This window comes from Zootoca vivipara, chromosome 2 (genome assembly GCF_965207765.1).
Source record: "Zootoca vivipara chromosome 2, rZooViv2.hap1.1, whole genome shotgun sequence".
In the NCBI taxonomy this organism is placed as follows: domain Eukaryota; kingdom Metazoa; phylum Chordata; class Lepidosauria; order Squamata; family Lacertidae; genus Zootoca; species Zootoca vivipara.
Window position 1 is genome coordinate 11,741,790 of NC_142584.1, and position 60,948 is coordinate 11,802,737.

The 60,948-nt window shown below is 47.4% G+C and overlaps 3 protein-coding genes across 4 annotated transcripts; 1 reads left to right on the forward strand and 2 right to left on the reverse strand.

Moving 5' to 3' along the window:
• The first annotated feature begins 14,268 nt into the window (after positions 1-14,268).
• Positions 14,269-41,373, forward strand: AAAS (aladin WD repeat nucleoporin). 2 transcript variants are annotated; one of them, XM_060272052.2, is made up of 18 exons: positions 14,329-14,416; positions 16,153-16,202; positions 16,728-16,854; positions 17,856-17,983; positions 18,435-18,547; positions 18,931-19,022; positions 19,358-19,404; positions 20,628-20,726; positions 23,275-23,418; positions 24,735-24,855; positions 25,867-25,991; positions 26,473-26,533; positions 27,114-27,204; positions 30,175-30,268; positions 31,538-31,605; positions 33,732-33,813; positions 39,428-39,512; positions 40,918-41,373. In XM_060272052.2, the coding sequence occupies exons 3-18, from the start codon at positions 16,732-16,734 to the stop codon at positions 41,059-41,061; spliced, it is 1,617 nt and encodes a 538-aa protein (XP_060128035.2). In that variant the 5' UTR covers positions 14,329-14,416; positions 16,153-16,202; positions 16,728-16,731; the 3' UTR covers positions 41,062-41,373. The 2 variants fall into 2 exon arrangements, with proteins under 2 accessions (XP_034957107.3, XP_060128035.2); XM_035101216.3 differs by lacking the exon at positions 16,153-16,202 and having other exon boundaries at positions 14,269-14,417.
• Positions 41,374-44,391: 3,018 nt separating this feature from the next.
• LOC118077575 (leucine-rich repeat-containing protein 3-like) lies at positions 44,392-45,270 on the reverse strand. Its single transcript, XM_060270983.2, has one exon. It carries the CDS (start codon positions 45,216-45,218, stop codon positions 44,466-44,468), a length of 753 nt encoding a protein of 250 aa, XP_060126966.2. The 5' UTR covers positions 45,219-45,270; the 3' UTR covers positions 44,392-44,465.
• Positions 45,271-49,995: 4,725 nt separating this feature from the next.
• On the reverse strand, positions 49,996-60,000 carry MYG1 (MYG1 exonuclease). Its single transcript, XM_035101215.3, has 7 exons — positions 59,775-60,000; positions 57,932-58,044; positions 55,935-56,094; positions 53,819-53,968; positions 52,365-52,487; positions 51,451-51,632; positions 49,996-50,346 (listed from the first exon to the last, which is right to left on the reverse strand). The coding sequence occupies exons 1-7, from the start codon at positions 59,934-59,936 to the stop codon at positions 50,160-50,162; spliced, it is 1,077 nt and encodes a 358-aa protein (XP_034957106.3). The 5' UTR covers positions 59,937-60,000; the 3' UTR covers positions 49,996-50,159.
• Positions 60,001-60,948: the final 948 nt, after the last annotated feature.

Genomic DNA, 60,948 nt, shown 5'->3' on the forward strand with positions numbered 1-60,948 from the left:
AGGGAGAAAGTAGCAGTACTATCTTTCTTTGAGAAATGTGTGAGTGTTCAATCTCTGCCATTGCCTGTCGGAATAATTTCATTCTGGTGTGTCACTGGAATGACAGCGAAAAGAATATGCCCCCCCCCCCCAGATTTCACACATTTTACTCCATGAAACAAAAGGAGGAGGTTCCTTATCCAAAATTCCATTGGCGATAAGGAATGATATGTTCAGTTAATACGTCGGATTTAGGTTTGATGAGGCCCTAAGCTACTGAAGGTAATGGGGCCCTTTATAGGTCCAGCTGTCCTTTGTCAACAACAAATTGTTGCTGTTTTTTGTGTTGAATATATGCTAGATCAGGCATCCCCAAACTTCAGCCCTGCAGATGTTTTGGACTACAATTCCCATCATCCCTGACCACTGGTCCTGTTAGCTAGGGATCATGGGAGTTGTAGGCCAAAACATCTGGAGGGCCGCAGTTTGGGGGTGCCTGTGCTAGATGGTGATTTATGGACCTAATAGATATCTAAAGCCATTTGCACATGTTGCCATGCAAACAGTCCATGCAGAATGTAGGCACCCTATATATAGAAATGAGCAAACCAGTGATATTTTAGGGAGCAGGCTAGCAGGCGGGGCCCATTACTTACATCACTGGAGCCTACACAACATAAAACACTGTTGCTGCTGTATGTAGGTTTTTTTAAATTTGTTTTTAATCTTATATTTTGGAAATGTACATCCAGTTGTTTTTTCTTTAATTTTTTTTGGGGGGCCCAAGAGAGTGGGGCCCTAAGCTATAGCTTGTTCAGCTTATACGTAAATCTGGCACTGATCGGAACGGATATAAGAATAAATTCACCTGGCAAAAAGAATTCTCAAGAGGAAAGAGGAGTGAGAGTTGGTAAGAGAAAGGGGGTATAATCTTGCCACCAATGTTCCAATAGCTTTTGAAAGGGGATCACTTTTAACCATGAGTGCTAGCTAAGGATGCTTGTGAAATTAGATCTTTGTGAATTCCAATATGAACGGACCTGGTCCACACCTCGCAGACCAAGGTGCAAATGGGAATTTAGTTATACGCTGGTTTTATTTATACTTCTCCGAATGTGGCAAGAAAGTTATTGGCAGTTTAAACATATTAAAATGAGGCATACTTGAGGAAGCGGATCGGTCCGTATTTCAAAGTGCGCTGACCAGCTCTGCACCTCCCAGAGTAATGTGTGGATTGGAATGTAGCAATCCTTTAGATTTTACACTTTTCAGATTTTTGCGGTGCAGCCCTTTGAAAACTTAGTGTTGCAAGGTGGTCTGTCTTAAAAAGAAAGAAAAGATTTCTCCTTCTCCTTCTCCTTCCAGATTATAGCTTCTCCTTCTTCCAGATTACAGCTTCCCTAAATACTGTAGCTATAACTCCAATTTTGATATGCTTGCAGGCAACTTGAGGTGTGTACATACTTCTGTTTACTCTGCATCACGTTTGGGCCCACTGCTCTCTTGGGAAGCAGGGTACAAACGACATTAGCCACAATCCATATCAATCATATCTATCCATTCCACAATTTCTCATAAAACGCTGTGTTTTGATGCTTCCCTCTATCCCCAAAACCAGGTTCAATCAAAGATTGAGAAAAAGCATTGTCTAACTATGTTTTAAGCTGGTGGCGTGTTCACAGCCTTGGGATGATGTTTCTAGTAGGTGTTGTTCTGCCGTAGTCGAAACAAAATAAAAAAATTCCTTCCTGTAGCAGATGTTTCTGTTATTGAAAGCTATTGTGGAATATTGCAAACAGGCAAATAGTTCTGTTTTTTAAATGATACATATTTTAGAAACCATTTGGGTGTGCATGCTCCGAAACACTCTGTCAAATTAAGTTGTTGGTTGTTAATTTTTTAAAACAAAACACTGTTGGTTCCCCACCTGTCAGAGGCCCTGGTATGGCTACTCTAGAGTAACGACTCCAGCATGGTCTTTTAAGGCTTTTATTAAGTGCTGATTATTTACAGTGTTCAGAGCAGTAAAAATGCATCCTTAAGGTGAGGTGTCAGAACTCCCGAATGGCGATTGGCGCGTTTTCTTCCAGCACCACAACTTTGGCAGACCCAACCTCTTCCCCCTACGTTTGCGTCGCAATTCGGGAGTTGGGGGGATTGGCCTCCCCCCCGTGCGTCCAACTTCCTGTCCCACCTGAGGCATGGGCTCCACAACCCTGCCTGAGCCTCGGACACCACTTCCTGACTCTCCGCTGGAGGCAGAGCTCTCCTTACTCTCTCCAGCGCTTGGTGATGGGCTGGAACTTAAGATGGGAGGGACTTCCCTGTATCCCTCGTCCCTCACATCCACCCCCCTCCCAGGCTCCTCTCTCCCCCTCCCTAGTGGCTCTCTGCTTGCTGGGGACGAGTGAAATCCCAAGAAGTCAGTGGCATCCGAGCCTGTGGGTGTGAAAATTTCCCCCCAATCCTGCGATCTCTCTCCTTCCCCCTGAGAAGACGGAAATCCCAAGAAGTCAGTGGCATCAGAGCTGGTGGGAGTAAAAATGTTCTGCCAGTCCTCTCCTGCCTCTGACGTCGTCGACCTCGGTGAAACCCACACCTCTTCTTCCGTGTCCTCAAATTCCGCTTCCCATCTCCATGGGGAGCTGCTGCCTGCTATCCCTTCCTCCTGCTCCTCCCCCTCTCCCTCCCTTTCCATGTGCCAGGGCTTGGGCCTGTGGGGGAACAGGGCGTGGAACTCTTCCACTAAAAATTCCTCAGGTACTTCCGTGGCCGGTATCCACTCATTGTGGGATGGCGGAGTATCCTCCCATGCTATTAGGTACTCCAGCCCTCTCACCCCTCTCCTTGAGTCTAAAATCTCAGTTGCCTCATTGAGCTGTCGGGCGTTTCCCGTCTCCCCCCCTCCCTCTGGAGGTTGATCGCTGTCCCTGAACCTGGTACTTTCCCTGTACGGCGACAGCAGTGATCTATGAAACACTGGGTGCACTCTCATGTCCTCCGGCAGTGCTAGCCTGAAGGCTACCGGGTTGACCTGTTGCGTGACCGTGAAGGGGCCCAGCCTCCTGGGTGCTAACTTTTTGCATCGCCCCCTGGTGGGAAGACCTTCCGAGGATAACCAAACCTTGTCCCCCACCCTGATGACCTCTCCCGGCCGCCTGTGGCGATCTGCCCCCTTCTTGTACGCTTCCTTGGCCCTCTCCAAGTGTTCTCTGAGCTGCTGGTGCACCGTCTCCAGGTCCTCTGCCCAATCCTCTGCCTGTGGGCCCTCTTCCTCCTCCTCCCCCTCCCTCTCCGGGAAAGATCTGAGGTCGCGCCCGTAGTTGGCCTTAAAGGGCGACACCCCTGTGGAGACGTGCACCGCATTGTTGTAGGCAAATTCTGCTAGTGGCAGGCGATCCACCCAGTCCGTTTGCCTCTGGCTGACGTAACATCTCAGGTACTGCTGCAGAATGGCGTTGACCCGCTCCGCCTGTCCATTGGTCTGCGGGTGCCGAGCCGTCGACAAGCTGACCTCCACCTGCAGGAGGTTCATTAGCCGTCGCCAGAACCTGGAAACAAATTGGCGGCCACGATCCGAAATAACTCTTAAAGGCAATCCATGCAGTCGGAATACGTGGTCCACAAACAGTTTGGCCGTCTCTTCTGCCGAGACCGCCCTGGCACACGGTATAAAGTGGCACATTTTGGACATGAGGTCCACCACCACCAACACTGCGGTCTTGCCCCTGGACGACGGCAGGTCTGTGATGAAGTCCATGGACACTACTTCCCACGGCCTGTGCGGTGTGGCTAATGGCTCCAGCAAACCTGCTGGTGGCGCTCTGACCACCTTTGCTCGCTGGCAGGTGTCACATCCCCTTACATAATCCCGAACATCCTCCCGCACCCCTGGCCACCAGAAGTGTCTCATGACTAGGTGAGTGGTTTTGTCCCTTCCGAAATGACCCGCCGTTGGGTTGTCGTGCATCTGCTTGAGAACCTTACCTCTCAGCTGTTTGGTTGGGAGGTACAGGGCTCCCCTGTAAAAAAGCAAACCCCTCCTTTCCTCAAAGTCTTTGGCCTGCTCCCTCCCCCCTCTCAGGTCTCTGAAGATGCGGGTGGCAAATTCATCCGCTGCCGTCAGTGCTGTGAGTTCTGCCTCGCTCACCACTGCTGCACCGCATGACCATGCAGATGGGGGGAAAACGTGCCTGGGTGCTGGTGGCAACTCCTCCTCCATATACTCTGGCTTGCGGGAGAGGGCATCCGCCCTGACGTTCTGCTCCCCCGGGATGTAGTGGATGGAGAAGTTGAAGTTCGAGAAGAACTCTGCCCACCGTATCTGCCGCTGGTTGAGCACCCTGGCCGTTCTCCAGAACTCCAGGTTCTTGTGGTCTGTGCACACCTGGATGGGGTGCTTGGCGCCCACCAGGAAGTGTCGCCAGTGCTGGAATGCAGCGTGGATCGCGAGAAGTTCCCTATCAAACACTGTGTAGTTGCGTTCAGGCTGGGTCAGCTTCCTGGAGAAGAAGGCACAGGGTCTCCACTCTCTGTTGGCGTCCAGTTGCAACAGAATCGCTCCCACAGCTTTATCAGAAGCATCTGTCTCCAGGCGTAGGGGCGCATCCTGCACCACGTGGAACAGGTGCTGGTCTGAAGCGAATACCCTCTTGAGGCTTTCGAACGCTGCTTGTGCCTCTGGTGTCCACCTGAACTTCTGCTTGCCTCTCAGGCAGTCGGTGATGGGAGCCGTGACACGAGAGAAGTTCTTGATGAACTTCCTGTAGAAGTTAGCGAAGCCTAGTAGGCGTTGGGCATCTTTGCGCGTCCTGGGGCTGTGCCAGTCCAGGATGGTCTGCACCTTGTCCTTGTCCATCGCCAGCCCCTTGTCTGACAGCTTGTAGCCCAGGAAGTCCACCTCCTTGGTGTGAAACTTGCACTTCTCCAGCTTCACATACAGGTGGTTGTCCTTCAGGCGCTGCAACACCTCCCTGACATCCTTCACATGCTGCACTGGGTCATTGGAATAGATAAGGATGTCATCCAGAAAGACCAAGCAGTTCTTGAAGAGGAGGGACCCCAGGACGTGGTGCATGAAGGCCTGGAAGCAGGCTGAGCCCCCTTGCAACCCGAAGGGCATCACCAGATATTCAAAAGAGCCCAGAGGCGTGAACATCGTGGTTTTCCATTCATCGCCCTCCCGGATCCTGATCAAGTTGTACGCCCCTCTTAGGTCTAGCTTGGTGAAAATCTTGCCCCTGCGTGCCGCTGTCAGAAGATCATCCACTCTGGGCATGGGGAAAGCCACTGGCTCTGTCACTGAATTCAGCCGTCTAAAATCCACCACCAGACGGCGCTGTTGCGTGTCTTTCTTGTCCACCCAGAAGACCGGGCTGCCCCCTGCTGCCTTGCTTTCTCTGATGAACCCCCGCTTGAGGTTCTTGTCGATGAAAGCGCGCAGATCCTCCAGTTCCTGGTCTGACATGGCGTACAGCTTGGCTGGGGGTATCGTTGCCCCAGGCACCAGGTTGATCTGGCAGTCAAAAGGCCTGTGTGGAGGTAGGTGGTCGGACTCCGCTTCGCTGAAGACCTCCTGCAGGTCCCAGTACGGTTTGGGTATCGCCTCACCCCCTTTGACGTGCATGGTGGCCACCGTGGCTATCGGAGGCCCCTCCCCTGGTTGGTGCTGCATGCAATGTTCCAGACAAAAGTCCGACCCAAACGTGATGCATCTCTGGTGCCAACTTATGGAGGGGTCGTGGCGCGCCAGCCAGCTCATTCCCAAAACGATGGGGGGGTCTGAGATGGTCGTGACGTTGAAAGCCAGTGTCTCTGAGTGCCTTCCCACTGTCATTCTCATGGGGGGGGGTTTGATGAGTGATGGCCCCTCCCAGCAACTCTCTGCCATCAATGGTGGCCACATGCAGGGGAAAATCCAGCTGCAGAAGTTGGATCTGGTGCTCTTCTGCAAAGTTTCTCGAGAAGAAGTTGGCTGAGGCACCACTGTCAATTAAGGCGAGGACTGTCAGGGGATAGCCATTTGGGAGCGTCAGCGTGACTTCTAGAACCACTCCTGCTCTGGGAGGGGTGGGCTGGCTCTGCTCCTCTCTGTGCGGGTGGGCGGGCTGGGGCTGTTCACTGCTGACTGTGCCTGGCTGCTGCCCCTTGTCTCCTGCAGCCAGGCTGTCTCGTTTCCCTGCTGTGGTGCTACGTCAGTGGGGGGAGGTACAACCGTTCCCGCCTTTCCTTGCCACTCTCTGCGATGAGGGCAGTCTCTGACGCGATGCCGGGGTGAGTTGCAGAGAAAGCAATTCCCGCCTCTTCCCTCCTTGCGTCTTGGCGCCGCCGGGGTTTGAAAAGCCCGCGCGCGCGCTCCCCCGATCTCCATCGGTTCTGGCTCTGGGCTTGGTCTGGGCGGGTCTGGGGGCGGTCCCTGGGGTGGGGTTTGGTGATGTGGTCTGTCCTGAGAGCGTGGGAACCAAGGCTTTGCTGCGCGCGTCGCTTGTTTGTCATACCATCTGGATTCCTGTCTCACCCCCACCGCTAGCGCCGCTTTGCTGAGCTGATCCATAGTCTGCGGTCTAGGACCTCTTGCCAGCTCATCCTTAACGTCTGCATGCAAACCCAGGTAGAAGGCTGATTTCACTGGCTCACTGTTCAGATCCCACCCCAGTTTGTGCACCAGCATGGTGAATTTCGCCCAGTAGTCCCTAACTGTCGATTTTCCTTGTGTTAGGTCATGAAGCTCCTGTTTAGTGGCCTCCATTTCACTGTCGCTAGCGTACATTAATTTTAAAGCTTCTAGAAATAAAGTTGCGTTCTTCATGCAAGGATTTTTTTGCGCGATGAGCGGTCTTACCCATTCCCGGGCGGCCCCCGTCAAATGCTCTATGATAAAGTAGACTCTGTGCGCGTCATCTGGGAATTCTGCTGCATGCAATTCCAGCGCATAATTTATTTCTGTCTCGAATCCGAGGTACTCCCTCGGGTCTCCGCTGAACTTGGTGACTAGGCTCTGTCCCCTTCTCACTTGGACTAGCTGCGGCTGGGGTGCCCCCCCACCCCTAGCGGCTTTCTCCTCTTCCAACTTTTTCTGCAGGTCTAATACCATCACCCTTAGCTGTTTCTCAGTCTCCTCTTTTGTCCTCACCTGGTCCACCAGCTTGTTCAGCTCCTCCTGCGCCCCTCGCGCTTCCTCCTGAGCGGCATGCAATTGCTGCTGTGCGTGCGCTGTGAGGTTCTGTAGCTCCTGCTTCGCTGCTTCGGCCTCCAGCCTCCAATGCTCAGCCTCTTGAGCGCTCATCGCTGCACTCCAAAGTAGCCAAAAAAAGATTCGGGAGTTGCTGTCAGAGGCCCTGGTATGGCTACTCTAGAGTAACGACTCCAGCATGGTCTTTTAAGGCTTTTATTAAGTGCTGATTATTTGCAGTGTTCAGAGCAATAAAAATGCATCCTTAAGGTGAGGTGTCAGAACTCCCGAATGGCGATTGGCGCGTTTTCTTCCAGCACCACAACTTTGGCAGACCCAACCTCTTCCCCCTACGTTTGCGTCGCAATTCGGGAGTTGGGGGGATTGGCCTCCCCCCCGTGCGTCCAACTTCCTGTCCCACCTGAGGCATGGGCTCCACAACCCTGCCTGAGCCTCGGACACCACTTCCTGACTCTCCGCTGGAGGCAGAGCTCTCCTTACTCTCTCCAGCGCTTGGTGATGGGCTGGAACTTAAGATGGGAGGGACTTCCCTGTATCCCTCGTCCCTCACACCACCCATGGGGAAAACACTCAACATGAGATACCAGAATCCATTTTGTTATAAGAAAAAAACAGCTCCTTTTGCTTATGGGGTATCCAAGAGCCCGTATAGAGTCCTTAAGTGGGTTCCCTGTTGGTAGGAGAAAATAACAGAGGCCAACGAGAGTATATTGAAAAGCAAAGCAGCTAGTAAGCCTGATCTTTGTTAAAGGAACTATTGCAACTTGGTTCCCACTCATCACACGCAGGAGGGAGGAGAACCCTGAACAATGGTGCACAAACCCTTATATAGACTTTTGAAATTGACCATCCCCCAAAACATCATACATACATCACAGAAGGAGGCTGTCTACATCAGAAATACATCACAGGAGGCAAAAATCCTGTTTGCCAGGATATCTGTTCATGGCCACTGATTGCTTTACCTGGACAGCCTTGCCATTCTTTTGTGATGGTAAATACTTTAATTCCTGAATCCAGGTCACAGGCTTACCTTATTCATACACAAATACGGCCTTAAGACAGGTAAGCAAAAGACAATGGAGAGGCTTTCCCATTTCCTTCCTCCTTGCAGAGAAATATTTGAGGTCAATTTGGTAGAGTCAAAATGGCTTCAGGACTGCTCTCCTGCACTATTTCAGACACGTGGTCCATATACTTATATATGTGTTTGCCTTTGGAAAGCAAAAACTGGAAACACCAGTTGTCAAATATCTTCAGATGGTCTGAAACAGACGGAGGCAGATTGATAATAATAATAATAATAATAATAATAATAATAATAATAATAATATTTATACCCCGCCCATCTAGCTGGGTTTCCCCAGCCACTTTGGGCGGTTTCCAACAGAAAAATAAAATAACCGATTAAACATTAAAAGCCTCCCTAAACATGGCTGCCTTCAGATGTCTTCTAAAAATCTGGTAGCTGTTTTTCTCTTTGACATCTGATAGATAGGATGAAAAAGAGAGGAAGACAGACTTGGAAGCCCTTTCCAGACCACCGTAGGGGTCGGGGATGGCCTTGGGCAAGATGGACTCACAACTTTTAGAGACGTTCTTTCGTTACCTTGCACATCTGTCTCTATGGTAGTCCGCCTCCTGCTTCCCATCCCATAACAACAAGTTTGCCTTTGCCTGTGTCAACCCAGCATTCCTCCCCACATATCTGGCTGCTCCTGCTTTCGGGTGGAAAAATATGGAACCCAGGGGCACCAGGAGATAGGTAAGATTTACTAGATGTCGCAGTTTGGGTGGTGGTGGTGGAGCGAGGCAAGCAGCTGCTATTTTAGGCAGCAGCCGTGCATCTCATTTGACCCCAGCCTGGTGTTGCTTCTGACCAGCCACTAATCCTCCAAGCTTCTGAAAACTTTGCCTCCCTAGGGAAGGGAGTCTGCACCACTTCCTGCCCCACTCCTCCCCACTGACTACCCCTTGACCTTCTTCCAAGAGTTCTTCCAACATAGACTATATAACCCTCTGGAATGGGAGCGCATCGTTTCTGTATACTGCCTAGGTCCCTGGCACACTCTGGGTGCTAAATAATTAGCACTTTTCGGTACTATCTTCCTAAGGGTGTTATCTGACTAGGGGAAAGTGTCACGCCTCTGATTCATCAGCGGCTCTCAGCCAGGCACATACTGTGTGTTCCCTTTGACTCCCTGCTCTTCCCGCCTGCCTTTTGCCTATGTTTGTGTCCAGACACCAGAGAACTCGAGCCAGGCTTGTGGTGCTTCTGATCTCTTCAAGGCTAAGGCTCCATCTAAATCCTATCGGGCCCTTCCTGCTTTCTCTCTCACTCTCACTCTCTCTCTCTCTCTCTCTCTGATGGGGCAAGAATTTTAGGCTTTCTGGGCCCCCACCCCCCCAGCCACAGCGTTTATTTAATATCCTGAAAAAAATTAAAATAACTCCTGCGGCCGCTAGGAAAAACAAAGATAAATATAATAAAAGTGAGACGAAAATATAGCCCCAGAGAAGGGACTGGAAGCTTTCCTAACCAACGGCTGGGATCCAGGAGGGGCATAAATGGAGTAGTGATCACACACACACACATACTCACATGCACAAGTAGGTGCACGAATGTGGGCTTGCACGATGAAGCAAAGATCATGTGGACGGTGCCGCAATATTCACATATGACTGCACAAGAATGTTATTGCATTCGGCTCGCATTACCTAACCTGTACAAACATGGATGCACAGAGGCACACATGCTCACATGCCCGTACACACTTAAATAGGGTTCTGTGGGCACGACATATATGGACAGCCAAAGCTGCTGACATCTCTCTTTGGGTATGCAAATCCCTACCCATCAGAGCAAAGTACTGGAAAGTAGAATAAACAGATCTGCAACAAAATGTTGCAGTGTTTTTCCTGTCTGAGTGCATAATTCTTTCCCCATCCCACAGTTTTCTTTTTTCTTTCTTTTCTGTCACTCTACAGCAGCCTTCTCCAACCTGGTGTCCTCGGCATGTTTCGGCTGGATGTGATGGGAGTTGTCGTCGAAAAGATCTGGAGGGCACCATGTTGGAGAAGACCTTTGTGCAGTCTGTGACAGGCGCAACTGAGTGTGTTCAGTCCTGTGTGGGCTATTTGGGGTCAGGAAAGATGGCCCCTTCGGTGTTTAATTTTTAAAAACTCTTTTTTTTTTTTGCACTTCTGCAAACCTTTGGGTTCCATCATAGCTGCAAAGTTTTCCCTTTTCTCGCGAGGAAGCCTATTCAGCATAAGGGGAAATCCCTTTAAAAAAGGGATAACTTGGCAGCTATGGGTTCCATAAACATGCTGATAACTCTCCCTTGTTCACTCGGTGGCCCTGTTTTCCCTACAGTCCTGTTGGCACTCATCACATGAGTTTGCTATTAGAAGAAGTGACTAGATGTCAGAGACTGGGCAGAGAAGGAATGGTGGAGACTGCCTCCCCTTCCTGACCCTTCCAGGAAGGCCTAGTCTGGAAAGTGGCCTAGTCTGCAAAGCCGAGGCGAGATACTGTGGAGAGGGCAGGTTTCATCCCTGTGTCTCCCCTCACCCTGTTCTGACCCATTACCTATCCCTGCCCCTATTCGGCCCCCCACCCCCCACCCCCAGGCAGGCCCCTACCTCCACTTGGCCTAGTCTGGAAAGCGGCCTAGTCTGCTGTGGCCTAGTCAGTCTGCTGGGCAATGTTGGGCCTTGTTGCTTGCAAAAGGCCTGTTTTCAGTTGGTTGCTGTGGAATTTTGTGGTGTCATCTGGTGGCGCGGCTTTGGAGGCAGCAGCGTGCGATCTGTCTTTCTGTTGGATGCTGTTGGAGTCTTCAGACCTTCTGCTGGTGATGTATAATTTGGGTGCCACTTTTTGTGTTTAATCATTGTTAGGGCAAAATTCTGGGTACGAGAATGCTCAGCCACCCAGCTCATCAGGCAAGGGCCTGTGGTCGTTGTGGAGTATAAAAGGAAGGAGTCCAGCCACAATCCGGAGCAAACAGCAAGGTTTATTACTGCGCAGCAGGTTCAATGCCAGACTGAACACCGTGAACAGGGCTGCAAGAATTTTTAAAAGTTCCCACCACCATCCCATAATGCACATCAAAAGCATCATACATACATCACTTGTGACAGGGTAAAACGTGAGTACCTGGCGGGGAAAACAATGAGTCCAGGTGTGTGTATTGCCTCTGGCTTCGGAGGGTCGGGAATGGCAGGAGATGGTACCTGAATGGATTATGGATATGCAGAGGAGCACCACCCTGGCTACGTGACCTCTCGCTTAAAGGATTATGGCTGTTCCCTGCATCCCTGAGAGCCCTTGGCCAGAGTAGCAAAAGGGGGTTTCATTTAGAAATACAGATACATGGTATTCATTCATAAAGAAATATGGTTACATAGAGTCTCAGGCAACAGAGAAAGGGTAGGAAAGGGAGCCTTTATTACGCAGGGCTTGATTGAGGGGTTCGTGTAGGTGCGATACTAGAGTGGTGTTGTAGGATCAGACGGGGTCCCCTTGAGGGCATTTGTGCCAATCTTGATTCCCAAATGAAGCCTCGTTTGGCTGCCCCCCCTAAAATTCCCTAACAATCATTATTTTAGGTGTGAAAGGTGTGCTTTTTTGGAAAAAAAAATTACGCCAGATGGGCATGGAATGTTGTGGCCAAATTTGTTGGAATTCAGTTTAGCGGTTACAGGGGAAGGGTGTTACATCCACACACGCAGTGGGAACATTTATATATAGATAGATAGTAAGGATAATGATAATTCAAGTGGGCTCAAGATAATGTTTTTATACACAGAGCTTTAATGCTGCCTTTCAGCCCCTCTGAGGCGACTTCCATGACCTCAGCCAGCGGTGGGCATTGTTGATGTGGAAGAGAGAGAGAAGCAAACAAATGAGAGGGAGCTCTCCAAATGCAAGCGAGGGCCTTCTCCTTTTCCATCCTCCTTGCAGATTAAGTGCCCGTCAGCCTCACATTTCGATGTGTGTGTGCCTTATTGATTGCCAAAAATTGGAAATGTCAAGAAGGACCATTAGTAACAGATTGGCAATGTAAATTCTTTGAATTTATTAAATTACAGTAACAAAAATGATGGCAACAATCAGAATCTGAAACAAGAATGGAAGTGTGTAGAGGAATACATGGCTAATAGATGCTCCAACAAAAACCTATTGATATGCATTGATTGATCTCGCAAAGTCAATATAGAATACAAGAATAAATGTTTAATAAACAAATCAAAGTATAAACACAATAACAATTTTTAAAACAAAATTAGGAAGTCTTCAAGTCACGAGGGGGGAAAGTATGACACAATTAAGTAAAAACTAAATTTGGATCTACAATGTACAGTGGTACCTCTACTTACAAATAACTCTACTTACGAATTTTTCTACTTACAAATGGAGCTCCGTCTGCCATCTTGGATGCGGTTTAGATATGATTTTTTCTACTTACGAATTTTTAGATAGGGTTGCTTCGACTTATGAATTTTTTCTCCCAATGCATTCCTATGGGATTCGACTTACAATTTTTTTCGACTTACAAATGTGTGTTCGGAACGCATTAAATTCGTAAGTAGAGGTACCACTGTAATAGAAAATGTGAATGTATAAATATAAGAAATGTGAAATTATATGCAAATATTATGTATATGCATTGGAACATCAAAAAATGGTTCATGAAAAAAAAAGTGGGTGCCCAGGCCCCCCTGGACTTGGCACCTATGGATGCCAACCTGAACAAAATATTGTAAAAAAAAAAAAGTCATCTGTGGCTGCAGCCATCCCCAACAGATGACTCTAATGAGCAGGAATTGACAAATAGATTGGCAAATAAATTACTTCTAAATTTAATCACTTCTAAATTTCCATACACCAAGAGCAGGGCCTCTAAAAAAAGAGAGCACCCCTACTTCTCACATTATCTCGTTGCCACAAACGAATTGCAACCTCTTCTGGGACATTTATCCCATTTTACGAGTGGCTTTACAGCAGTGTTTCCCAATCATATGGCCCCCTGGCCACCCACAAGATATTCCAAGGGGGCCACAGGTGAGAATCGCATGAATCAGGACCCACAGCATGACACTTATGAAAATCACATAAATGGAAACACATGGCACATGACTTTGGGGGTCACAGTGAGAAGTGAAGAAAACAGAAGTGACCGAGGGAAAAAACAGAAAAGGAAATGATATATAATGAAATGAAAAGGATGTTTAAAATAACCTTTGTGCAAAAAAAAAAAAAAAAGCAAAACACCAGAGGCTTTTCTTTGGGGAATTATAGGGACAGAACTACCTAAAATGTATACTGTAGAAACTTATTCTTGTATGCAACTACAGCGGCAAGAACGTTACTTGCCTCAAAATGGAAAGAAGCAGAAGTCTTAGCAAAGGAAGAATGGATACAAAAACTTATGGAGTATGCAGAAATGGTGAAACTTACCAGAAGAATAAGAAATCAAGATAACAATTTTTAAATAAAAGAATGGAATTGGTTTATTGAATATTTACATATAAATTATAAACAGATAAAAACATTGGCAGGATTATTGCAACAACCTGCAGTTTTATAAGAGTATATATTTAAAGATGAATAAATGAGCAAATTAAGAATTTGAATATGCAGAAGATATGAAAAATAAATTTAAGGAACTGTAGAAGGCGGGGTAAGGAAGTCAAGTTTTGAAATGTCAAAATGATTGCAAAATTAGTGACATAAAATTAGTGAAATGTATAAACTTGAAAATACATAAAATACATAAAAAAGAAAACAGAAAAACAGCGGGGAGGGGGCGCGGGGGGGGATCCTGGCTATGTCCATGCATGCAAGTCTTACTGCGAAAGGACGTATGTTGCAGCGCACAGCACCACATCGCCTTGTGGGGCTGGCCCTTGAATTCAATAGTATCAGCCTGCAACCCGCCTACGTCTTGCTGTGTGTTGCAACCGGGCGTCGGTCTCTTAAAAAAAAGGACCGCGCGCCGGACTGGGGGAGAAAAGTGCTGCGCTACCCGCCAGAACCAGTAGGTGGCGAGCTCAGCCATATGTAATACAAGCTCTCCCTTCCTCCCTCCCTCGACTGCGGCTGCGCGAGGCGTTCGCTTGCTGGGCTCTTGTGGCACCTCGCGGCTCCCGTCGCCGCTGCCCGAACGGCGCCCGGGAAAAGCCAAAATCGCCTGAGAGGCGTTTGCGGCGCTCGCGCACGTCGAAAGCGGCGGGCCTGAGGGTGAGTGAGGGCCGCTTCCTAGGCGGGTGGTGTGGGCAGGCCTGTTAATCCCCTATTAATCGATGAATTGTCAGGCAAACCTCCACCTGTTGAATTTCCCCCTCTCCTCCTCACCTGTGGAAGCGCAGGCGTCGCCGCTGCCCTCTCCTTCACCAGGCCGCCCTGCCTCTGCAGCGCAGGGCCTCGGCCTCCTAGGGTCATAGAGTCGGAAGGGACCTTGAGGCTCGTCGAGTCCAGCCCCCCCTCCCCGCATAGCAGGAATATATAGCTGGCCCATACAGGGGTCGTTATCTGGCCAACAGGAGCAGCTTGCTATTCCTTCCTGCTGCTTTTATTGCATTTTGTCCATGGCATTGTGACGTTCATGGGAGGCAGCCAATAGGTAATAATGCTCCCCGGGCTACTGAGCAGCATTTTAAAAAATCCTGGACTAAATCCTGCGTTAACGTTGACAGCTTTCTGTGCCGCCGTTAAGGTTATTCGCAGTATCGTCGCCACAAGCGAACTGAACCCTGGAAATAAGTTTTAACTCGCTCTTTCTTTACATCGCCAAAAAAAGGAAGCCATATCTTTGGGTAGTGTAAAAAAATTAAAGAAGTTCTGGAATAAGTATATCATCGTTGTCATTCGTTGAATTTGTTAGTTTCCTTATCTTGCTCAGGGCGACCTGAAGCAGCTTAACAACCAAAGAAGGGCGACCAAGATGATTGAGGGTCTGGAAACCAAGCCTTATGAGGAATGGTTGAGGGAGCTGGGTATGTTTAGCGTGGAAAAGAGGCGACAGAGGAGATGTGATTGTTGTCATCCATCTGTCTGAAGAGACAGTGGAGGAGTGTGCTTTTGGGGGTTAAAGTCAAACCATTGGAGAGTCACAGCACCTGCTGATACAGGAGAGACATGTTTTGTTGCAGATGGAGGTGTCCAGTTTCACTGTTGCAGGTGCACCATGGCGTTTTCTTTCCCTCCACATTCCTCCCAGTGTTCATATGATAGCTTTCTTCAAGTATCTCAAGGGCTGCCCCATAGAAGAGGGAACATGCTTGTTTTCTCCTGCTCTGGAGGGTAGGACCCGAACCCAGTGGCTTTAAGTTACAAGAAAGGAGATTTCGACTAAACATTCGGAAAAACCTTCTGACAGTAAGAGCTGTTCGGCAGTGGAACAGATTCTCATGAGAGGTGGTGGACCCTCCTTCCTTGGAGATTTTAAAGCAGAGGTTGGATGGCCATCTGTCATGGATGCTTTAGCTGAGATTCCTGCATTGCAGGGATTGGACTAGATGGCCTTCAGATGGTCCGTTCCAACTCTACGATTCTATAATTTATGAATGGACCAACAAAGAAAACAACAACCCATCCCACGCAGACACATTAAAGCCAATAGGAAAAAGAAATGCATTAAAAACACGCTGCCCACTTCTAAACAGCCACAGATAGTTGAAGGCCACAGGCCTGATTATAGAGGAACATTTTAGCATGTTTAGTATGTTACTGGGGACAAAATCCTCTGGTTGAACTTTACATTGCAAAATATATATACACGGAATCAGACCTATGGCATAGTGTTCTGGGGCTACTCACCTGGTGACATTGCCCCTGCATTTCAGACGCTTGCTATTTACAGTTTCCCTTACTTAACAAAAGTGGATGGTGGCCTCTCCAGACTTTTTCTTTTTTTTCAACATGTCTTTGACAAAACAATAGTGCATTAATGGTTTTCGTTGAATCTCTCTTTAACGCCACCTGAGAACAGACTTAGAGCCTGATCCTGTACATATTTGCTTGGAAGTAAGTAACACTTTCTACAGGGAAACAACTCACAATTGTATATATTCCTAAGTATTTTATCTCTTTCTTTCTTACACTACACAAGCCCAATCCAGGAGCTGTAGCACTGGCTGGATCATTGGTGATAGCACCAATTCAGCAGGGGGAGTCTGGATTCATTCTGCCCTTTCCCACTAAACATTTACACTACCGGTAGTCAATGTGATTATGTTCTCCCTGTAAAGACATGCAGAGCACACTGGGGTGGTTGGACTTGTTAGGATACCTCCTAATGAGCACATATATCTTCTAAGGCATCTCAATTCCTAGGAGAATCTGAAAATGACTCCCCTTCCCCTCAAAAATGAAAGACTTGAAGTACTTTTGAAGTGGTGGTTCTTCTAAGCTGCATGGAAATTCGGTAAACATATAGTCCAAATCATACTGAATACTAGAAAAATATGAAAATGGTACATTTGATGGCATTGAACAAGCAAAATATTTTCTCTCTCACTGCAACGTGTGGCTTTTTGTCTGGATCCCCAGGAGGATGTGTTCCCTAGCACTCTTCCCACCCCCTCCGCCTCCGGGAGACATCACACTTTATGAATTTAACAATGCCCTGGTTTCTGGCCGCAGCTATGAGAAGCTTCCACTTTCTTTCCAAGGACAGGTAAGCAACAGTTTTCAGTCACAGGAAGAAACTAATGTTAGGTGGCGAGAAAATAGACCAGGCATCCCCAAACTTCGGCCCTCCAGATGTTTTGGCCTACAACTCCCATGATCCCTAGCTAACAGGACCAGTGGTCAGGGATGATGGGAATTGTAGTTCGAAACATCTGGAGGGCCGAAGTTTGGGGATGCCTGGAATAGACGTTCTAGCTAGTACTTGAGTCATTTTGGCTATTTTATGTCAAAAGGCTTCCATAACTACTAATTGAACATGCTGTTTGTCAGATAAATGTGAAGCCAGAAAAGGAGCAGTCATCCAGAGGAAATTATTGAAAAGAATACTGGTGGGGATATTTAGTAAACAAATATGGCCAACTCCTATTTACACAGGGGTTACGTTCCAGGTCATGGCGTGTGTCGGTGGAGTGCATGTAAGCCTCTTCTGCCCTTTTCTGGTGCTGAACATGGTGCGTGGATCCGTGGTTATGCATACTTCAAACATGAACAAGATGGGAGTTGCCTGTATCATGTGCTCAATACTTAAAATAGGAGTAAAAAGTTATGCTGCACATCTGAATTCTGTGACCTACACATCTTATGCAGATTTGCACACATTTTCACAATTCATTCTACATCTGCTAGTCATAAGGAAGGACAAAGTTCTATGCCGTGCATGAAGCTTCACACCTTTAATAAGAAAAGTCCTACGTCGACCCAGTTTCTGGCTATTTTTATTTCACTATGTGTCGCCTGCACATTTTCCAGTGCATCAATCAGCTTGAAGGACTAGAAACGTGCTCCTCTTCTCCCGCAAAGTGCAAGATTTTACCTATTCTGAATTCTGCACCCATGAATTCCAGTTCCTGCATCTGTGGACTGCAGTGCAAACAAAAGTTTTGCTTTGGTTGATTCTCTCTCCTACTTTTGTTTGTTTGTTCAAGCATTCCTCCCCCTCCCCCCCGCCTTTTCACTTTCTATTGATTGTCTCGGTTGGCTATACAGCTAGAAGACTTGCCTGTCCTGACCATCCCCAAAGAAACTCTGAAAGCTCACAGTCGACAGGAACACAGCACTAAGCCTGCCTTCATCCATCACCGTGAGTCACTATGGAAGAGGTGCATCAATGCCTGGTGAGTATGGGCCAAATTTGATCTGACCTGCCTGTTAAAACAGATCTGCCCCAGTCACATAGGAAAAGGGATGAGCTAGGAAGGCTGGGGAGGGGGGAAGAACTCATTATCAGCAGATGGGGCACAGAGGGGAAGAATGCAAAGTCCTCCTTCCTTCTGCTCACTGATTGCCTCCCCACAGCCCATCATGCAATGCTTTCTCACTTAGGCAAGTATTGTGCTGCTATCAGAGCATCACTGAGGAGAAAGCACCTTTGAAGAGCAAGGTCAGACTATTAGGGAAATAACTGGTCCCTGGGAGGAAAGTTTTGCACTCCTTACATGTACACCCCCCTTTGCTATTAAATAGCATATTTACCCATTAGTAGCTTGCACAATGAAAATAACTTTTGCACAGCACCGCCTCCCCCTGTTGATGTGCAGGAGATTTCACAATGCGCTCTGCCCCTAGGCGTGACATTGGAATCGCTGGAGTGCTTGAAGAGCTTGCATATGCAGAGGAGGAGGGTGACTTGGACCAGGAGATGGATGAGCTGCCTTGGACAGATTCTGCAAAGGAGCTAGGTAGCTTTCAATACAGTTGTACATATTGGACCCATTCCCCACTTCAAACCAGGTACAGGAGAATTGAGGCATCTAGATTTTATTGGACTCCTACTCCCATCTACCTCAAACATTGCAAACATTGGCCATGCTGACAGGGGCTGATGGATGCTGTTATGCAACAACAGAGGGAGGGCCACAGGCTCCCCATCCCTGTTTTAAACTCACTGCAAAGATGCTTCGATGTCACACTGTCTTTTTCTTTGGGGCTGCTTTTAATCTCCCCACCCCATCCGGGGTATAGGATTAAGATCCATTGCTTGCCAAATCCTGTCTTGAGGCTCCACACTGCTTTGACAAATGACTCAGATTTCTTCCACCATCTCCTTTCCTTGCCCTTGCAGCTCTCCGATGGATGAAAGCAGGATCCCGCTACACATTAGCACTCTGCTGTTGGGTCTCCTCTCTCCATGGCTCCTTCTTTCCCCATTTGTCGGTGAGGCTTGTGCAAAGTAGGCCTGAGCAGGACCAAAGAACAATGGCAGTCGGTGGATAATCTAATGATCCAAAGTGGGAGCAGGGCTGGGGTGTAGGGGAGTGGAGAACAGCCATGGCAACTGAACACTAATTGCATGGTTTCCCCTCCCCTTTTTTTCTAGAAGGAATCTTATTCCCCACTCCACTCACATGTTGGCCACCCACCAGTTCCCTTGACACTGTGTTCAACACGTAGCTTGCTTCAGATCCAGATTTAAAGCTGGGTCACATCATGAGTGACTGCTGTTAGAAGTACAGTACTAATTTTTTCTCTGTCAATCCTTTCCTCCAAAGCTGCAAAGTGAAGACATGATAGCACAGTTCTCCCAGGCTGTGGATTGGTAAGTTATCTCTCCCCTGCCCCGTGTGTGTGTGTCTGTGTATGTATGTGTACGCTTCTTGGCATGCATATAGGGTGTTGAGCAGTTTCCTATCTATATAGGTGCTAGGCAGGGGACAGCAATTTTTCACTGGCTTTAACGGACTGTCCAAAAAAAGAGTTGCCATCAGGGCAAGGATTGCCCCTGACCTTATGCTACATCTCGGAATTCAGTTCTAGGGGGAAATCGCCTTTCAGCTCTACGTTTAGAGCTGTGGGGGTGCAGACAAGCCCCCCTCCAACAGCTCAGAGGCTTGCTCTGCCCCTGTACAGAAGGGGCACTGGGAGTATCTCTCGACTGTAGAGGCAAGCTCCCTCCTCTAGCTTGGAGCTAAAGAGGAAGAAGAGTTTGGATTTGATATCCCGCTTTATCACTACCCGAAGGAGTCTCAAAGCGGCTAACAATCTCCTTTCCCTTCCTCCTCCACAACAGACACCCTGTGAGGTGGGTGGGGCTGGGTGACTAGCCCAAGGTCACCCAGCAGCTGCATGTGGAGGAGCGGAGACGCGAACCCGGTTCCCCAGATTACGAGTCTACCGCTCTTAACCACTACACCACACTGGCTCTCTCTGAGCTGGAGATGGCTCAGCTTGCTCTGCCTCTTCCCTCCAAGCTCCAAGTACCCAGTGGGTGTAGAGGAAATCTCTGCTTCATCTTCGATTTGAAGCAAGGAGGCAGTGGTACATTTGTTTACATCTTCCTGTACCTCCTGGTGAGATTGAACCTTGGATCTAGGCACTAAAACTGTGCAGTATAGGTATGAATGGCTTATTTCCGAGTGGTCCCTGCAGGATGATCTGCACCCATACAAACATGCTTTGGCCTTTCCCCACTCTTATATTCACTAGATTGATGAAACTGGAATAACTACCACTCATTGGTTCTTCATTTATAATTACCAGCACAAACAAGGATCCTCACTTCACCCGCAGTTTCGCAATGAAATATTGGTGATGGAGGAATTCCTCCTTTAAACCAATACTCAGCCATCCTGCTTATGTATACGAGATGAATATACTCTGCTCAGGGGTAACCAGTTTGCATGTAGCCTTCCTTGAGTGTGTACTCTGGGTCCCATCCTCCCAAATGTGTCTAGCTTCCACATCCCCTAGCTGCCATCCGACTCTTTGTGTAATGAGACTTGCCTAATGCTCCCTTACCCTCTTCCTGTCTTCACCCTCCAGGGCAGGCTGCTCAATCCGAGCCTTCGCCTGGCATCCTCACACCAGCAAGTTTGCCGTGGCCCTGCTGGATGACTCCATCCGTGTTTACAATGCAAGCAGGTGAGAGGGTTGGGGTTTTCCTGTCCGCACGTGAGCAAGCAAATTTCTGTTAGGATTGGCAGGGCCTCATCTACCTGCTCACAGGCAACTCTGAACAACTCTGAACCAGTGAAGGCGGTGAAGGTCCTGTGTGAGTGCTTGGAGGCGGTTGGAGGATGGATGGCGGCTAACAGATTGAGATTGAATCCTGACAAGACAGAAGTACTGTTTGTGGGGGACAGGAGGCGGGCGGGTGTGGAGGGCTCCCTGGTCCTGAATGGGGTAACTGTGCCCCTGAAAGACCAGGTGCGCAGCCTGGGAGTCATCTTAGACTCACAGCTGTCCATGGAGGCACAGGTCAACTCTGTGTCCAAGACAGCTGTTTATCAGCTCCATCTGGTACGCAGGCTGAGTCCCTACCTGCCCACTGACTGTCTCTCCAGAGTGGTGCATGCTCTAGTTATCTCTCGCTTGGACTACTGCAATGCGCTCTACGTGGGGCTACCTTTGAAGGTGACCCGGAAACTACAACTAATCCAGAATGCGGCCGCTAGACTGGTGACTGGGAGCGGCCGCCGAGACCACATAACACCGGTCCTGAAAGACCTACATTGGCTCCCAGTACGTTTCCGAGCACAATTCAAAGTGTTGGTGTTGACCTTTAAAGCCCTAAACGGCCTCGGTCCCGTCTCCACCCCCATCGTTCTGCCCGGACACTGAGGTCCAGCTCCGAGGGCCTTCTGGCGGTTCCCTCACTTCGAGAAGCCAAGTTACAGGGAACCAGGCAGAGGGCCTTCTCGGTAGTGGCACCCACCCTGTGGAATGCCCTCCCACTAGAGGTCAAAGAGAACAACAATTACCAGACCTTTAGAAGGCATCTCAAGGCAGCCCTGTTTAGGGAAGCTTTTAATGTTTGATGGATTTCTGTATTTTAATGTTTGATGGATTTCTGTATTTTAGAATTTCTGTTTTGTTGGAAGCCGCCCAGAGTGGCTGGGGGAACCCGGCCAGATGGGCGGGGTATAAATAATAAATTATTATTATTATTATTATTATAACAAAGCATGGAGCTTGCATGCCAGAATCTCTCTAGCAGTGTGCAGCAGCACGCAGCAGTGCAACCTAGCATAATGGTTTGCAAATTTGTCATCTCAGGGCAAGGGCAGGGGGGGGGAGGAGGGAGGGGGGAGGTCAAACCCAGCTTAAAATGGACCCCTTTGTTTCCCAATGCCCATGGGTATCACTGGGGGCAGAAGTGGTCTTGTGGGTGGAGGGAAAATGAAGGGACAGAGTTTATTGTATATGCTTTGTATGTTTTGTTTTTATTTAAAAAAATCAATAAAAATTATTATATATAAAAAAAGGAAAATAACTGAGTTAAATTCAAATAAAGCGTAATCTTTCTTTCTTTTTAAACCCAATGAGTGAGTTGAGCCTCAAAAAAGAATACAGGCGCCCCCTCCCTTATTTCCACGGGGGTTATGTTCTGGGCCCCTGCATGCATAAGTGAAAATCGCGCAAGTGGGGAGCACCCTTTAAACATCCTCTCTGCTGCTCTCTCTCCAATCCATACTAAAAATACTGTATTCTCAACTAGAATTGAAGCTCAGGGGCCGGCAAAAGGCTGAAGGACACATAGGAAAGCGGCTGCTGCTGCTGTGCTAACTCTCACATCAGCTGTCATGCGGGGAGGTTGAGCAGCATAAACAAAGCCTCCCTCCACCTCTGGTCTCTTCAGGGCTTCCTCCGCCCTCACTGACATCCTCTTCAGGCTCTGGGGAGGGTCTCCTCGCAAGCCATGAGGACACTCCAGCTCTCTCCTGTCATTTCTAGGTTTGAATTGAATTATGTAATTATTTCCCAGCCTGTAATAGGTGGGCAGACCTCAGTGCTGACATGGGACTAAGCTGGCCAAGGGTGTTGGGGATACAAGTTAAAGTTCCCAGAGGAGTGTAATCTGCCATACGGGTGCTCTGACCTTAGTCTTGAACAAAATAGATATATTTTAATTAATCCAGTGACCTCATGTTCCATAGATGCCTTCTGAACTTTACAATGCAAGAGTGCATACACCAGATCTCCTGTCAGTTAAGCATAACTTACCTTTAAGTGCTCCTGAGTGTGAACTCTTTAGAAAACAAGAAGTGTCTTGCTGACTGGGTCAAAGCCAGATTGAGCTAGTCCAGCATTCTTTCCAAGGATCCTAGCAACCTGCAGGTGCTAATTAACCCCCCCCCCAAGGAACAGACCGCAGGAGACTTCTGCACCATCTTTTGCCTGTGCCCTCTGTAGAACTCAACACCATTGGCCATAGCACCGTTGGCCATTGTAAACAAGGAGTTAATGAGCAGAGGTCAGGTCCACCCTGTGAACCAGCAGAACGCTGTGGCCAAAAGTTTTGGGCTTGAATGTGACTTCAGAATCCTTGGCTATGAAGATCACAGGGTGGCCTTGGGCCAATCAGAGCTGCCAGTTCTTGTTCTGATATAGCCCGTGGCTATCCCCTTAGCTGGAAAGTTTCTGGTTCAATTTCTTCTGTGGTTCCCTCTTCCCTGCTTCTCTTCTGCAGTGCCACCATCCCGATCCTGAAGCATCGCTTGCAGAGGAACGTGGCATCAGTGGCATGGAAGCCGCTGTGTGCATCTATCCTTGCCGTGGCATGCCACAGCTGTGTGCTGGTTTGGCATCTGGACCCCACTTCGCTTTCCACCAGGTAACCAGCCACTTGCTGCAGGGCCTGTCTGATGTTTGACTGGCCCAGGGGCTGCTTGTTGCCACGGCCTGAGCTGTAAGGAAACACTTAGCAAAGGGGTAGGAGAACCCCCCCCCCCGAGGCCTTCATATGTTGCTTGACTGCAACTCTCAACATCCCTAATCATCAGCAATGTTGGCTGGGGCTGATGGGAGCTGGGAGTCAGCAATGGGAGAGCCCCCACAGTTTCCCCCATTCCCCGACTTAGCAGGTTTCAGGTGCTTGAGATCGTCAGGGATTCCTTTCTCAACCTGGGCTATTTCTTTAAAGGGTATCCTGTTGTTGTTAATTTATATAGTGCCCTATACCCACAGGTCTCAGGGTGGTTCACAGCATAAAACCACAATATTAAAACACAAAATAAATGATAAAAACAAAGACAGAAAGAACCCAATAATTCCCCTCCTCCCGAACACATTTTAAAAGGGCATCAGATGTCAATCAGCCAAATGCCTGATTAAAGAGGAACGTTTTTGCCTGGTGCCTAAAGGTGTATAATGAAGGCGCCAGGTAAACCTCACTGGGGAGAGCATTCCACAAATGGAGACCCACTGCAGAAAAAGGCGTGTTCTCGTGTTGCCACTCTCCAAGTAGCATCCGCAACCTTTATCCACCTGTTTTTCCACATTTTTCAGAAAATGGTCTCTACCTCTCTAAAGGCCCCCCCCCAGCAATCCAATCTGATAAGATGGTGCAAGCAAATCAGTACACAACGGTTGGATCAGGGGTGGGGAACCTCAGGTCCGTGGCCTGAATGTGGCCCTCCATGCCTCTCTGTCTGGCCCTCAAGATTATGACCTTGACCCTCGCCCCAGGCCTCAGCTCTCAGTGACCTTGCTGTGTGCCCTCCACTAGTGGTTCTTCCTGGCTGGAATGTCTCCCTAAATGTCTTCCTAAATGTCTTCCTAAATAATAGCTCTTGCTTGCCTGGATAAGGATGGAGAGCATTTTTGCTCTGACTACACCCACCACTGTTATGTGGCCCCCAGAAGGTTGCCCACAAGAGACCATGGCCATCAGGTTGCAAAAGGTTTCCCAACCCCTGCTTTTGATGTTCATCTCTGGCTCCTGGTATTTCACTAGGCAATGTGCATGTTGCCGATTTCTATAGCTGCCTATGCAGTGAAAGCAAGCATTCTCAGGATGGTGGACTGCAGGACAGCTGTGTAATCTCAGATGTACAGAATGTCAATAGCCCTGCTTATTACTGCTTCTTTGTTTGCATTCCTCCTGCCTGTGGAGGAATGATATTGTCTCCCTCTTCTGTCCCCCAACAGGCCTTCATCTGGCTGCGCCCAGGTACTCAGCCACCCAGGTCACAGCCCCGTGACCAGCCTGGCCTGGGCACCCAGTGGAGGGTTGCTCCTCTCAGCCTCACCTGTTGACACTGCCATGCTTGTGAGTAGGGCAGTTCATTTATTTACCAGATGTATTACTTGCCTGCTCCCACAGCCTTTAGATGATGTGCAAATGAAATGTTAATAATGATCCAATGTAACAGTATACCCATTGGTCAGTAGAAGCAACACACTGAGCCAAGCAACTAATTCCTCCATACCAGAGAAGGAATCACCATCAGTTCACAGGGGAAAAGAAATAAAAGAAATAATAAAGCAGTTTAAACGACTTGGGAGAAAAGACAAGTCCTTTCATGGCATCGAAACAGCACTAAAGCAGATGCCAGGAGGGCCTTTTGGGGGAAAGAGTATTCATCATTTGGGGCCACTACTAAGAAGAATCACTCTTTCATTGCCACCCTTTGCACCCCGGAAAGCCCTTGGAGGCACAGGTGGGAAGAGACTTTCTATCAGAATACTGGGGTCCTTCACCACATTAGGGCCATATAAGCTAACAACAGCATCTCCAGAAATTAATGTGGAGCCAATGCACTTAGTCCCTGTTGACAATCTAGCCACCATATTCTGTGCCACGGGCAATTTCTGCCTTTATGATGTGGGAGGGAGACCACAAAAGTGGTGGCGGTCAGAGCATGTAAAGCTGTGGCCATGCAATGACCTCGTGTGCCCGTAGCTCACAACCACAGGAAAAGAATGAGAGATTACTGGGCATCGGCTGTGGAAGCAGAAGGGCTTCCAAGCTATCGAAGGAAAGAGACATATTTGTGTTAAAGCTAGACAGAAAATAAAAGTGCAATACTGCTAAGAGCAGGCATCTCCAAACTCGGCCCTCCAGCTGTTTTGGGACTACAACTCCCATCATTCCTAGCTAACAGGGCCAGTTGTCAGGGATGATGGGAATTGTAGTCCCAAAACAGCTGGAGGGCCGAGTTTGGGGATGCCTGGTTAAGAGCGATGACTGTGGTACTCCTCTCTTGATTCTCAGCTGCCTGCTGGAGAAGGCTCTGCTCCTTCCAAAACAGCTTCCTCTGTTTGACCTTGTTCCCTTTAGGTGTGGGATGTATCCACAGAAAACTGCATCCAGTTGCAGTGGTTTGGAGGAGGTGGGGTCACATACCTGGCTTGGTCTCCTGACGGCAGCAAAGTATTAGCAGCCACACCTTCAGCAGTCTTCAGGTGAGTAGAGAGGGCCTGGAAGCCAGCAGCATGGGATCAACCCCAGGAGAGGCTGCTTCATTAAAGTAAATGAGGCACACTGCCCCACCAGCCTCAGTCTGTCCTCAGCCACCCCCACCTTCTTACTTGCAACCGGTCCAGGGGTTGGTCCTGCCTACCAATTTTCTCCTCCTTAGTCTCAGAGTTGCCTTTGTAGAATTGAGCAGAGAGGATGGAACTGGAACTGGTTAGCTCCTCCTGCCATTGGCTCTAGCGCCACCTACTGTTGGCCTCCCTGTTTTCCAGCGCCACCAACCCCAGTGGTTAGCAAGCCACCATTGATTAGCCCTCTGTGTCTTGTCTAGTGCTGGACCATGACGGCAGGTTAAAGTGGAGAAGCATTCGTTGCCACAGTTCCCCCCCCCCCTGAGCGTTTCCTTATACTGAATTGCACTCAGAAGTAGCTCTGCTTCTTTCTACCCCCTCATGCTTCTCTTTGCAGGGTGTGGGAAGTTCAGATGTGGACTTGTGAGAAGTGGCCAACCATCAAAGGTCCTTGCCAGGTAAGTCAGGGAGGCAGCCCGGGAAAATAGTTGACGAAAGCAACCGGAAGCCCAGGCCCTCTTACTTTTCTATTGCTTTCTCTTTCAGAGCCTGTGGCCCTGCAGATGTTGCTGGACTACAGCTCCCATCAGCATGAGCAATGTTCCGAGCTGTTGTGAGTTGTAGTTGAGCAACACCTGCAGGGTTACAGGTCCCTATCATTGTTAGAATAATCTATAAAGTAGGCTATTATTTGCTGTGGAAACATAGAGTAACCTGTGCCCAGTGAGTTTGTGGCTTTGCTGAGATCCCCCCCCCCAAAAAAGGCCTCCATTTATTACTTGCTTGACCACGGGGGTTTTCTTCCAAGCCCTACTTGTAGCAACCTGACTCACTCAAGCCTCACTCTGACTCCCCTTGGTTTTTATGAGTCAGCCTCTGAAATATCCATGGCTACAACAGTCCTGACTATGTCCCATTTGCCGAATGTGGCATTTCTCACCTTGAAAGTCATGTTATGCATTTAGCATAGAATTTTTAGACCCTCCTTGACAAATGCCTCAGTTAAAAGTGTGTCTCTTTATGTGTCTTCCCCCCAAGACTGGCTGTTGGAGTCCAGATGGCAGCCGCTTGCTCTTCACGGTCCAGGGGGAATCGGTGATATATTCTTTGTCTTTCCTGGAATATAGCGGTGAGTAACTTGAGCGGCTTGTAACTAGTAAAGCTGTACGGATTCTGCAAATGCAGAAAATGGGTTCCAAGCCCACCACTCTGCATCTTCCTGTCTGTCTCAATAAGTTTCTAACCTATAAGCCAGGGTTTCCCAAACTTGAGTCTCCAGTTGGTTTTGGGCTACAATTCCCATCATCCTTGACCACTGGTCCTGCTTGCTAGGGATGATGGGAGTTGTAGTCTAAAAACAGCTGAAGACCCAAGTTTGGGAAACCTTGCTATAAGCCCTACAGGGGAAGGCCTTGAAATCCTGCCCGGGACAGGGACCTTTGCTCCCTGGCAGCCTCCAATTCTGTGCTAACTAGCATCTCATATGTGGGCTGTCCTTCACCTAAGGACCTTGACTTAGCCTACGTGGTGTCTGCTTCATCTTCAGAAAACCCATGAAGTGTGGGAGGCTGAGAGAGAGATGATTTTTTTGTAAGGCTACCCAGTAAACTCTGTGGCTGGTCGGGGGTTGGATACAGGCATTTATCTTCTCTCAAAGTTGCTTGCAGATGTAATGCTCTCCCTACCTAGTACTTACCACAAATACGCCACCCTTTAATTTCAGACCTTTTTTTATTTTTGGTACTCTGACCTACCGCACGCGATTGTTTATCGTCCTGTGTATACCAGCACTTTCCTCTATTTAAAAGCTTCCTTCTGGCTCCCCTCCACCTCCCACTCCCAACTACTACTAGGGGAGAGACTGTAGCTCAGGGGTTGGCAAACTATTTGTGCCCACATGCAGGAGTGCGGCACCCGTGGGCATGCGCCCACTCCCACTGCTCTTTCCCTGCTGGCTTTCGGAGCCATGGTGGGGGAGGAGGAGGAGGTGTCTGTGGCTTCCGATTGGCTGCAGGAGCTTCCTGCAGCCAATAGGAAGCCGTGGCTGTGTCCCGGAAGTCAGTCCCTGTGTTGGCGCCAGTTTAGCTCTGTGCAGGGACTGACCGAGCGGGCGGCAAGGGCCGGGGGCCAGGTTTAACGACTCTCTCGGGCCGTATGCAGCCCACGGGCCGTAGTTTGCCGACCTCTGCTGTAGCTGAATGAAGGGGCACATACAATACCTGGCCACCTCTGGAAGCAGCAGCATAGCTAGCCAGTTGGGTTCCTGGAGTGGCATGTGAGCAGAGTGAGCCACTCATGGGGGCGGGGGGAGCTGTGGCAAGGTGCACTGCATGGAGCCTTGCTGCCGCCTCCCCTTCAGCTGTAGGTGAGGTGGCAGGCAGGTAGGGGAGGTGGCAGGCAGACACAAGCCCCATGCTGCCGTTTTGGGCAAAGTGGAGCCTGCAGGTTCCCGAGCCACCACATCAATCCCAGGCCCCGTGGTAAGTGCCGCCACCCCCACCCCCCCACGATGTGGCGCCCAATGCCCCCCCCCCCGCTATGCCTCTGTCTGGAACCTCTGTGTGTCTGTATTTTAACGGATCAGGTAGCAGCTGCTGGGGAAGAGCATCCTCTGCCTGAGACCCTGGAGAGTAGCTGCAAGTCATGTTTTTTTTATTTATTGAATTGCTGCTCTAATTTTCATTCAGATGAATCCCAAAGCTGCTAACAAGCAGTAAGTAACTATAATATGAAAGGACACAATAGTAGAACACCACAATTGCAGCGTAAATGATATAGAATCATTCACGAATCATCAGTGAAACAATTGCAATCTTTAAAACACTTGTTCATAAAATTGTAGAGTTGGAATGGGATTCCAAGGGTCATCTAGTCCAACCCCCCCTCTGCAATGCAGGAATCTCAGCTAAAGCATCCCTGACAGATGGCCATACAACCTCTGCTTAAAAACCTCCAAGGAAGGAGAGTCCACTACCTCTCGTGGGGGTCTGTTCCACTTCTGAACAGCTTACTGTCAGGAATTTTTTTCTAATGTTTTGTCAGCATCTCCTTTCTTGTAACCCTCCAGAGCAGGAGAAAACAAGCATGCTCCCTCCTCCATGTGACAGCCCTTGAGATACTTGAAGATGGCTATCACATCTCCTCTCAGTCTCCTCTTTTCCAGGCTAAACATAAACAACTCCTTCAAGCGCTCCTCATAAGGCTTAGTTTTCAGACCCTTGATCATCTTGGTTGCTCTCCTCTCCACATGTTCCAGCTTGTCAACAAAGCAAATAAGCTAAACATTAAGGAAGAGTCCTATTATACGATTAACAAATCAATACATCATTTATAATCTATAAAACAATATTAACAGCATCTACAAAATAGCAACCAAAAAGTAAACTAAGCCCTGTTAAGTTCTTACACACACTTTCCACACCACCATGACTCATAATATTTCACTGTTTCGCTGCTCATTAAAATACACATAATGCCTGTGGCAGCAACTCCCTTCTGAAGGTTCCTTGGGCTGGAGGTGAGGGCAGCAAAGGTGAAACCAACCACCCCCTAATGGCAAACAGTCTCCCCTCCCAATTATTCTGTTACTTATGAAAGCTCATAGGGTAAGGCAGGTGGGAAAAGCCATTACCTGCTGGCCAATACAGACTCTCCTTCCTGCAGGTGGACAATACTGGATTAGAGGATCAAATAGTTTGATTTCCTATAAGGCAGGAGTGGAAAACCTTTCTCAGCCTGAAGGTCTCATTCCCTGCTGAGGGCTGCATATCAGTGGTGGGTGGAGCCAGAGCAACAAATGTGATTATTAACCTTGCACAGTCACCTAGTGTCTGCTTATACACCCCCTCTATCCAGGCAAATGAGAGGCATTATCAGAGTGACACATCTCAGCCATGCAAAAGCACTCAGGGTGCGAAGAAGAGCCAGTGAGAGGGGCTTGGTCTGGGGATAGGTCCAAGGGCTAGTTTGAGAGGCCCTGTGGGGCTGCATTTCCCCCAGGCGTCAGGTTCCCCATACCTGCTGTAAGGAAATGTCCTAGGTTCTTCCTCCTCCTGTTGTTTTGTTTCCCTCAGAATGACTTTTTCCATCCTCTTCTCAGGTGAACAGCAAGGGCAGGTTGGTGGGTCGAAAACAGCTTCCATTGTTGCTGATCTGTCGGAAACCACTTTTGAGACCCTGTATGGAGAGGAGAGGTGAGAAGAAGGGAGAAAAATATGTGTCTCGTAAGTGCTGCACAAGCACATAACTTGAGTGTTAGTTGGTGCAAGATTCTAGCCCTTTAAGGCTGCTAAGGTAGGATTCAGAACGTGGACGGTGTTGTGTAATATCTCAGAAAGGGAGTGGGGTTGGGGTCTTCCCGAGCAGGAAGTCTTATACTGTATTGCATTCCCTTCATCATTAGGAACAGAAGCAGAGAGACTGGTGCTGTGTTGTTTTCAGAGAGTTCACCCCAACGCCAATATGTTGTTATTTATTACCGGTAGATGTTCTAAAAATCCATGCTTTTATTACTCTGAAAATGCACAAGCATTTGATTACCTTGCTGGATTCTGATTCTGCTGGTCACATGCAAGAGGAGGGACAAAAAGTTGCATGCTGTGGTTTTGAAGCCTTACCAGACCCTCACTACAGGGGACTCTGCTATTCCCATCCAGCTTGTGAATTTTGTCAGGCATTGCTTATAGTCTAGAAAGTGAAGCTCCTCTGTTAGCTTTGCTATTAGGTGCTGCGTGTTGTTTAAGTAATCTTGTTATATTTATAGTATAGAAATGTGTGGGGGTTTTGGGGGGTATGTTGCTATATTTTAGTTTTGCAACGTTATTGTGAAATTATTTTTGTAGTGTTTGTTCGAAATGCCCTGTTTCTTTGTTGTAAGTCGCTATGAGCATAATTTTTTGGGTGGAAAAGCGGCATACAAATAAAATGAATGAATGAAAGTGTATCTGTGTAGTCTTGGAGGGCTGGAAACCTGCTTTTTTAAAAACAATAATAGAAACAAAATTAACAAGATCTTAAGTTTTATAACCCACACGAGCCACAGAATGAATAAAGGCTTCAACATTTTGATTATTTTCTTGCTTATCTTAAAAACCCATCTTAATAATCAGTGTATGAATATGCAAAAGTCCTGCCCTCCAGCTATCATTTTTGTTGGTTTATTACATTCCACCTTCCCTCCAAGGAGCTTGAGGCGGCGTTCTTCCCCTTCCTATGTTATCCTCACAACAGCCCTGTGCGGTAGGCTAGGCTGAGAGGTCGTAACTGGCCCAAGGTCATCCAGTGGTCTCCCAGGCCTAGTACTCGACAAATACTGTACCACACTGTGGTATAAATACTATACCACTTCTCCGCACCAAGCATCACCCTGATTGTGATCCCCAACTCTTCTCTTTGCTAGAGTATGGATGTCTCACCTTGAGTGTTTCTCTCTTGGCCTTTCACTTTGTATTCTTGTGTTCCAGGATTGGAGGGGAGGTGCTTTCCATGGTCTGGGACCCAAGTGGCGAGAGGCTTGCAGTTGTCATAAGAGGTAAAGTCCTCTACAGTCAAAACTTTTGACAAGAAAGGGAGAGTTGGGAAGCCTGTGTGCATTTCTCACAATAAGCCAGTACATGCCGTAATGGCCTGAATATAAGCCACACTTTTTTTTTCTTTCAAATTCCAACCATGAAAAGTTAAAGTGTGGCTTAAATTTGCGGCCTTAAAAATGGGCTTCTACGATATTGCTGTAGGATTTTCTTCTACATTTGCCGTTTGCGGGTGTGTGTGCCTGCGGAATTTTAAGGGAGCTGCTTATATTTAGGTATTCTCTCCCCCCCCCCGAATTTTAAAGGTGTGGCTTATATTTGTGGGTGTGGCTTATATTTGGGCCAGTATGGTGATTTTTATTCCAAATCAGAAGGCAACATTTTTTTTGGGGGGGGGCGACCATTCCCCCCAAGCCCAATAAAGCAATGCTTCTTACTTTACTTTTTGGAGTATGCACACTCAGGCACCTTATGCAGATTTGTTTAGTCAAGTGAAAAATGTGTTTGCCTCTTTTTTTTTTGTTCTTTTCAAATGCACGCAAGTGGTGGCTGACCCTTTTCCCAGTTGCTGTTTGTGTATCTGTTTTAATGGACAGAGGATACATAGGCACATACTTCTCACTTGTAAGTTTCTAGTCCTCGTGGTTTGGTTTTTTTTGCACTTGTGTGGCTCTCCTCGTCCTACCCCCTTTCTTACCCTGTGAGGTCAACGAGACCGAGAATGAATGGCAAGCCTAAGAGAGGGTTGCCATATTTCAGAAAGTAAAATTCCTGACACCTGCAAAGCTGTTGAGCTTTTACACCCAAAAACCAGGATGTCCATCCCTACCCTGCTCCCAAAAGGAAAATGAGAACCAGCCCTTTTTTTCACCCTGTCCTGTTGGAGAGATGGCAAGTGTCCCACGCATAAGCTTAAGAGCACGAAATGGCTTGTGTTTGGTAGTGCTTAAAATAACTCTTCTCTAATCTGCATTTTAAAGCATTCTGTGATCCTCTCTAAGGCCGGGGCTTCAGAGAAAGAGAGGGAGAGGTCCAGGCTGCACCTTGGTTCAAAATTCCTAAAATGCGATTCCGAATTCTAAACCAGGCAGTTTTTTGTGTGAGCCCTGAATCTTTTGAAAGAGCGCGGGAGGGACGATAGCAGTTAGCACCAGTTTGCAAGCACACCGGATCCTTCCTTGTGGCTTCGTATTTGATGGGAAAGACTTGTTTCAACAGGAAAGAGACAACTCTGGTTTTCCAACTGAAGCAGGCCACTGCCTGGCTCAGGCAACACACTCTGTTCAGCCACCCCTTTCGCTAGCCTTCCTTCGTACCCTCCTTGAGTGTTTTTGTCGCCTGGCTAGAATGTGTCTGCCTGCCCTCTTAATGCCATTTGCTTCACTGGGTGGTGGGTGGCAAGAGGTTTGTGAGAGTATGTAGAAACCCAGCATACAGTGGTACCTTGGTTGTCGAACGGCTTGGCTCCTGAACAAATTGGCTCCTGAACGCTGCAGACCCAGAAGTGACTGTTCCCGTTTGCAAATGTTTTTCAGAAGCCAAATGTCCGACGCAGCTTCCATGGCTTCCGATTGAGTGCAGGAAGTTCCTGTAGCCACTCGGAAGCTGCGCCTTGGTTTTTGAACAGTTCCAGGAGTCAAATGGACTCCCAGAACGGATTAAGTTTCAGAACTAAGGTACCACTGTATTACCTTTCTGCAGGGAGTAAACAAGCACCATTCCAGTCACATTAGTTGCTGTATCCACTTTTGCCTTTGGGCTCTCCCATTGCTGACATGGTGCCCCTTGGAAGATTGTCTACAAGGGCACATGACCCTCAGTCTGAAAAAAGGGTTGCCACCCTTGTTGTGAAAGATAAACATAACATGATGTCTGGTGTACTTCCATCTCTGCAATCTGAGCCCAGGCTATTATCCAGATGTTTTAGAAGCCTCAACAGAGACACCAAGGGTACTGAAGCCCTACCCATCTAGTATCCTGCTCTCAGCAGTCTTTGTAGATTGCATTGACAATACTTTTTTAAAAGCCTATCATCATGGCCTTAATGGCTACAGGCCTAAAACAGTAGGCTCTGCCAGATTTCTGCCCATGTTGCTCTGTGTCACCTTTTTCTGTTTTCTTTTGGCAGGAAATCGTGATGCTCCCGACTGCAGGGTCATCATTGCCGTGTTTCGCACCCGCAACAGCCCCGTGTTTGAGCTCTTGCCATGGTTTGTATTGACATGCTTAGGTTGTCTGGTTGCTCTTAAACTGGAAATGGAATTCGTAAGCCCCATGTCATTCCAGCCTTTGTACTGCTGTAGGTGTCAAAATGTTAGGAAGGTGCCTTATAACCTGGTCGGAGTATATGACCCTCTAGATCAGGGACATTCAACTCCCAATAGACTGCAATCTACTCACAATGTAAAAAAAAAACTGGCAGTGATTTTAGGAAGCCAAAGTTGTGGAGATTTGGTTTTTCTTTTCTTTTCTGCTTTTCTGTAAGGAAATTGCTGAGGGGCCGGAGATCAACCAGGATCTACCAGGAACACCCCGCAATCTACCAGTAGGTTGCGATCTACCTGTTAGACATGCCTGGTCTAGATCATTATTGTCTATTTGTGACTGGCCGCGGCTCTCCAGAGGGTTGGTCAGAAAGCAGACTTTTGCACCTGCTACCTGATCCCCTTTTTTAACTGGAGATACCTGGGACTGAACCTGGGACTTTCTAGATACAGAGCAGATTATTATTATTATTATTTCATTTCTATACCGCTTTATATTTTTAGGGGGGAAATCTCAAAACGGTTCACAACCTACAGTAAGACATGAAATACAAAATCCTCAATTAAACACCACTGGAGAAAGCGAAATATAAAGTATGCATTCAAAACAACATAATTAACAGGAAACTAAAATTTTATCTTAAAGATTTTTTTAAAAAAGCATTACAAAGAATGTCAGTGACATCAGAGTTGACAAAAAAGTTTTTCTCTTAAACATTTCAAAAGAAAACATGCTTTCTTAGATACCAAATCCCACATTTAAAACAGCACAGTTAGCAAGTTAATAATATGCTGCACCATTAACCTCAGACTTTCTGCAGCGTTTCCATGCGCTCTGGTTTCTGTGCGCTCTTGGTTTCTGTCACGGTGTTCTGTTGCACCAGAAGCGGTTTAGTCCTGCTGGCCACATGACCCAGAAAGCTGTCTGTGGACAAACGTCGGCTCCCTCAGCCTGAAAACAGGATAAACACCGCGCCCCATAGTCGCCTTTGACTGGACTTAGCCATCCAGGGGCCCTTGACCTTGACCTGTCTGCAGCTCAGTGGTAGACTGAGTGTGCATTTATATTACCTCCTTAGAATGCAGTGAAGTTGTTCCACGCCACCAACGATACATTTCACAGCTCTCCACCACCCCTATTGCCCAAAGCTGTTCACATCAACAGGACTTCATTAGTGTCAGATTCGTTTCTGTTCGTTAAGCACCAGGGGGAGGGTATTTCTTTACCCCAGGGGTCAGCAAACTTTTTCAGCAAGGGGCTGGTACACTGTCCCTCAAACCTTGTGGGGGGCCGGACTATTTTTTTGGGGGGGGGAGGGAATGAACGAATTCCTATGCCCCACAAATAACCCAGAGATGCATTTTAAATAAAAGGACACATTCTACTCATGTAATAACACGCTGATTCGCGGACCGTCCGTGGACTGGATTTAGAAAGCGATTGGGCCAGATCCGGCCCCCAGGCCATAGTTTGCCTACCCATGCTTTACCCTGTGCAAAGGTGTTCACATCTTTAACAGAAAAAGAATTAGGAGCAGCTTAAGGACTCTGGTGGGAAACTGATTTGAGAAACAATGCATCAAATGATAGTATCTTATAACAAAGCACAAGGGTACGCATATACATTTTTTATAAAGACGTGTAAACATGGATTAAAAACCCATCACTGAAAATGCAATGAGTGCACAGTGTGAACATGGCTGGAGTATTGGATTTGGATAAAGGAACTTCATGGTTTAAATCCACCCAGCCACAAAATAAATGCTTAATTTCTTCAGGGCTGCTACACACATGACAGATACATCTTACAGAAGTAGTATGGATTTTTGAGTGTAAAAAGTGTACCATAGGAAGCTCTAGTGGGTTGCAGGCAGGCAAAACAGGAGTGCACTAATAATAATAATAATAATAATAATAATAATAATAATAATAAATTTATTTATACCCTGCCCATCTGACTGGGTTTTCCCTGCCACTCTGGGCAGCTTCCAACAAAATACAGTGGAACTTCGGTTTATGAACACCTCGGTTTATGAATTTTCGGTTTACGAATGCTGCGGACCCATCTGGAACGGATTAATTCACTTTCCATTACTTTCAATGGGAAAGTTTGCTTCAGTTTATGAATGCTTCAGTTTATGAACAGACTTCCGGAACCAATTGTGTTCATAAACCGAGGTACCACTGTATTAAAAATACAAAAAAAATAATCAAACATTTAAAACTTCCTTAAACAGGGCTGCCTTCAAATGTCTTCTAAAAGTCACGTACAGTGATACCTCTGGTTGCGAACGGGATCTGTTCCGGAGCCCCGTTCGCAATATGAGCTGTATGCAACCCGCGTCAGCGCCTCTGCGCACGCGCGGGGGTACGCTTCTGCGCATGCGCATGATGTCGTTCGACGCTTCTGTGCATGCACGAACCGCCGAACCCGGAAGTAACACGTTTCGTTACTTCCGGGTTTGGCGCGTTCGTAACCCGTGTTGTACGCAACCCGCAGCATTCGTATCCAGAGGTATGACTGTAGTTGTTTATTTCCTTGACATCTGATGGGAGGGTGTTCCACAGGGTGGGCGTCACTACTGAGAAGGCCCTCTGCCTGGTTCCCTGTAACTTCGCTTCTTGCAGTGAGGGAACCGCCAGAAGGCCCTCGGAGCTGGACCTCAGTGAACAATGTGGTTGGAGACGCTCCTTCAGGTATACTGGCCTCCTTCAGGTTATTCAGTCGTCATGAATGGGCTCATAGCACGTGAGGGTGAGCATGTGGGAGCTGAAGCAAGGGGGTTCTTTTGCATGAAAGGGGTAATCCTCACTGGAGATCTCATGCTCTTAGTGTCCTTTAGCCTATGACTCAAGCTTTTTTGTGTGATGTTAAATGAGATAAGAATCACAAAACACTTCCTACTCTGCAAGTGCTGTATATGGACTACTCTGCATGTAAGAATAAAACTGATCAAAGCTCCATATCAAAAGTCTGTGGTTGGTATGAACTTTGCAGATTAAGCAAACTCAGATGGCGCCTGCAATTTTACATACAGTAATTTCGGGGAAAGGCAGCGTACTGCCCTGAAATGCTGAGTGCTGATAATCTGGTCCAGTACCACCCTTCCCCTCCTCCTCCTCCTTCTGTTGCTGCTTGTGAGATTTCCCCAGGCACTACTGCCCTTATGCTTTTAAGCTTATCCGCAGCCACAAAGCTCTGAAGCGTGCTTCTTCTTTTAATATGGAAACTGAGATTTTCAGGCTTTTAAAAATGATTGAAGAACAATTGTGTTGCATGGGGGAGCTGCCAGGGATTGTGTCTTGTGTGGCAGTGATGCAATAATAATAATAATAATAATAATAATAATAATAATAATAATAATAATAAATTGCCAATAATAAACAGGTACTGTATATTGGGGGAGCAATGAAAGAAAGCAAAACAAAAATTAAAACCAGGGGAACATTTGGTAAAGACCTATTTTTCCCTGAATTTTTTTAAAAAGTTGTTTTTTAAATAGTTTTTACACGCCTCCTATGCAAAGTTCAGGAAGGGTCTGGGCCCAGCAAACCTCAGTGGGCAGAGCATACTGTAGGGTTGGCACTGCTGCAGTTGCTCACCAGGCCTCAATGCAGAGCCAGAGTTTCTGGTGAGCAGAGTATGCGTGAGAAGGACATTTGAAAGTTTAGGGCTTTAAAAGCTTAGCGCCAGCCCCTTAAATTTTTTTAAAATTTATTTTTATTAAAGAACCAGCCCCTAAAATTGAGCTCATGAACCAGTGAAGTCAAGTAAGACAGTTGTGACATGTGTTGCAGCAGTTGTAGGAAAGATGGGATGAGAAGAGAGACCTTAGAGATGTTGTGTTAGCTAGAGGAGACCGTAAAGGACAGCATCCTGTGGTTTGTTTTCAGCACAAGGCAACTTTCATGGATACCAAATCTCACAATTCAGCATGTAACCATAGCTCTGATGATCTTGCTCACTAATTTATTTATGGGCCATAGCATTTTAAGCTGATCAGTTAATATTGTGTAATTTAAAGCTGTTTCTGATTGAGCCTCATTTAAAAGAAAAAAGAAAAAAGCTTGGCTTAGAAGGAGGACTCCTTTCTCTCTCTCTCTCTTATAAGGGGATGCCTCTTCTAGAATAGTTGCTATATATATATACACATAAATCATCTTAACAAACAGAAGATACTTCTTCTATTCTCTTATTACTCGATTTAAAACTCATCAGATTTATTCCTTTGAGACTACTTTGTAATTGAATGACAGCCCTAACTTATTTCTAATATTTATAGTTCCCCTGTTCATAGCTCAAGGTGGTTCACAAAATAACCTATTATTTGAGCGCCAAATTAAGAAATAAATAATTGCAACATTTCGTGTATTTTAAACTTTAAAAAAATGGGGGGGGAATAAAGTCTTATACACAGAAACATACAGTAAACCTCAAAACAGTTTGCAAAACAAATGAAACAATGCAATTCAATTATCAGTAAAATAAACAGTTAAAAACAAATATTAGAAAACATTCATAAACAATGAAAATCAACAGTAACGATAGAATCAACCTCTTTGACATGTCTGGATAGGCTTGCCTAAACAAATGTTTTCAGCAGGTGTTTTTAGCAAAACATCTTGTTTTGGTGTTTTAATCTTAGGATTAAAAAAAAGGTAAATAGGTGAGACATATTTTAAACCCTCACCCGTATGCTAATCACTGAAACCCAGTGCAATTTTTTTTTTTGAGGGGGAACAGATGCTTTCCCTGAGAATTGATAAGTACCGTAGTCACGGTGAAGGATGTTGCATGAGAACTGGAGGTTTGCTTTGGTACTTTAAAGTGTCCCACTTAATTGTGTGTTGTTCTGCACCCCAGAGGTGAATGCCCTCCTTAGCACAAAGGCATAGGAGGTAGGAGACTGGCAAGCACAGTTTCTCCACTGTTGCTGCTGGTGACAATACTGTCAAAAAGATTCTCCCCATCACAACTGCTTCCCCCTGTGATGCTTGTCCTTTTCTTTGCACATGCCCCAGAAATGCAGCGCCTGTCAGCTCTCTGATGCCTTTGAGAAAGCAGAAGTATTAGGGTTATACCACCAGTACACACGATATTTTATAGGGTTAACGTAAGCAAAAGGTTCTACAGCTCTCTCTTAAGAGGGTAGATGAATAGAAGCAGCATGGTCTGAATCGGCTCTCGCCAACCTGGTGCCCTCCAGATGTTGCGGACTGCCGTTCTCATCACACCCGCTGACATCGGAGTTGTAATCCAAATCAACCGTCTCTCAGTTAATCTGAATGCTTAAAATAAATAAACCTAAGGAGGAAGGGGGAAAGAGAAGAAGGCTAAATGGTTAAGCCCAATGGTCTTGGAGTTTTAGGCTGTGGTCTGGAAGGCAGTTTCAGACATAAGACAGCTTCAAGGGCCAATGGGCTGTTTTTTGTCCTAAGACCACTTTTTGTGTGTCTGTATTGGAGCCTAGGCCTGCAGCATCACATCACAACAGCCTGTGAGTGCCCCTTGTAATAATGGTGTCTGTATCTCTCTTCCCCCCTACCCTCCTTTCTTCAGTGGTTTCTTACAGGGAGAAGACGGTGCTCAGCCACAACTAGTTGCTTTCCACCCTTGCTTTAAGAAGGGAGCTCTTCTGACAGTGGTAAGCGTTCAGCCTTCGCCGAGATTTTGAGGAGCATCTGCTATAGCCTGTGGGAAATGCTGATAAGGGCTTGTTGTTGCCCCAGATAGGAGCTGCTGGAATGACTTCTGTCTTGGCTAAGCAGCACCTAGACGGGGCTGTGGACTAGTAAGAGAAAGGGATAACAGTAACTATAATGCATGTTGGTATGAGGCATTAATTGGAGGACTCAACATGCTCTGCAGTCGAACACGGGCACCATAGCGCACTTGGATTACTGCTAGACTAACATGAGCTATGCAGTCACGGCGGCCTAGTTCCTGTTATCAGCTCTTTCCTTGGTGAAAAAGCTGAATAATCCATTTTACTCGCATTCGGGTTAGTACCAGTTGCAGGATGCATTTTGCTAATGTTCGGAATGCTACCAGTAACCTTCTTTAGGGTGGGTCAGAATGTTCACGGGCTGTGAAATGCGTCTTGTCTTGTTTGCTTTAAGGATTCTAGAATCATTGTTGAGCACGTACTGTTGTGATTTTGGCACACTGTGTGTCTGGAGGGCAGAGGCTGATCTGTTCAGTTGGGGTCTGGGTGTCTTGTGCACCACTCTATGATTCTGTCCTGGACTCGGCACAGAATTCAACAATCCACAAATCTCAAGCTTTTTAATTTGAGCTTCTAGTCCTTGAGACTCTTTCCCCCAACCTCTGAGAGCCCGACACATATGTACGTCCCTCTTAAATGCTGAAAAGGTTTAGATTGTGAAGAGTATAAATTGCCCACTTTTAGAGGTGCTCAATCCCTGTGCTTCTCGTGAACTGATTTGGGCATACTGTTTCATTGGAAGAAGATAAGCTCAGAGGAGCAACTTAACTCAGAGATGCAAGAAACCACCTCTTTTTGAGAATAGGATGTGACTGAATATCTGGATTTCACCCTGTCCCAGAGTGCCACTTCACACACAGACAACAGTGGCAGCTTCCCTCTGTGGTTGGATGTTCTGGGGCTTCCTTTTTTTGTTGTTGTTACATGCCAGGAGTTTTCTTACGGCATGCCAGCTTGCCCAGGACCAATTTTGGGAACTGCCGCTTGGGAGCACAGGAGAAGTGTGTGTCCAGTGCCATTTCAGAGGCCAGGTCCAGGAGGGAGGGGCTCCTTCCAGCCATGAGAAGCAGGTGAAATGATGAAACGTAGCAAGTAAATACGCCACGTTTTGTAATATCTATAGGTGACAGAACCCACCTTTCCTTGGAACAAGATTCCTAGTGCAGGGGCATGTATATGCAGTGGTCCTGCTAAAGGGCCCTCTGTTTCCACCCCACCATAGGATCCCCACTTGTTGAGGGCCAAACAGGGCAGGATATGTAAAAGGCGATCTTCTGCTCCTACTTCATTTATTTATTTATTTATTTCTTCTCTCTCTTTTCAGTGCTGGTCAACAGGAAAGGTCAGCCACATTCCCTTCTTCTTTGTGGTTGCCCAGTTTCCGTCTTTCAGCCCTGGGCAGAGTCCCCTCATACCTTTGGGCAGTAGAAGCAGTGCCCGGGAGCAGCCATTGTTTTCTGAACTCTAAGGGCCAACATGCCGGGCTTCCTCCCTGCCAGCCTGTGTACCTTCAGAACATTGGAGATGCCTTCAGAACATTGGAGATGCCTTCAGAACATTGGAGATGCACACTGTAAAGGCTGCTTCTGCCCAAGTTCAACTTTGGAGAGCGCCGCGTCTTGTTTCTGTCAATTGCAGTTGAGGCGTCGATCAGCTGACGTGCTGTCTATTAGTAGGCTATCCACAAGCAGCCTTTGAAGCCAAGAAGAACGTCTGCCAGAGATGGCCCACTTTGTAGTTTTCGCATTTGAGACAGAAAATAAAAACAACAAAGGGTGAATGTTTTATTTCTTCAACGTTTCCAAGCAGAAGCATTCTCGGGGCTTTTACATTAATTGGATTCAAAGGGCATCGTATCTCGGAAATTATCCCAAGTCAACATCATCCGCACAAGCAGCAGTTCCTGGATATTTCAGTTATTTCTGCTCCCTCCCCAGCAAGGATCTTTTTCACAACTTATGGATCTGCCAATTTCGCGTCCCTTTCCACTGTTTGCATGCTGGGATGAAAGAGGTGTGAGGGCGGCCAGGAGACTGAAGTTGGGCAGGGCCATGGCTAAGTGACAAGAGCATATGCTTTTGCATGCAGAAAGTCCCAAGTTCTGTGCTTGGCAGTTCCAGGTAGGCCTGGGAGTGTCCTCTGTCTGAAACCTTGGAGAGCCACTGGCAATCAGTGTTGTAGTAAGTACTGAGCTGAATTGACCAATGCTATCTTCATAAAAGGGGGAAACATATAATGAGAGATCAAGGAGCTATAGCTCAGTAGTAGAGCATCTGCTTTGTATGCAGAAGAACCTAGACTCAGTCCCTGGGATCTCTGGGTAGGGGGTGACCCCAGAAGACCTCTTGCCAGTCAGTGTAAACAGTTCTGAGCTCGGTCTGGCCCAGAGGCCTGATTCTGTATAAAGGCAACTTTCCCTTCCAGCATATTTTCTTAGGGGCGATACAGAAGATAAACTGTTGCACTTGTATCCTGCGCATGGTGGAGCATACATGTGCCTCGATCCCGGTATCGTGTGCACCTGTCAAAACATCTAAGCAGTTGTGTGCACAGCTGTCAAGTGTCTGGGGGCTTTTGAGAGTTATAAAATTATGAATGGTGTTGGAAGAGGTCTCTCCCAGCCCCCTTTTTCAGCAGGTAGTTTTCAGTACCAATGTTAAGACGACAGCACCTGCTGAAATCCCCCCTTTTGCCACCTCATCCATCATCCTGCGCATTTGTATTTAAAAGTCTCCCGTTTTCAGCAACAGCTGACTCCTTAGTGTGTGTAGGGTGGGTTGCAGCCCTTATCAGCTGCCTCTGCCCAGTGTTGAATCTGACCCTCCCTGCTACAGACTTTTGGCTCAAGTGCCGTGTGATTACCATAATTGCAAAAAAATAAAATAAAAAAATTCTCTAGAGCAGTTGCAGTCTTTAATAACCAGAAGAGTTGTTTTAAGATAAGAAGGCATGGCCAGCAGTTTGCCATGCAAAGGAGAGAAACAGAGGCCTCTTTTTTGAAAATATGGAAATAGATTCGGTTCAGTTACTTAAAAGGCTTGGTCAATTAAAAGTGGCTAGGAACAGAAGCACTAGGGAATAAGCAGAAACGATGAAATCTGAGGACTTAAATTGAACAGCCTCTTGTTAAAGATTGCCGAAAGCGCATTTAGAAGGAAGGACCAAGCTCCATGTTATTGGGTTTCATACATTTTATTTTGAACATTTTGCTTTCTGTCTTTCAGAAGTCTCCTGAAAGGACAGTTACATTTTTAGAACCAATGTTCTAACCAATGTTATAAAAGGGGACATTTAAAGCAATCCAGTAATAAATAAAATTTTCTCTCCCCCACCCCAATGCCCGGTTTGAGTCTTGGGCCTTACATTGCTCTCAGAAAACACACTGGATCTGGCTAAGTTTCGACCAGTGATCTTACCGGTATGAGTGAGCCTACCTGTATACCTTAAGATCATACCTGCCTGCTATCTGTGTTCAAAGTGTAAGGATCTGGAATGCTTACCTGACTGTACCTGATTGTAAACAGATTGCCTGCCTTAAATCTGTTTCAGGCCCAAGAAATGTGAATCATAGAATTGTAGAGTTGGAACGGACCACAAGGGACCATCTATTCCCCCTCCTGCAATGCAGGGATCTTTTAGCCATCCCAGCTATGGGGTCAACTTCCTTTTTGATGCTGAAATAAAAAGTGGTTGTTTTATGGGTTCTTAAATCTCCTAACTTCCTGAGTTTGGAGGGTCTTTTCTTTGGAAGCTCCCATTGAGTAGCCTCTGCTTCTCTGCAGAAAACACTTGCCTTTTTGGAATGGCACTGAATATCCATGCAATCTCTGTGCCTTTATAGCGGTGGCTGCTTGTGAAAATTGATTTCTTACAACCTAGAAAGCGGAGACCTTATTTACACACACTGCTTTCATTTGAAACTCTGGCCCAAGTTGTTTAAAGTGTGTGTCTGTAAAATGTAATGTGCGAGTGGGGAAAATGTGTGTTTGGATACAGGGTTCTTAGCTGCAGCCCAGAAAGGAGAAGGCTGCTTGCTTTGCATGCAGAAGGTCTGAGGTTCAATCCCTGGCATCTCCACATAGGATCGGGAGAGAACCCTGCTTGGAGCACTGGAGAGCCACTCATAACCAGTTGAAACCCTGGAGAGCTGCTGCCAGTCAGTGTAGGCGACACTGAACTAGATAGACCCAAAGGTCTGACTTAGTATATAAGGCAGCTCTATACATCCCTACATTCTGCAGTCACCAAAGAGGCAGGATTAAATGCAGCTGTTCCGTCTGCAGGTTTCCCTGCCACACAATGTGGAGAAAAGGGGACTGGAAGGAGGCAGAAAAAGCCACTGAAAGGGAAGTGGCTGCAGCGGAACAGATGGGGCAGAAACGCCCCAGTCAAAATAAGGGATTAAGAGAACAGGGATTTATGATTGTTTCATGGTTAATCCCCCTAGCATTAAGCTGTAATATCTTTGCCTAAATCCCTGGCAAATGGGAAAAGAGAAGCTTGAGGACTCTCTGCAGGGGTGTGTGTGTGTGTGTGTGTGTGTGTGTGTGTGTGGATTGGGTTTGCTGCATAGGAGCAATGCAGCCTGTAATTCAGAAAAAGAAATTGTGCAGAAGGGGGAAATCGGATCTTCAGCAAATCATTTTTGGCTTCCAACCAGCAGGCATATGAGGTTGGCCCTCTTTCAATTGCTAGGAGGTCATAGGGTTAGGAAAGCAAGAACTGGGGTCCAAGGGCAGTTTTAAGGAGGAACCAACCCACCAAGGTCCTCACTCACACACCTAATTCCCAGGTTTCTTGATAGGAAGAAGCTGACAACAGTTAACAATAGTTTTATAACCATTTCCAAAGCAGTTTCTGTTTGTTGGGTTCTCAGAGGATGGTGCTGAGGGTGTCTTCTTCCAACTCCTCCGGGCTGGGCTGCTTGCTGGGCAGGGGCAGCGACTTGAGATACTCCAAGTGTCGCCGGGACTCTGCTTGGTTGCGTCGGACGTAATAGATGACATAGGTGATGACCACGGCGAACCAGCAAAACATGGTGAGCAGCATGGCCAGGTCCGTGTTCCTCTGCTGGCCCAGGCAGAAGTTGACGCCGGTGTTGAGCAAGCGAGCTAAGGTCTTCCCGGTGTATTCCTCCCACTCCGCAGTGGCACACACGACGTCCTCCACGGTCTCTGCGTCCAGAGGAAGAGCCTCCACCAGCTTCTGCAGGGAGCAGTCGCAGTGCCAGGGGTTGTCGTACAGCTCTAGCCGGGCCCAGGTGAGCATGGCAAAGGGGGCAAACTCCATCCTCTCCAGCTGGTTGCCGGAAAGGTCCAGCAGCCTCAGCCCCCCGCCCAGGCCCCGGAAGGCCCCCGGCGCTATGCTCTCGATGAGGTTGTCGGCCAAGTGAAGCTTGCGGAGCTGCTTCAGGCCGTAGAAGGCCCCGTTGGGGACGTGGGTGATCCAGTTGGAGTCCAGGTAGAGGACCCGGGTGTCGGGGGGGATGTCGAAAGGGATGGTCACCAGGTCTTTCCGGTTGCACCACACCACGCCGCTCCCCGGCGGGCAGTCACAGCTCTGCGGGCAGGGGAGGCCGCCGTGCAGGATCAGGACCAGGAGGAAGAGGGAGAACGATGCTGGCATCTCTGCATTGCTCTCTTCTCTCTCCGGGTGTTGCGGGGGTCACAAAGAGGTGGTGGAGGGCCCAGAATCTTACCTGAAAAAGAGGGCAGGGGAGACAAAAATGAGCCAGTGAGAAAGAGCCTCCTAACACATTCCATGGGTTGGTTTTAACAATATTACCACACCCAGTGCTGTTACAGTAAGTTACCGAGACACGGGTGGCGTTGTGGTCTAAAAACCACTGAGCCTCTTGGACTTGCTGATCAGAATATTGGCAGTTCGAATCCCTGCGATGGGGTGAGCTCCCGTTGCTCTGTCCCAGCTCCTGCCAACCTAGCATACCAGTGCAAGTAGATAAATAGGTACCACTGTGGCAGGAAGGTAAACAGTGTTTCTGTGCACTCTGGCTTCTGTCAATGTTCCATTGCGCCAGAAGCAGCTGGCCACATGCCCCTGAAAGCTAGCTGTGGACAAACGCCAGCTCCCTCGGCCTGAAAGCAAGATGAGCGCCGCAACCCCATAGTCACCTTTGACTGGACTTAACTGTCCAGCGGTCCTTTACCTTTTTTAAAAAAACAACAGTAAGGACCACCCTTTTAACCCGTGTTTTCCTTCCAGAAAAAAATGTGCTGGTACCTTGTACCCTTGAGTACCCCCAGGATAAAAGGACTGACCACACTAGCATTTTTTTAAAACCAGGCTTCAACATCTGCTCCAGGTATGTGCTGCAGTCTGCATCTCACCTTGATTTGCGATTTTCTTGTTTTTAAAAGTGGAAATTGGTTCTTTGTAGTGATCTGGTCATTACCATAGTGATCATTTGGGACAACTGTTCTCTCTCTCTCTCTCAACCCACTGCTCCCCCTTTTGCTCCCTCACAGCACGTTAGCTTTCCTAAAACTTATTTAGTGTTTCTCCAGATTGTAAATCCTGCTATATGTTGCAAATGCTGCTGTGCTCAGTTCTGCGCCCGTAACTTTTGTGTTCCTTGAAAGGAGCCTCTTTCCAAATTTGCTTTATATTTTATTCTTGACACATATCCTCTGACAGCATAATCTGTTTAGGGAGGTCTTCTAAATGCCCATGCCATGCCACTTCAGAGTTTTCACACACCCCCCTCTAATTCAGCAGCAAATAAAATGGCTGTGTAGCTGAATATGGGAAAATTGGAATGACAGACACACAATCACAGCTAAACCTGCTTCGACAGTGGAAATAGTCTATTAGAATTATACTTGGGGTGGCGGCGGTGAATGATGTTCAGTGCTTATAAAATGTGTGGGAGCAGTAATAATAATAATAACACTAAAAACTATTGGGACTATCTAACTTCCCACCACGTAGCAAGAATGATGATCAGACCTAGAAAAGTGGGAGCTAATCTGAAGACACGAAGGATGACTGGGGGGAAACTATTCAGGCTTTTGAAGTTATAATTGGATGTCAAATACCTTTAAGCCCATTGTTGATTATTCTGGGATATATGGGAAAAGATACATTTCTGAGCATGTCATTCTGGTAAGAAATTTTATTATGCATCACTTAGCTGTCAAATGGCGCCCATCTCAAATACCAAGATTAAAAAAGACTGGATTATGAATGGATACCATTTTGCAACGATGGTGAAATTAACTGAATTTACCAGAATGAGGGGAGTCAGAAACAAAAACACACTGAAATATGATGATCTCCTTTTTTTGTCATGTATATGGAGCAGATTTACCAAGATACAACCATTTAATGCTGGACTAAACAACCTGCAAAGTCTCTTCCAGCTATATGATTCCTTGAGTAAGAAAACCAGGGCTCACCCCCTTTGCTTCTGTATGAGTCACTGTTTTGGTTGTGCTTCTTCTGAGGGTGAGTAAATCTGTTGCACCTCTGCACTGGGATGGGATAACCTGAGTTGTGCATATATCTTTTACTAATTACACACCTACCTCCAAAAGAGGGTGATCCAAAGTATCTATTAAAAGCTGTTTTCTCACTCTGAATTAAATGCAGGTTCCTCCAGACTGTCAGTTTTCAGGGATTCAAGCGCATAGTGGAATTTTAGGTTTGTGTAATAAAAGTTTATTAAAGCACCCTGTCGCCCTAGCCCAACAAATCCGCTTAAAAAGCGACAGACTTCTTGCAGTTTGGAAAATTACAGGGAAAGGCTCTCTCAAAAGTGTAGGTTAAACGAACAATAAGACATGTAAACAATCCTCAAGCAAATCGGGACGATTGCATATTGTCATATAACCACCCCACGAAAGGAAATCTAAACAATAAAGACCTGACCTTGTTCAACCACCATCTAAGCTTTGTGCGAGCAAATCAGGATGAATGCGCAATAAGGTCATCTGGAGGAACCCTGGGTTTAATATTTCCTCCTGCTGGTGCCCTAGTTTCTCTCTTTCAAGGTTTCTCTAGCAAGCCATGCTTTCCATCCTTTAGGATTAAGCACCCAGGTGACAGAAATACAGATTCAGAGTAGATAAAGGCTCACAACCCTGTGCATACGTACCTGAGGAGAGCAATCCCCATTGAACACCGTAGATCTTACTTCCAGGTAAATATACGTAGACTTGTGCTGTAACAGTGCATTCCCTTGGGGCTCACTCGCGCAGGTTAAACTGGGATGGGATTGCAGCTACAAGGATGAAAAAAAAATGCTCCTGGTATTTCAGGACTATATTAATTTGCTTAGCTACTGCGTCCCAAAAAGGGCTTGTTCAGGAACATTGCCAAAACTTGTATGAAGTGGGTTAGTCTGCACTCAGTGACTTATTCAACAGTTGACTGTGTTTCTTAAGTCACTTGCTCACTTAGGGTTGCCAAATTTCCAAGCAGCCTCTGCGCAGCGCCTTTAAGAGCTGCATGCAGACGTTAGCAGGTCATGTTTGGTTTGATGCTATGAAAAAGACCCACTTGTGCTCTTCAAGGGCGTGAGAGCAGGCCCATACACCTTCCCAGTTTGGGAACTCAAAACCTCAGCGTTGCGTAATGGTTAGAGAACCTGGGTGGCCAGGGTTCAAATCCACCTTTGGCCACAAAGCTTGCTGGGTGACCTTGGGCCAGTCATTCCTCTCAGCCCAGCCTACTTCGCAGGGTTGCTGTGGGGATCAAATGAGGAGGGGGAGATCCATTGTAACCCCACCTTGAGCCCCACCTTACAAAAAAACAAAAAACCCTAGCAGGATCTCCTGTTAGATAATCTTCTAGATTTTTTAAATCCACAACTATCAATTATATGCCGTGCTAGGGAGAGCAGTCTCCGTTGAGTTTCTGTTTCGGACTGCTCTTAAAAGACCACAGGAGTCTGTTTGTTTTAAGCCTTAGTTGCAACTCTCACCCTGCACCCCACCCCACCCCCGTAGTTCTCATTGCTCCAAACACACCTGTGTGAACAGCGCAGTCGTGGTCAGTCTGGTCCGAAGCAGGTCCGGTCTGACTGCAGCTCCAGGGACCATCTCAGTAGCACCTGAAACATCTGCTGGGCTTCCTTTGGGAGCAGGTGGGCAGGTGGCAGAAGCCCTTGGGGGCAGGATTCTAGGAGTGCATCCTCCTGGCTCAGCTGCTCGGTCTACTGCCCATCAGCAAAAGAGCTTGAGACACACACAAGCGCTGACAACCGAGAGGGAACAGCCTGCCTCTGCTGGACTGCATGAGCAGCAGCAGCAGCAGAAGGGACAGCTATGCTTGTGAAACTCAGTTCTGCTGTACAGTGGTACCTTGGTTCTCAAACTCCTTGGTTCCCAAACACCGAAAACCCGGAAGCAAGTGTTCTGGTTTTTGAACATTTTTCGGAAGCCGAACGACTGATGCGGTTGTCGCCTATCAGAACACCTGCACCAATCAGAAGCTGTGCCTTGGCTTTTGAACATTTCGGAAGTCAAACGGACTTCCGGAACGGATTAAGTTTGGCGTTTTTGTTTTTGAGGCTTTTTCGGTTGATTCGTTTTTGTGATTGTGTGGAACCCAGTTCAGCTACTGATTGATTGACTCTGTGACTGCATAAATGGATAAAAGCCCCCCATCCAAACAATGACTATCATCAGTGCAGGTAAGAAAAAAAAAATTCAATTTTATTTTCTATCATCTACAATACCATCTTACTTATTTTACAGTACAGTACATTGATTATTGCTTTCGTTTTATGGATCAATGGTCTCATGAGATAGTAAAATTCATGTTAAATTGCTGTTTTAGGGGTTGTTTTTAAAAATCTGGAACAGATTAATCCGTTTTGCATTACTTTCTATGGGAAAGCGCGCCTTGGTTTTGGGATGCTTTGGTTCTGGAACAGACTTCCAGAACGGATTAAGTTTGAGAATCCAAGATACCACTGTATTTAGGATTGGCCAAAATGTCTCAATTACCCAGAATTGAACCCAGACTGGGCATGTTGAGTGCATTGGATATTGGGGGGGGGGGGAGGCAGAAAGGCTTAGGAGGCATGGAGGCTGCTAAGCAAAATAATGCAGTGAAGTCCCTAAATTTGGATGCAATAAACTTCAGCGCAGGAGCCACTAATCAGGGTATGAAGATGGCTGCTGTTGCATCTGTCCATCTAGCTTGGATCTTTTCAATCGGGGTGGGGAAACCTCAGACCCAGGGGCCAGACATGGCCCTCTAGTCTGGAGACATGGGCGAGGGCCTTCTTGGTGGTGGCTCCTCCCATACTTCGGAACGTCCGTCCCAGTGAGCCTCTTTGTCCTTCCTCTGGCAGGTGAAAGCCACTTTCTTCTGACAGGCTTTTGGGAACTGACTTTTTTTTAAAAGGGCTTTGAATAGTGCTGCGCCGTTTTCACAATTTGTATTTTAATGATTCATTTTTATTTTGTCCCTTTGCTTCTACCAACAATTTCCTTCATAAAACATACCAAAAAAGGCTGCTTTAAAAAAAATAAAAAGCAAAGTTTATGGCAAGCCCACAATCTCTCCCCCCCCCAGTCCAACTGTGTGGGGCTTTGAGCCTCATGAGCTGCACGCGCCGGATTCGACCTCCCGCGCCAATGTCTTCCGCGCCATTTCTAGCGCCCCCTCCTTGGTGCGGTTCCCCCCGATGAAGCCGCTGGCGTGCACAAAGACGCAGCCGGGGATCCCACTGGCCTGAGAGAGCTCCTCATCGCGTAAACCACACCATTCGGCCAGAAGCGACAACCTGATGGGAGGGAAAGCGAGAGCCAAGAATGACTGAAAGAAAACCCACAAGCTTTGAATCTAATATTATTTATCATGTTTATATAACCAACCTTTCCTCAGAGGAGCTCCAGGTGGCATACGTAGTTCTCCTCCCTATTTTATCCCCCCACAACAACCCTGCGAGGTAGGTCAGGCTGAAAGGCTGTGACTGGCTCAAGGTCACCCAGCGAGCTTCGTGGCCAAGGGGGGGATTTGAATCCTGGTCTCCCAGGTCAAAGACCAACACTCTAACCACTATGCGACACTAGGTCTAGGAAGGGCACCTGAAGAAAATGAGAGGGATGGTATCCCACAAGAAGGGGAATAAGGCTCTGCTTTGGCACATGGTTTTTTTTTAAAAAAAATGTCTTCACTGACAATTAAAAGGCTTTCGGGAGGGGGGGATCTTTCCCAGTTTTACCTGGGTAGGACAAGGATTGAACTTAGGAGCACTTTCATGCAAGCCATGTGCACTGCCAGAAAGTCAGAGCTCTCTCCCAATATACTTCATAAAGACTGAAAAAAGGGAGCTGCATTATGTTTGCTACAGCAAAATCACCAGTTTTTGGAAAGATGACAACTTATTGTAGTGTCTGCTTACAAGGGCTGCAGCTCACTTCCTCAGATGCCTGCTTAGATGATCACTTCACTATTTGAAGAAGTTAGTTCTAGCCTTATGCCGTATTTGATTCATTAGCCCGAGGGAGTGGACTCTCGTCCATAAATTCATGCCGCAATGAATTTGATAAATCTCTACGGTGCCGCAGGACTCTCTTCTGATCTGGCTGCAACAGATTGATAGCAGGGGTAGCCAGCGTGAACTACATTTCCATCATCCTTGAACACTGGCCATACTGGCCGAGGATTATGGGAACTGTAGTTCAAAGCATCTGGAGGCTGCCACATTGACCACCCCTTTCTTTAAGGGACAGAATTATTAATCAGGTTTAAATGAAAATATAAGTCAAGGGTGAGAGATGGTGTCCTGCATTTGGGGGCTCCCCAGAGTTATGGGATTTCAAAATGCTCTCCCCATCCCACAATATAGGACACAAAGGGGGGGCATTTCATATCCCTTGCTCACCTGTTCTGGAAGGTGTGCAGCGCAGCAGGAACACACTGCACCCGCCACTGGCCCCCCAGATCCGTGTACAGGACAAATTTGAGAGGCTTCTTTATGCCCAGCTCTTGCTCGAGGTTGAAAAGGTGCTCCTTCCATGGGCAGCCACCCTGGGCCAACACCAGAATCTCACCGCTAGGGTCAACCTGCCAAGGAAGGAGATGCGTGTCATTCACAGCCACCAACTGCGCCAGCAGACATAGGAGGACTATGTGCAAAAAGGTGAGAGATGTCTGCCAGGTAAGATCAGGAAGCTTACTGTTCCAGACTCTTGTGCAAAACCTAGGGGGCACCATCAGGCCGCTGGAGGTCTAAACCACTCGTTTTTCTTTATTTCTTTAAAAGTTTCTAGTCCTCAATATTATGTGCTCGCTCTGCTTACGGCTCCACAACTGGAGGGGGTGCAAAGTGAGCTTCCGCCAGGGTGGAAAGCAAGAGGCACAGCTGTGTGTGAGTCATTTCCACCCATGTCCTCCCACCTGCTAGGAACACAGGCCATTGATCCATCTGGGCCAGTACTGTTTACACTGACTGGCAGCAGCCCTCCAAGATTTCCAGACAAAGGACTCACCAGCAGTTGCCAGGGATTAAACCCTGAGACCTTCTGCACACAAAACGGATGCTCAGTCACTTAGCTACGGGCCTTCCCCATCATGCAAACACACAGCAAGATAGTTGCATGCGCACACATCATGCCAGAGAAATTGCATTTACACCGTTCTTCCTCCTTGGGGAGCCACCTCACAAGAAATCTCATCTCACGGGAAAGCAGGTGCTTAGTGAGAACGGGAGCTGGAAGCACATTCAGAGGTGTGTTCAGAGTCCTTTAGACCTGCCCTCCTCTCGTGATGCCCCCTGGGGAAGTGGCAGGGGTATACCTCAAAGCGCTGCTGGATGGCCTTCTCCACAAGGGTGCGCGCAGGAATCCAGGCACGGTAATAGTAATCGAGGCGGTCCAAGAATTCGTTGCCTACCAGCTCCATGGCCTTCTGGAAACCAGGCTGGGAAACAAAGCACAGGGTCGGCAAATTATCTTCTCCGAAGCCATGTGGAATCGCTCCCTCGGGTCATGCAGCCTGCCCCACGCATGCCTTAGCTGCTGGCTTATTTGGAGAGTGCAAGGTGGCGGCCCCTGGACAACCTCTCTCAACACTGTTCGAGATAAGCCAACGACTCGGGTTTTTAATCTTGCTGCTGCTGCCTCTTTGCTCTTTATCAGCTGAGATTTGCTCCAGCGGACAGGAGAGACACGTCCTAGCCAGTGATGGTCAGGCGAAGGCAGTCACCAGGCCACAGACGCCACAAGGAGCCTGGCCCTCGAAGGGAAAGAGATTAGGGCGCTGAGCTGCGGTGCCAGGCCCCTGAGTACTTGAACCTGAGTTGGCAGCAATGGGTGGAAAAAAGCCTTTGGGAAGTTGGAACGGACGTCTCAGTACAAAATGCTGGTCGCTTTGAGACATCGCAAAGCTTGACCACTCTGGGGCACACACTCGCACAACACCTTGAGGCCCTCTGCTCACAACAGCTTCATGCAGATTAGAAGAGGCACCGGGGCCAATCTAAACTGTTCTTCCATGGATCTCCAGAATTAACCACCGAGGTCGCACTCTGTGGTTCTTAAGGATGCAGCCCCATCATTCAGAAGTCACCCAACCAGCTCCCCGTTTAGTGAAAGGCACAAGTTAACAAATGTGTCTTATTATTTTATGCCTGAATATACTTGCCTGAATCTACTATGCCTGAATCTATGCAGCTTCGGACCCTCGTACCTACGGGACCGCCTCTCCTGGTATGCCCCGCGGAGGACCTTAAGGTCCACAAACAACAATATTCTGGAGATCCCGAGCCATAAGGTGGCTAGATTGGCCTCAACTAGGGCCAGGGCCTTTTCAGCATTGGCCCCAACTTGGTGGAACGCTCTTTCACAGGAGACCAGGGCCCTGCGGGATTTGTCATCTTTCCGCAGGGCCTGCAAGACAGAGCTGTTCCGTCTACTGTTCCTTTGGGTTGGATTCAGTCTGACCCCTGTGTTTTCCTCCCTCGTGGTTTGGATTTATGGACTACTTAAAATGAGGCTGCATTTTAAATTTTAATATTGTATTTTAATCTGTATTTTAATAAATTGTTTTCTTTTCTTTTATGTCTTATTGTAATTTTATTGGTGTTAGCCGCCCTGAACCCGGTTTTGACTGGGGAGGGCGGGGTATAAATAAAAATTTATTCTTCTTCTTATTTATTTATTATTATTACTACTTGGAGGTCTTTTTACTCCTTCGTTTTCCTAACTGGGACACAGAGAGCTGGAAAATACAAATACAATTCAGATCCCTACCTCGGTGTCTTGATCCTTGTCATTCCAGCGGGGGTTCAGGTAGGCAACCCTGGAGCTCACATTGGTGGTCATGGCATAGTGAGGTTCCCCATCCCATTGGGAGATGCCGTTGTCTATGGCATCGATCTCTTCCACAAAGTTCTCGTACAACTAGCGGGAGGGAGAGAACAAGAAAGTTCAGTTGAGTGACCTGCCCTGGAAAATTAGGTTTTGTGGATCACAGGGAGGTTGGAACCCCGCTAAGATTCAGCCCCCATGCCTGCATACTTTAGGGGCATGGCAGATACTTCCCAAGGTCAGATTCAGCAGCGAGGGCATCAAGGGGAAGCCCCACAGATATATGTGTGAACTGAGAGGGTTAATAGCTCAGCATGTCGTCCTTTGTACCACGGGGCTTGTTCTCATATAAACAGGAAGTAGTACCTGTTGCTGTTGTAACCTTCTGTTATATGAGACCGTATGTTTTTATTCTGTCTGTTCGCGTCGCAGCTTCCAGCGAGACGGGTTTGAACTCTCCCGGCTGAGTTGCTCTAAGCAATAAATCTCTCTGTTTTAATGAACAAGGGAGTGGACGTCAGTTATTTCTCAGGCATGGAAAGGCACTGAAAGTCTGATAAAGTTTCCGCTGCTACAAACTGTTATCTGAACTCAAGAGGAAAAGGTTTCTAGACGTTTTAGAAACAAGGCTTGACATTTGCAACGGAGCACACTGGGCGAGTATTTTTTGCAAGTGTCTGGAACACAGCTAAAGTTGTTCGTAGGCAGATAGATTTCTCTGCTATCCTTCTGTCTCACAAAGCTGTGTTATTGGTAACTGCCAGTTAGACAACTGGACAGGTCAACAATATGCATAAGGCAGCACTGCTGGATCAGTACCACCAACGCCACTACAGCCAAGGTGGCTAACCTGTGGTGGTCCTCCTGATTGTTGGATTCCAGATCTCATCACCCCTGATCCTTGTGGCCACAATCAGATAACAATACCCAAGTCTAGCTCGGCACCCATTGAATGACAACGTCCTGCTGTGATGACCTCATTTGGCGTTTTGTATTGGCACACAGCCTCCAGTTAGATGTTGTCGTTTAGTCGTGTCCGACTCTTCGTGACCCCATGGACCAGAGCACGCCAGGCACTCCTGTCTTGCACTGCCTCCCGCAGTTTGGTCAAACTCATGTTGGTAGCTTTGAGAACACTGTCCAACCATCTCGTCCTCTGTCGTCCCCTTCTCCTAGTGCCCTCAATCTTTCTCAACATCAGGGTCTTTTCCAAGGATTCTTCTCTTCTCATGAGGTGGCCAAAGTATTGGAGCCTCAGCTTCCTTCCAGTGAGCACTCAGGGCTGATTTCCTTCAGAATGGATAGGTTTGATCTTCTTGCAGTCCATGGGACTCTCAAGAGTCTCCTCCAGCACCATAATTCAAAAGCATCAATTCTTCGGCGATCAGCCTTCTTTATGGTCCAGCTCTCACTTCCATACATCACTACTGGGAAAACCATAGCTTTAACTATACGGACCTTTGTAGGCAAGGTGATGTCTCTGCTTTTTAAGATGCTGTCTAGGTTTGTCATTTCTTTTCTCCCAAGAAGCAGGCGTCTTTTAATTTCGTGACTGCTGTCACCACCTGCAGTGATCAAGGAGCCCAAGAAAGTAAAATCTCTCACTGCCTCCATTTCTTCCCCTTCTATTTGCCAGGAGGTGATGGGACCAGTGGCCATGATCTTGGTTAGATAGATAGCAATTAGATTAATCCAGTTAGATAGCATGCTCAAAACAGTGACTCACGCAGGAAGAAAGGGGACCCGAGGCAGTCGGCTCTTGCTCTTTCATCGTTTCAAAATAAATATTTTGGCCTCAAGAACGAAATGTACCTCCTATCTTAATTTGGAAACATGGGGTACCTTGCCCTTCTTTGGAATACACCAAAGCAGGGGTGGAGATGCTGTGGCCCTCGATGCCCAGCAGGGCCAATGGGCACGGATAAGGAGATAGGAGTCCGGAAATACCCAGTGGGCCACAGGTTTCCCCATCCCTGCAAGAAATAGCCCAAGGGGTTGAGTTCATTCATTCCCCCCATTGTTCCAGAGGCTTTTGATGTTGGGAAGGGCTCTCACAAACCTTGTCATAGAGCACATGCACGACGGGATCCTCCTCCTTGAGGCCCAGCTGCTTCGCCAAAATCTCAGAGCCAAAATGGGTGTAAACCAACCCTGCACTGCTCAGTTTGGTCAGCCAAGGTTTGTCAGGCTTCAGGCTGTGCATGGAATCCCCGAATGACCTGCGGGAACAAGGTGGGATCGGGGGAGTCAATAAAGGACAACCCGAAAGAGGGAGGAAAGCCTGGAACGCTCCCCTTTCCAAGCAAATAATACCAACCCCAAGGAAATGAAAATTTCCCAGGGCCCCAGACCCAAAATTCTGAGACCCACCCCCTTTCGTATACAAACTCCTGCAATTAGTGTGTCTTATTAATGAGCAACTCTTGGAAACAGCAGTGCAACAGGAATATTGTAAGGAGGGAAGTGCATTGGATATCTGGAACAAGCTGTTTAAGGCTGGCATCCCCAAACTGCGGCCCTCCAGATATTTTGGCCTACAACTCCCATGATCCCTAGCTAACAGGACCAGTGGTCAGGGATGATGGGAATTGTAGTCCAAAACATCTGGAGGGCCGAAGTTTGGGGATGCCTGGTTTAAGGAAACATGGAATGTGAAAGGGAATTAGGGGAACTTACATATGCATGTCAGTTTGCACAACTCTTTCAAGTTACCAAGGTTTTCTCCACTACAGAACTCTCCTTAGTTGGGGCTGAACCTCTTACAACAAAGATGGGGAGGTTGTGGCCCTCCAGATGTTGTCGGACTACAACTCCCATCATCCCCAACCACTGGTCGTGCTGGCTAGAGCTGATAGAGCCCAACATCTGGAGGGCCACAGGCTCTCTGTTCTGATGTGGCTCTTCCTGTCTCTTTGCTCCTGGGCTTGTTGTCTTTTGCCCTTTCGGTTCTGCATGGACTGCACACCAGATGAGAGGGTGGTGGTAGGCAGCACTAGAAAGGATAGGGCTAGATTTGAAAGGTCCGAAGGCTAAGGGTTTCTAGGAAATGATATACAATGAACTGAAAAAGATGTTGAAATGGACCATTCCCCAAAAACCTAAAGCCTTTTGGTTGGGGATAATAGGGACGGAGATTCAAAAAACAACCTCTGACTAACCTTTTTATGCATGCAACAGCCGCAGCTAGAACTTTATATGCACAGAAATGGAAAGACACAGAGACTCCCCGCAATGGAAGAATGGCTTATAAAACCAATGGACTATGTGGAAATGGCGAAACTGACGGCTAAAATAAGAGGACAAGCTGATATCTTCATAGAAGAATGGAAGCCATTGGTGGATTACCTATCAAACTATCATTCTTCTACGAAATCACGTGCAGGATTTGAGATATGAGCAATGGAAGAATGTGGAATATGGATTTGGGGGCTTAGAAAATAAATACAGTCAAACCTCGGTTCCTGAACGCCTCCCCCTTTTGGAATGTTTCGGCTCTTGAACTCTGAAAACCTGGAAGTAACTGCTCTGGTTTTTGAATGATTTTTGGAAGCCAGACGTCAGTTTCCTACTGTATTGAGGCTTCCACTTTCAGTTTTCAAACAGTCTCCCAGAACGGATTACGTTTGACAACCGAGGTTTGACTGTACAGTATAGATGTGTTTTAATGCAGCTCTTAAGGGGGAATAATAATAATAATAATAATAATAATAATAATAATAAATAAACACCAGGGAAGGAGGGACAGGTAGTCAAGAAAATGTGTGACAAAAAATGAGATATATATTTGGAGTTATGCAATAATTTGGAAAAACATTTTTTTAAAAGAGATTTGAAAGGTCATAGAAGCATAGAATTGGAAGGGACCCTGAGGATCATCTAGTCCAACCCCCTGCAATGCAGGAATAGGCAGATGTCCCATACAGGGATCGAACCTGCAACTTTGGCATTATCAGCACCACGCTCTAACCAACTGTGCTGACAGGGTAAGTGGTGGTAACCTTGCTATTCCACTAGCTGCCAGCACTGGGAGGAAAGTCTGCAGGAATTCAACAGTACCTCTGGTGATGGTCGTAGCGATGCTTCTGAGGGTCATATTCGCCCCCAACATCCACCACCACGTCGCACTCTGCCAGGAGCTTAGGATCCCGTGTCCGGATGATCTCTGCATCCTGAGGGCACAGCAGGGCGACAACAAACAAAAGCCATGAAACAAATCGTGCCCCAGTGGTATTCCAGGCTGTCCGCTTTGCAGTTTCTGATCTCTATCTCTTCACCATTCCTTGGTGCCTTCAGGTGAAAAAGATACACCAGGTAGGCAGGATGAACACCTGTGACTGAGAGCACAGGACCACTTGCTCCCATATGCAAGCCCTCGAGTTGATCTTCGTGAGGTGTGTGTTTCTGCATGATGGTGACTTTAAGAAAAAAACAGTTTCTAGCTCTCGTGATGGTGAAGACAGTTTTTTAAAGTATATGGGCAACATCTGGTGAAATCTCAGAAAGCAAGGGGAAGGCTTCCCCCAGCTTCTGTCCCCCGCCCCCTCCAAAGTTTGGTAGGAGAAGCTGTATAAATTATGGAAACTGCAAAACTACTTGAAAATCTGCATAATCCCATAGCTGCCAAGTTCTCCCTTTTTAAAAGGGAAATTCCCTTATGCTGAATAGGCTTCCTCGCGAGAAAAGGGAAAACTTGGCAGCTATGCCATAATCCATGTAGGTTCCCTGGTGCAGAATTATAATTAAGTGCAAAATACACCAAGTCCTAATAAGATGGAAATCCTCAAATTGCCTTTCTGCAGGGAGTAAACCAGCACCATTCCAGTCCCACAATGCTCCTGCTTCCTACCTTTATGCTATTAGGACTTGGTGTGGTTTGCAACAAATTTATTGCAACAAGAACTACAGTGGTAAAGTTCGCAAACCGGGACACTACTTCCGGTTTTGCGGAGTTCGTAAACCGAATTGTTTGTAAACAGGACTGTTCTTAAACCGAGGTACCACTGTACAGAGTCTTGTGGCACCTTAAAGACAAATTTTATTGTGGTGTAGCTTTGGCGAACTTCATCAGCTGCATAGTGTGATCCTCAGTTCTCAGGTATATATAGACAGGTGGATGTAAAGGGGAAAACTGCCATCAGGACTCAAGAGTGTGTGACAGGAGTTGCCTTGTCCCCGGGGCCTGGACATTGTCATCTATTCTGCTCCTGGATCTGATCTGGGGCAAGGGCTGGGATGGTGATGGTGGAATTCTCTTTACCGAGAGTGCAAGACACCCAGAAGGGCCGCTGACACCAGCCAGGAGTTGTAAGAACTACCATTTAATAACTTGTGCTTGCTTTTGCTGTCTTGACCAAAGGGAAGGGTATAAAATACCGCAAAGCAAACAAGCTACATTCCCTGCTATTTACCTCCAGGTTTTACACGCGCAAGCACAGATTTACGCCCACGTGCATTCATACCAGAACAGCTAAAGATCGTATCTCCACGCTGCGGTCCCAACAAAGACGTGACACCACCACCCCCAACCCCGACCCCGACCCCCATTTATACATAAATGCACACTCATTCTAATTGCACAGATGGTGCGATTCGCTTAGCAATTCAAATTTTTGCGCAAGTGCATTGGCCGCGGGAGTTGCGCGGCGTGCAGGTTGCCGCATCCACGCAGTTGCTGGTGGTCCTAAGATCAGCCCCTGCAAGAGCCCAACTCGGAACGTCACGTGTGAATTGAATCGGGGGTGTGGGAGGAAAAGGAAGGAGGGTAGCTGAAAAGGCTTCCGAATCGAAACCGGATTAAGGTAGCAACCCGAAACTCGCCTGCTACACACGTGCGCGCGCGCGCGGGGGGGTGTTACTCCGGAGTAAGCGGCCTGTGCACAAGAAGACCCCAGCTGCGTACCTGATAAGAGGGCAGCAGCCGCAGGAGGAAACACGCGAGCGCCTCGTCGCAGTGGAAGGTGCCGCCGTGGGTGCCGATGCGGGCCGGTCGGGGGCGCTTCGGACCGGACATGAGGCTGCGAGTCAGGCGTGGAATCCCAGCCAACACGCAGCGCATGCGCATAGCGATGGAACGCCGGCCCGGGAAGGCGCTTTGCTTCCTGCCTCCCCCGCGCTCGCCCCGCCCGCTTCTACCGTATTCCTGAGACCCCAAGCGCAATACAATGTCCCTGGACTACAAGTTTGGGAAATACGGTACTGCTGGGGATGAACCATCAGGGGGATTTTATGGAGGGGTGAAAAAGCGGGCGTGGAGTTGGAGCCACCAGCCTCGCAACGCTTCTTCATCATGTCTCGTAAAAGTAACGTGCGGAGCGCCCAGGCATGGTATGGGGGTGCGTTTCTCAAATGTTTAAAGCCCAAGTTACACACATAAACGCCACTGTGGTGGGTTGCATGTGTCGTCTCGCAAAGGACCTGGGATCGAATGCTTCCTCAGCTGCGCATGCTCACTTTGAGTCAGTCACTCATTCCCTTTGTCTATCCTACCTCACAGGGTTGTTGTGAGCCCTCCTTAAGGAAGGGTGAAGGTTGTTTTTTAAAAAACAACAACAGCAATTGTCCCACCCACCCGCCTTCCTGAACACAAATAGAAGACATGTGCAAGTATATTTAGGGGACAAGCATCCCCCCCCAATTTGAGAAACCTTCCAAAAAAAGACAGTTTTCACTCCTAGATGTGCGAAAGAGTCTGCAGGCCAAACAAAGTGTTTCCTGCTTATGCAGAGTTTAACAGGGACTTCTGGCAACGCTTCTCCCATTTTCTAATGTTTGGTACAAATGGGGGTGGCAGATAGCAGTGACTTTGAATAACCTTGTGCCAAAGAGAGTGAGTTTGTGTGTGTAATTGTGTAGTTGAAAGGATTCCCTGAGGGTCATCTAGTCCAACCCCCTGCAATGCGGGAATCTCAGCCTGCCCGCCCCCATCCAATAAGAATGCACTCAAACTTCCCAAACCATGTTGAAACACCTTCTTTGGGGACAGAAACTTCTTTGCTTTCATCTTCAGGCATGTTGCATCTTTGAAAACATCCTTGAAGCACTCCTTTTCTGTGTCTGTTAGTTACTGAACTAAG

Bases quoted from the DNA above. Each gene is read 5' to 3' on its own strand.
- MYG1 (XM_035101215.3), bottom strand. From the start codon at position 59,936: ATGCGCATGCGCTGCGTGTTGGCTGGGATTCCACGCCTGACTCGCAGC. The intron at 56,095-57,931 runs GTACTGTTGAAT...TTGTTCCCGCAG, and splicing joins CGCTACGACCATCACCAGAG to GTCATTCGGGGATTCCATGC. The intron at 53,969-55,934 runs GTTTGTGAGAGC...CCCTCCCGCTAG, and splicing joins TGCATGTGCTCTATGACAAG to TTGTACGAGAACTTTGTGGA.
- AAAS (XM_035101216.3), top strand. From the start codon at position 16,732: ATGTGTTCCCTAGCACTCTTCCCACCCCCTCCGCCTCCGGGAGACATC. The intron at 30,269-31,537 runs GTGAGAAGAAGG...CTTGTGTTCCAG, and splicing joins ACCCTGTATGGAGAGGAGAG to GATTGGAGGGGAGGTGCTTT. The intron at 39,513-40,917 runs GTAAGCGTTCAG...CTCTCTTTTCAG, and splicing joins AGGGAGCTCTTCTGACAGTG to TGCTGGTCAACAGGAAAGGT.
- LOC118077575 (XM_060270983.2), bottom strand. From the start codon at position 45,218: ATGCCAGCATCGTTCTCCCTCTTCCTCCTGGTCCTGATCCTGCACGGC.